Source organism: Ascaphus truei, chromosome 3 (genome assembly GCF_040206685.1).
Source record: "Ascaphus truei isolate aAscTru1 chromosome 3, aAscTru1.hap1, whole genome shotgun sequence".
Taxonomy (NCBI): Eukaryota; Metazoa; Chordata; class Amphibia; order Anura; family Ascaphidae; genus Ascaphus; species Ascaphus truei.
The window spans coordinates 336,191,389-336,263,477 of NC_134485.1; the positions used below are offsets into that span (position 1 = coordinate 336,191,389).

A 72,089-nucleotide genomic window follows, 5' to 3' on the forward strand; every position below is an offset into this window, starting at 1 on the left:
GAAAAGTGATATTCAGTTATTTTTCCAGTTGGGCTTGGTTACCTGTTGGGTGTGATTTATATTGCAATATAGGTGAGCAGAGAGAGATACCACCATCTGACCTGCTTCTCCTCTCTACCAAGCAAAGTTAGAACACTGACATAATTAGCCATACTTCTTTTAGTTGTCTGAAACTTCTGAATGCTCTTTGCATTTAAGATCCAAGTTTCACATCCATATGTCAGCATAGGCAGGATGCCCTGGTCAAAAACTTTCCATTTGAGGCACAGTGGAAAGTGCATTTGTAAAATTTACATAGTAAAATAGGATAATCTTGATCCAACCATCCGCACATCCATTAAGGAACTGCCACGAGGAACAGATGACAAAGTCCCACAAGTCCACAAGACGGAAACGAGCCGAAGTCCGATCCGGTTCCCACTGCAAGATGTATACAGCTGTGGATATGGTGGGAGTCCGCGTCCTCATGGAAGTAAAGAGATTATTGTAGCTTCAGAGTGCCACGGTTCTCCGATCACATGACTGCTTCTCTTCTTCAAGCAGCATGTAAAGAGTTTAGCAAGGATTTTCTCTACTTCTTCCTCAGATTCTTTCAAGATTTCTGCTGTAATTCCATTTTCCCCAGGGCCAGCCCACTATTCATCAATTGTATTGCCTTTATCACTTCTACCGGGATGGAAGGATGCATGGTACATCATTGGTGATGTTTTCTCGCTCTTCCTCTGTTGAATTATGTCCTGTATTATCTGATTATGAAAATTCAGTCCATTTTGTGCATTTTGCTTGCACCCATAATGATCTTGAGATGACAATTTCCTTTGTTGTTAAGTTAGTTTATTTTATGGTAGAACTCTTCCACGTCATTGTCTGTGTGACTTGATGTTGGGGTTTACACTTGGATTATTTGAAGTCTGTATCTCTTGTCAACTGAATGATCATTCTTGCTGCTCTTTCTGATGAGCTTTCATACTCCATTGTTGTTTTTCCATCTCTTGTTAACGATGAAGCATCCTCCACTGACTCTTCCCTTATCTGTACCTCTGAAATATAATAGATGTCCACTTTTGAGCTCAATGAGGCCGTCATCTTTTCTTCTTCCTTCACTAAGGTCAACAATATCTCATTTAATATTTTCACGTTCATCTTCCAGTTCTTGCAGCGCTGCTTCACTGGAAAGAGTCCGACAGTTGAAGGTAGTCAGATTGAGGTTTAAATGTCAGCTTTTGTTTAACCTCTGGGGATTCTTGGCACCCTCTACCTTCAGGTCTTCTTCTTAAATGCTGTTAAGCCCAGTAATAATCCAGTCTCCAGAGAATGAGGGCCATTACTTTTTTGTGTATTCTAAATTTGGGGGGGGGGGGAGGGGTTTGAGGCGTACTTGCCATACCAGCTTCATTTGCATGTTAGCAATTCCTTGTATGTTCATTGTATGGTTGAACCTACCAGCACAAGTGCCACTATACATTTTCTTGAACACTCATTTACCCCTTCACGCCACTTTCAGGCCGCAAGATAAGGATTTGAGGGAAGGCTATATATATATATATATATATAAATATATCCTTTTATATATATATATAGTGTGTGTTTGTGTGTGTGTATATATATATATATATATATATATATATATATATATATATATATATATATATATATATAAAACGACCTGTGAGTCTGTCTGTCTGTCTGTCAGGGCCATAGCTCCAAGACTGTGAGACATAGAAACCTGAAACTTTGCATGCATACTGAGGGGACCCTAGGGGTGTGTACATGGGTGTTATTTTATTTATTTAAATGCATTAATTCTATTAATTATAGGAGTTATTAAAATATTCTATATATAAAAGCCAGTGGGTTTTGTAGCTGGTAGGCTATGTATTTGGCACGTGACATCATAATGCACATAACATGGTGACAGATAGGGAGAGTCAGAGTTAGAAAGTTTAAGCAGAAAGCAGATGAAGAAAGGAAGAGAGGAGGTCAATTGGCACATGAGGAGAAAGCAATAATGGTGGAGAAGTGAGAGGCGGAAATAATTGGTGACATGATAATATATTAAAGAATAAATGCAATGGAGAGAAGAGGGTGGAGAAGAAGAGGGAGGGGAGAGGGAGAAGGAGGGGGGAGAGAGGGAGAGCGAGAGAAGGAGGGGAAATAATAGCTAAATCTATCTATTTAAATGCAGGGAGAAGGGGGAAGAGGGAGAAGGGAAGGGGAGAGAAAGGGGTGGGAGAGAAGGGGGAGAGAGAGTGAAGAGGGGAGGGCTAGAGACAGCGAGAAAGAAGGGGGAGGGAGTGAGAAAAAAAGGGAGAGAAGGGAAGAGTGGTGAGAGTGAAAATATGGAGGGAGAAAAAGAGATAAGGGAGAGGGAGAGAGAACGGGGAAGAGGGGAGAGATGGAGAAGAGGGATGGAGAGAGATAAGGGTAGGCAAGGGAGAGAGATAAAGGGGAGGTGGGAGAAAGAGAGAAGTGGGAGGGAGAAGAGAGAGACAGAGGGTAATATGGCTGCAGCAAGGAACCAGTTCAACAGCTCAGGGTTTCAGGGCTGTTTCACACAAGTAAAATAGGTTAATTACTATACACCTACAGTACACACAATTTACTACTAGTCATTTGTATTACTGCAACCTGTGCGAAGCCGGGCACTTTAACTAGTTAAATAATGTTAATTATAATTCTTTTACATTTACTAATATTACTGGTCACATATACAAAGGACCATCTGACGTATCTGTACATACTGTAGTTTCACCACAAACTGTATAAACATCCAATCATTGCCAGTGGGTTTACCATTACATTAAACTGGTATTGGGTACTGTATAATGGTTGGCACCATCTGACCTCTCACTGCTATTATATTAGAAAATAATTTCCAGTTTTTTAACAGTGTTACATTATACCGGTGCTGCATAAAGTGTTTGGCATAAAGATACCGATGCAGCCACTTATCTATTAGCTGCCGCAGAGCATGTACTGGTGCACTGCGTGCCACGAGTTTACAGTCCATGGCACAGGGCTTGGCAGGGGGAATGGCCCATCAGGATTAACACAGCGGGCATCCCTGCTTCTGAATGGGACTTCCACCGTGTGAATCCTACCGGGCTGCATCAGTCTGTAAGAGACGCGCATTGAGAGTAGACAGAGTTAGTCACTCTCCCTGTGCGCCTCAAACATGCGATCCTGCAGCTTTTATTTTATTTTAATAACACAGTATTGAAGCAGGGGGTCTCTGGAGCTGAACCGCATTAATTTCAGCCCCTGGGACCCCCAGCTTTCCAAGCTACAGGCCCTGATATGGGTTGTCGCTATCTCCCTGCATTATTTAATTCACCCACGTCATGTCACCAGGACATTTAAACATGGCGGAGATACCGGCACCCCATATCAGGAAGCAGTTGGATTATGTGATCTGTTTAAATGTATTATGTTTTTTCTACATAATTGTGGGCTAATTTACAGAGCTATATAAGGGAGTATTTCTCCCTATGTTGCAATACCCCATGAGACGGGAAAAGCGATTTGTGAAACGCGTAGGGTTAGAATGCACATGCCTGACATTGTGAGAGACTGAACCTGAGAGCAGTGTGCCGTGAGCGGAGGATTGGAGCGGGACCTCAATAGAACAACTGAAGACGTGGGTGCGTCATTACGAGAGACGGCACGTGGCGTCGCAATTATATCATCACGGAGGCCTGAGGCAGAGCTGGTGCACGGACCAGAGGAGATCTGTAGCAGTGGAAACTGCAGGGAAACTCCAGATGGACGCCCAGGATATCAAGGACACCCCAAAAAACACCTGAAGAGCTCCCCACTGAAACAGGAGGGTCAAGGCTTGTGACGGTCAACAGTTCATTTACTGCGCATTTTTATCTTGCAATTCGTGAGTGAGATTCCAGAAGTCTCTGTTGTATGTTATTTTATAAAAGTTTTACTGTGTACGTTATTGTTCTATGGGATTTATCTCTTCTTTACATGACCACTACTTACCTGTATCTGCGAAATATCTAACCTGCACAAGGGGAAGTTAAGCTAAGTACTGCTATCTATACTCTATTTGTTTCACATACATGATCAAAGGTGCCTATGAGAAGTGGGTCCCCACTGGATATCATTGGGGCACAGCTATTTCACTAAATTCACTGTATTAAGGTATCGCAAGTTCACATTGTCAGCAGTATTTCACATATTGTTGTGGGATTTAGGAGGTTTAATTGGCTATCACACCAATAATACAATACAAGTGCACTTCAATGTGGTCACTGTATCACTCATTTCTTTCGAAAATACACATTGATGTGTTTATTTTCTTCACATATTCACTGGATTTAATTTGTGCACAAATTCGGAGGACCGGCACCAAGGAGGACTATATCTTTTCCATGCACCAAGAAGGATTTATGGACAGTCTAAAAGTCATCTAGGCTGCAGGACTCTGGACATTTAAAAGGGATTGTTATTGTAAACATTCACTCACACTGATTGTTTTTTTTACCAAGGCTGGACTTAGCGCTAAAGTTGTGTTACTATTCCATTCAGCTTTGAATTCTTATTGGACACCGCTGCTCTAGTAGTTTCCGGTCCTATCCAGATGAGGTACTTATCTTGGGTTACCCGTAGTACAGGATGAGAGAGTGGAGTATCCTGCTTGGATTCGGTAATGCACTTGGAAACTTCAGGTTTGGCTTTTCCAACATATATTTTTGCTTAAGTATATTGACACGTCACTAAACTTCCAAATAATTAAGGGTGACAGGATAGCTAGCTGCAGACGAATAACACATAAACCTATATACAGGACTTACTTGAGAACCTCATTTAGAACTCTGAAGAACTGACTTCTGGGATACAGGCGTGGCTATATATACCCACGCGCTCTGCATGATGATATCACTGATGACAAGCAAAATGGGAGGGGCAGGACCTATGTGAGCCCACACATTTACCCCTTCTAGACATTAACCCATTTAATAGCCAACCAAGAGGGGGCTACATAAATATAGATAAATTAATATTAACTTTATTTCTAGAGCACTTTCCTCCCAATGGGACTCAAAGCGCTTCACACATTTAAAGCTAATAGTTACAAAAAATGTTGTTTTAAAGGAGCAATCCAAGCCATTTTTTCCCTTCATTTTTTTAATACAGGGTTGAAGCAGGGGTCTCCGGAGCTGAACCCAATTCATTTCAGCTCCAGGGACCACCAGGTTCCAGAGATACTTACCTCCAAAGGGGATGCCGGTATTCTTGCACTTTTCTGTAATTTTCAGCTTCCTCATCAGATGGGCCAATAGGAAGCCGCACCAGATTACATCATGGCTTCCTATTGGCCTGCAGGGCCCGGCAGCTTTGAAAGCAGACATATAGTGAACGTTGACGTGGCTACCGGCACCCCCTACAGAGGTAAGTGCCTCCAAAAGCAGGGGATCGCTGGAGCTGAAATAAATGGGGTTCAATTTTATATTAATAAAATGAAACGCATGGAAAAAAGAACTTGGATTGCCTCTTTAAAGCTGTCACATAAATTACATACACAAAGAGAAAACCACTCCACCCAAACTGCACTCATGCCTAGATTTGTAATATGATTGTAACCATAAAACTCAACTTTTAATATTATACCATTTAAAAAAAAATAAGGCTAAAGTAGTGAAAAGGGTGTGTTTAAAATCAAATGAGATGTACAGTATGAGCACATACAGTAGGAATCAATAGTTCCTTAATTGGCAGTGATCTGTTAGTACTGGAGAATCAACTAATGATTAACAGTTTATTGGTACTGGGGAGTAATTCAATTTTTCCCTCAGTGATAATGAAAACTTAATTTAGCTTTTACCTTTTTATTGTGTTACTGTAGTTGTGCCTACTGTAGGTCAATCCTCATATAACTAGCACTGAAAGACCATGAAAGGTAATAAGGTAAGGTAATACTGCAGTGGGATCCTGCAGTACCTGTTGCTCACACTGCAGTGGGATCCTGCAGTACCTGTTGCTAAGTATCTCCTCGGTTTGGGTATTGCTGCTAGTGTACTGTAGCTAAATAATATGCACATGGAAAGCCTCGTGGTAAAAATCGAATCCCTTATACTTTCTCCCTTCCCTGAGTATCGTGGTGAAGTGAATTGGAATATTTTGAAATTCAAGGAACACGATCAATACTGTATATGACAGAGAGCGCGAGAGATCTAGTAGAGGTATTAATTATATAAATAAATCAGACCAGCATGATCCTGATCATCTACCTCCTACATTCAGTTCTAAAATAATAGAATCACTCCTGAGTCCTGCTGCCCTGTTAAAAGGCTTAATACATTATCAATCTCCAGCACTCAGTACACTATTGTAATGATATACTGTAGTTGTTGCAGTAGCCCATTGCTACAATAGTACCATGGTGCATTAGCACATTGCTACAATAGTACAGTATCAGTGCTAGAATGGCACATCACTCCTGCTGCCTTCGCTGCCAGATTGTGCTCCGTGCTCTTTTAGGGGTCCAACATCAGATTGGACAACCGTCACCCCCAACACGTGTTTCACTGGGAGGCACATTCTCAAGGGTAAGCCCACCCATTCTGTGGAGAGGTGTAAATAGACCACCCTCCTCAATGTTAATTGGCTTAACTGTTAACTCTTTCCTGTACCATTGTTGTATGCATGTATATGCCACAAGTGGTTGGTCAGTTGCAAGAGTATGTAACTTAGCACAAGACTAACAATACAATTGTGCAATAGAGAGAATATCTGTGTTTATATGCATCCATTTATTTAAACCAATCACTTCCTCAGTTGGATAATTCTTTGGGATTGTGTACATACTCTGTTCCATCCATACCACAGTAATAGGAATATTTATGCACCAGATGATTGTCATATAAAATATAATGGGTATACAAAAATAAATTAACCCATTCATTGCTTGCACAAAGGGTTAACTATACATTACACCAAAGAAGATCCGATTACAAAGGATATACACTAGTGATCTGTTATGTATATGTATTCATTTATTTATGTGTATACTCTCATCCTTGTTCGCATACTGTACCTGTTATCAGCAGAAAAACAAATGAGAGACCAATGAGGCTATTACAAAGCAATAAAGAATGTTACCTATAGTATCGAGCAATTGGAGTAACCAGATGTTTTGAATAGCACCCACATGTTCCAGTACCATTCTTCTTAATTGGCGGCATATCTTACACACATCGTTTTTATTGCACTCACAGACAGCGAGGTATATAAGCCCTGTTGATTGGCAGTTGATGCAGTGTTTGATATCACAACATTTTGTGTTGTCACTTTCCGAAATGGCTTTGTGGGTGAAATCAAAGGGCATGCCTTACAACCATACAAGTGACAGGCAAATATATCAAAAAGTGGCGCTCCAAAATTATAAACACAAATGTGAAAAAATGTGATACTTATACAAACATGAATTAATGCTGCTTAACCCAGTGAGGGGTCGTTCTCTCGATCCCGTGGACAGTGAAGAAGTGAAGATCATCAGGAAGCGCAATGTCATGTAAAAAACAGAAGAAAATTCCCTGATGGTGCAGTATTGTGATTGATATGTGATAAATATCAAGGTGCAGTGTGCTGGATACTCACAAGTGTAGAGTGAGCAATGTTCCCATAAAGGTTTCTTTATGTGTGTCAGCCCGTTGGACCGTCAGACAGGTAAGTGGAATGGTAGGTGCTGGAGACCTTAAGTGAATAATAAAACGGACATAGTGCAGACTGTACGAAATATCTTTAAAAGTAAGTATATGACAGAGAGCGCGAGAGATCTAGTAGAGGTATTAATTATATAAATAAATCAGACCAGCATGATCCTGATCATCTACCTCCTACATTCAGTTCTAAAATAATAGAATCACTCCTGAGTCCTGCTGCCCTGTTAAAAGGCTTAATACATTATCAATCTCCAGCACTCAGTACACTATTGTAATGATATACTGTAGTTGTTGCAGTAGCCCATTGCTACAATAGTACCATGGTGCATTAGCACATTGCTACAATAGTACAGTATCAGTGCTAGAATGGCACATCACTCCTGCTGCCTTCGCTGCCAGATTGTGCTCCGTGCTCTTTTAGGGGTCCAACATCAGATTGGACAACCGTCACCCCCAACACGTGTTTCACTGGGAGGCACATTCTCAAGGGTAAGCCCACCCATTCTGTGGAGAGGTGTAAATAGACCACCCTCCTCAATGTTAATTGGCTTAACTGTTAACTCTTTCCTGTACCATTGTTGTATGCATGTATATGCCACAAGTGGTTGGTCAGTTGCAAGAGTATGTAACTTAGCACAAGACTAACAATACAATTGTGCAATAGAGAGAATATCTGTGTTTATATGCATCCATTTATTTAAACCAATCACTTCCTCAGTTGGATAATTCTTTGGGATTGTGTACATACTCTGTTCCATCCATACCACAGTAATAGGAATATTTATGCACCAGATGATTGTCATATAAAATATAATGGGTATACAAAAATAAATTAACCCATTCATTGCTTGCACAAAGGGTTAACTATACATTACACCAAAGAAGATCCGATTACAAAGGATATACACTAGTGATCTGTTATGTATATGTATTCATTTATTTATGTGTATACTCTCATCCTTGTTCGCATACTGTACCTGTTATCAGCAGAAAAACAAATGAGAGACCAATGAGGCTATTACAAAGCAATAAAGAATGTTACCTATAGTATCGAGCAATTGGAGTAACCAGATGTTTTGAATAGCACCCACATGTTCCAGTACCATTCTTCTTAATTGGCGGCATATCTTACACACATCGTTTTTATTGCACTCACAGACAGCGAGGTATATAAGCCCTGTTGATTGGCAGTTGATGCAGTGTTTGATATCACAACATTTTGTGTTGTCACTTTCCGAAATGGCTTTGTGGGTGAAATCAAAGGGCATGCCTTACAACCATACAAGTGACAGGCAAATATATCAAAAAGTGGCGCTCCAAAATTATAAACACAAATGTGAAAAAATGTGATACTTATACAAACATGAATTAATGCTGCTTAACCCAGTGAGGGGTCGTTCTCTCGATCCCGTGGACAGTGAAGAAGTGAAGATCATCAGGAAGCGCAATGTCATGTAAAAAACAGAAGAAAATTCCCTGATGGTGCAGTATTGTGATTGATATGTGATAAATATCAAGGTGCAGTGTGCTGGATACTCACAAGTGTAGAGTGAGCAATGTTCCCATAAAGGTTTCTTTATGTGTGTCAGCCCATTGGACCGTCAGACAGGTAAGTGGAATGGTAGGTGCTGGAGACCTTAAGTGAATAATAAAACGGACATAGTGCAGACTGTACGAAATATCTTTAAAAGTAAGTATATGTGCAATACACTCACATGGTTATAAAAGGTAACAAGCGTTTAGATCACACAGGTTGGATCTCAGCAATGAATGAGCTGTTCTCTGTCCCCCCTCTGCCTCGGCAGGCGTGTGTGTCACCGGTGCGTCTCACCCTAACCGGAAACCGGAAGTGACGTCATCTGCTCCGGGGGACGCCGATCCTGTGGGAGTTTTTTCTCCTCAGCCTCACTCTACGCGTTTCTCCGTATTGCGGTTTCTTCAGGAGTGTATGGCTGACATGCTCTAGGAGGATTTTATACGCTATGCTCAGATCCCATTGGTAGACAATTAAGTATGGTGATCAAAATCAGTAATTAGGGCAAGGATTACAGGTGTAAACAGGCAATATTTGTACAACTCATATCAATTGTATATGAGTATAAACAGACATAAAAGTTATAAGACTCATATCATACATATATGGGTCTTCCAAAAGAATTTTAATAAAATAAACTTAAAATTAACGATATACACAAATTGGTTAAAATAGTTAAAATAAAAATAAAAATAATTAATAGTCGTAGCGGTTAATTTAATCTATTTTAATTATTTTAACTATTTTAACCAATTTGTGTATATCGTTAATTTTAAGTTTATTTTATTAAAATTCTTTTGGAAGACCCATATATGTATGATATGAGTCTTATAACTTTTATGTCTGTTTATACTCATATACAATTGATATGAGTTGTACAAATATTGCCTGTTTACACCTGTAATCCCTGCCCTAATTACTGATTTTGATCACCATACTTAATTGTCTACCAATGGGATCTGAGCATAGCGTATAAAATCCTCCTAGAGCATGTCAGCCATACACTCCTGAAGAAACCGCAATACGGAGAAACGCGTAGAGTGAGGCTGATGAGAAAAAACTCCCACAGGATCGGCGTCCCCCGGAGCAGATGACGTCACTTCCGGTTTCCGGTTAGGGTGAGACGCACCGGTGACACGCACGCCTGCCGAGGCAGAGGGGGGACAGAGAACAGCTCATTCATTGCTGAGATCCAACCTGTGTGATCTAAACGCTTGTTACCTTTTATAACCATGTGAGTGTATTGCACATATACTTACTTTTAAAGATATTTCGTACAGTCTGCACTATGTCCGTTTTATTATTCACTTAAGGTCTCCAGCACCTACCATTCCACTTACCTGTCTGACGGTCCAACGGGCTGACACACATAAAGAAACCTTTATGGGAACATTGCTCACTCTACACTTGTGAGTATCCAGCACACTGCACCTTGATATTTATGCCTTACAACCATGGCACCTATATGTTCCTAGTTAGAGATGGGCTAATCCGACCAAATCCCTTTCCCAGATTTTCTCTAATTTCCCCCCAAAAATCAATTTTGCCTTGTAAAATCCGCAAACGGATTTGGTCAATTTTAATCCATGTGGATTACAGCAGGACCCCGGGTATACGGCGGGTTCCGTTCCAGAGGCCCGACGTATAGTGAAAATCGCCGGAAAGCGGATCCACCGATTTTCAGTGCTGCGCATGCGCAAACCGGCATTTTCGCCGTTCTGTGCATGTGCGACCTGCGGTCTGCGTGCGCAACCGGCGGTCTGCGCATGTGCGCCGGGCGCACCCATCCGTTCTGCGCATGCGCGATTTTAAATTCAACATGGCGGCCCCCTTCTCGGTGCCGCGGTATCAGCGGATCGCCGAAAAGCGGAGCGCCGAGAAGCGGGGCCCTGCTGTAGTCAAAAAACGCCATTGGATACAACCCGTGGACGAATTTGTAGAATCTTAAGAACCCGCCAACTAATTGCTGAATCCACGGATTGGATTCTACAAATCGTTCCAAGGGTTGCGGAATCCACGGAGGGTATTGATAATAATAATAAAAATCAGCAAAATGCGAATCACCCTTTTTGAGATTGATCCGCTGAAATCTGCGAACCAAAGGAACCGGCTGGTCCACTCTGGATCCAAATTTGGATCCAAATCGCCCATCTCTATTCCTAGTTTCTTATGAGAAAGCCATATCTCACTTCTTGGTCTCACAAAATGACTGTCTACTAGAAGAGCTTTCATATTTTTACTTCTTTGAGCAACCAATGTTTGGTTTGATTTCAGTACAAGATTCAGGTCATCGTCTTCCAGAAGAATGTGCCAGCGCTGTGGCATTATCCAGCAGATCAGTGCCATTCTCTGTTGTACAGTAGGTGCTGATCATTCTAATGGTATTGGGGTCTTTATTCTTATTACATTTAGGACTCAGCAGTTGCACAGATGATGTACTCTTAGCTCTTTTATAAGTGCTTTTAATGCTCTTGCTACTGTGACCCCTTTCTTGAAACCTGTGTTTCATTAGATCATGAAAACCCCACTTTTATTAGATCTGCCAGGTTTTCAAATTCCAGATCTGTTGAACATTTGCGACTCGCACGTAGGAACTAATCCACCAGATACCCTTGATATGGGATTGTGGATGATGGATGATGGCTATCAGCACGCAGCAAACTTAGTTGCTGTCAACTTCCGGTGCACAGTAGTCATGAGGTGGCCATTTGGGTGTCTTGAAATCTTGAGATTCAGGAAGTTAATCGTTTGGTTTTTTTTGCACATACACTGCACACACTCACTGCACACTGCACACTGCACACACTCACAGCACACTGCATACACTCACAGCACACTGCACACACTCACAGCACACTGCACACTGCACACTGCACACACTCACAGCACACTGCATACACTCACAGCACACTGCACACACTCACAGCACACTGCACACACTCACAACACACTGCACACACTCACAGCACACTGCACTCACCACACACTGCACACACAGCACACACAGCACACACAGCACACACTCACAGCCCCCCTCCCCCCCTTATCTTTGTTGTCAGCTGCTGGGGCATCATGGGACTGCTGGCGGGGATCGGTGCGAGGCTGGTGGGGGAATCGGTGCGAGGTTGGGGGATGTTACGCCGGAGTAGCCCGCAGACCAGACCTGTCCCTAGAACTGAGGTGGCAGGTATGAATGCACACACCGACAGAGCGAGGGACGTGTCCGGGTTGTGGTATTAGATGGTGCCAGGCCAGATGGGGTGTATTGCATGAATACTTGCCGGTACCGTTTTCCCAGAAGAATGGTCGTTACCGAGATCAGGGGTAGGAGACGTATGGAGGGATCGAGATGAGTGCCGTGGTCGAAGGGAGCCAGAAGGTACGTAAACAGGAACAATCCGAAGTCGAGAGCCAAAGGGGGTAGTCTGCCAAGCCGCGTCAAAACCGAGAGAATCAAAGAACAAGCACTGTGAAACACCCATACAAAAACTATGACGAGCGAGGAAGCACAGAACAGAGAGGGTATATAAAGCTGGAACAGCCAACCAGGAGAGGGGGCGTGCCTGGAGGAGCCCAGGGAGCTTCAGTGCATTGGATGCTGTTCTTAGAGCTCAGGTGACACTCAGCAAGAGCCAGATTGTAACCGTGCGGTGTTTGGGGGCGGAGCCTGAGTGGGATAAGTTCAAGGGCTTTTGTGTGTGCACTGTAAGTCCAACGTGTGCATGAGAGGAAGCAACGTGGGGCGCGCACGTGCACGCGGGTGGCGATTCCGCGCCGACGGCTGCGGCACAGAGCATGGAGGAAGAACCTTGTGGAGCGTCCCACCATGCCGAGGGATAAGTGATGAAGCTGAAGGGGGGTTGCGTGGTTGTAGTGGAAGGGTCTGAGCAGTGTAAGGAGAGAGCCGTGAGCTTCGCCTGAGGCGCTGTGTGCTCACATTCCTAACGGGATTGGTGCGGGGATCGGCACGAGGCTGGGGGGTGGATTGGTGTGAGGCTGGGGGATTGGTGCGGGGATCGGCGCAAGGGTGGGGAGGATCGGTGCGAGGCTGGGTGATTGGTGCGGGGATTGGCGCAAGTCTGGGGGGGATTGGTGCGAGGCTGGGGGATTGGTGTGGGGATCAGTGTGAGGATGGGGGGGATCGGTGCGAGGCTGAGGGATTGGTGCGGGGATCGGCGCGAGGCTGGGGAGGATCGGTGCGAGGCTGGGGGATTGGTGTGGGGATCGGTGCGAGGCTGGGGGATTGGTGGGTGATCGGTGCGAGACTGGGGGATTGGTACGGGGATCGGTGGTTGGATGGTGCGTAGCTGCTGAAGGGAGTGCGGGGAATGCTGGGAGAAGTATGGTGGCTGCAAAGGGACGTGTAGGGCTGCCGGCGCCTCACTCCACCTCTTCCCCCCTCCTCCCTCCTCCCAATCGGGCACGCGGTGGCATTTTGTTTTTTAAATTAGCTCGACCCCGGTTATAGCGCGGTCGGATTGGGTGGCCCCCGAGGACCGCACTATAACGGGGTTGAGCTGTATTTGTTTAGAATCCTCGAGAAGGGAGATTAGAACTTTCAGACAGTTTACATCTATAGGTTCTAGACGTCAATGCCTTGATTTTGCATTTAAAATGTTCTCTATTTTTAAAGAACTTATGCAAAAGCAGCTTTCTGGCAAAAAGATGTATGTCCTGTATCCAGTCAAAGACATTGAAGTCCATGCATGGTGATAAGGACAGGCCTTTGCTGAGAACTCGAATATGATCTTGGTTCAAAATACTGTCTGATAAATTGACATGTAATTTGTGTTTTTTCCATACGGGTTCTCTAGTTGTACAAAAGGTCTCTCCTTTTGTACTGTTTGCAATGGCCCCAGGTTTTTCTGTTTCAGAAGCCATCCCTTCTGTCCCCTTCTGGTCTTTTTATTTTGTTGGGGGGCTGGGGTGGCAAGGTAGGCTTTTCCTAATTCTAAAAAATCTGTTCTATCTCTCTGTGATCTGGTCTGGATAGATCTATGGCTACTTTTGCTCTCACCTTCGGTGGTTTCCCACTCAGTGGAAAATTAATTATTAATCTGTCTTTGACTATACCTCTCAAATTTATGTCTGTAGCTCTTTCCCTCCTTAAAGTCTTTTGAGTCTCTCAAAAACTTTTTCTGTTTTCTTTCTTTAATTGAGATACAAATTTATCAATATTCTGTTGTAATCTAACTTAAAAATTGGTCAAGTCTGAATGCGTTGTCCACTTGTCAACCTCTGTTAGTTTGTTATTCAACTCCATATTCACCTTTTAAAGTCTCTTATTCTCATGTTCAATTAAGAGCCTCATTAGATCCATGGAACACTGTGACATAATTGCATTTATTTATTTTATTTATAAAAATTTTTTACCAGGAAGTAATACATTGAGAGTTACCTCTCGTTTTCAAGTATGTCCTGGGCACAGAGTTATAAAAAAATGCATGGTTACATTAAAAGAACAGGGTTATACAGTCAATTCACAGACATTTCATGGACAGATAGAATTGGAAAATTGGGTACAGGGGATAAAGTGCTGGTGAGTTTCAGATTGAAATAGAGAAGCTTTAACATCCCCAAACATCATCAAACAGCTCACACCCTTTAGCTGCCCTTGGGATGTGCCAAAGTCTGTCTGCCTTTGGGGCAAAGCAGATGTACACTGAAGGGGTTCAGATTGAATGCATCTGTGAATTTAAAGTTCTTTGTCCTCTTGGCGCATTAACATTCTAATGGGTGGGGTTGACGTTCCACAAACTACAAGCAAATGTTAACCCTTAGCACGGTGCATCCCATGCTTTAGAAAAGCTATCATCTGGAATTTGGTGAGAGGGGTCTAAATTCAACCTTAAGCCTTTTGGTATGAGTCCTAGTTTAAAATATATTTTTAGACTTGATACCTCCCACCATAACTTAGATTGTTGCTTATAGATTCCGTCAATTGTCTCAATATAATTTCTAATACATCTAGTAGGGGTTGGGGTATCATGAGGAAAAGACAGCCACAACTTCAAAGACCTGGAAATTGTCAGCACGTCCATACTGCATCTCTGCTGTGGGGGCCTGTTTGCTGTGCAGTGGACTTCATTTTACCTCAGACTCTCTTGGAGATGACACCTGAGTTGCAGCAAAGGTGGCAGTAGCGTAATTACGACCCGGGTACGTCCCGGTGTCCCCAGCTTGGAGGGCACCCGAAAAAAGTCGTGAGCCTCCCTTCCAACTCGCAAGTAGCGGCAGAGCGGCATCCCACAAAACCACGGGGACCTGGAAATGGTTCAAACAACCCCAAATACAGTTCAGGGGAGGAAAGGAGACAGAGCGGGTGAGCTTTGGGTTTCATTTGAACCATTTCCAGGTCCCCGCAGTCATGTGGGATGCTGTTCCACCAATGCTTATGAGTTGGAAGGGAAGGTGTATTTAATTTTGTGCCCCTTAGGGTGTTGTTGCGCCACTGAAAGGCATCAAAAGGGCAGCCAAAGGATGTTAGCCATTTGCTGTCATTCGCTGCTCTGTTATTGGTCTTCAGTGAAGTATTTGAGATGTATATTGAAGCATTTCCACATTCCCACATTACACTGCTCTCGCAGCTCTATCCCTGCATAATTCCCCTTACTTCTTCCCCAACACCAACTCCTTCAAATAACAAGCAACAATCCAAAACACACCAACCTTCTTAACCCTTGTACCTTCGGTTTCCACTTACCCTCCTTTATAGATTGTAAGCTACTTGGGACAAGTCCTTCCTCACCTACTGTAACAATGTATGCTAATGCTTGTTATTTTATTGTTTTTGTCCTCCAATCCTATTGTACTGCACTATGGAATATGTTGGCGCATTAAATATACATGATAATAATTGTATAAGAAAATTGTCAAACTGGGACGACAGGTGATTCTTGTCTGCCATCAATTTTTGTTTCTATGTTTCTATCACAGGCACAAATTTAATTAAATGCCAACTCATAAATAAGTCAGTGCAATCTAGTACTGCCCTGACCCTTGGATAAATCAAGGCTTTTAAAAAATATTATGCCTAGGTTGATTCCCCAATGTTAGTATTTATACTTTAGGGCTTTAACTGGCTTCTGTTCATCTGTTTGTCAAGAAGTTTGCTAAGCGAATGTATTAAATCCAATGCTTGTAGAATCAGTACATTTATGTCTGCTCAGTTACATAGCAAAAAAAAAATGTCATTAAAGATTTCACATTCTAAGCTAGTGACTCACCAATGAGATTCGAAAATACAATTTTTGTGCAAGTTTGAGACATTTTGTGCTCAAATAGAGAAAAAGAAAACAGCTGAGTGGTTGTAATAAATTCTGTAGCGTGGTACAGTATGTTCAAAGGTTTTCAAAGGTTGATCATTTTGCAAAATGCAATTCTGTAACATTTATGGGTTTCAAGATATTTAAGCCCAATAATGTCATGAGTGAGTGGTCATGTAGGATTTCGCTGAGCCTAACAGGGATGGAACTATGACGTCAATTCGTCAACTGCGGTACTGAAAATAATTGGAATTATCACAAAAAATATATGCATTATTTTTAACGGGTAACTCATGTAACCTTCTTCCTCACCCCCTCACCCCCCCCCCCCCAATCTCAGATAGGGTCTCCTAGGGTGTCTAATGCTCAGGCTACATGTCTCAGTGTGGTGCATACCTGCTGTAGGGGGGCTGAGTCTCCCGCGATGACATGGGGGAGAACAGGACAGGCTTCTGGGGTTGTGCCTCCGTCTCTTCTACTGGTGCAGCGCCTCCATCTCCTGCAGCCCCCAGCTGTATGGGGTGAAGTACCTACAAGAGAGTTCTCCTTCCTCTCCTCCCGATACACTTCACTCTCAGGCAGGAGTATAAATAAAAGTGCAAGATCTTTATTTGTCTCCTCTCTATTCCATAGACAGGTTACACTGCAGGATGCCTTCCCTCAGGATGTCCCTGACCTCACTCCCGGCCTAGGGCACCAAGAGTGGGTCTAGCTCTTCCCCTACCCTCTAGGCAGGGTAGGAGGTATGGGGTGCACACTCTCCCACCCCGGAGGGAGGCCTCAAGCCTGCCAGTCCTGGCAGCTCGATCTGTGTCACCCTTGTCCCTCTCATTCCTGGGACAGACTCACCTAAATAGGAAATGGCAATACCCTAAGTAGCTCCAACAGGCACCACCCCTGTGTTTTCAGATTGGACACAGAGCCTGATAACCTGCCTTCCCTGCCTCAGTGTACTGCCTGAAGTGGACAAAACCCATGATTGGTCCTGGCAAACCTGCCATTACGCAGGGATCACTGCCAGGATAAGGGCCGACCTATAGCCCAAACCACACAGGGCTACACAAATATATGATTTATTCCCTTAGCCCAAAACTGGGTTGACCTGAGGGAAATATGATATCTTGATGCACACAAAAGGACTGTTTGCTGACAGCAAGACAAGGGGACAAGACCTCTATACTTGGACACAGAGAGTGCCAAAGCACACATGGATGCTGACCCAGGAGAACAGAGAAGCCTTCCCCTACAGCTACAACAACAGATACAGATAAGAGACTTTCTTGTTGGACGTGTGTGTGTGTGTGTGTGTGTGTGTGTGTGTGTGTGTGTGTGTGTGTGTGTGTGTGTGTGTGTCTGTGTGTGTGTGTGTGTGTGTGTGTGTGTGGTTTGGGTGGTAACCAGCTTAGCTACCCACCCAGTTAGAAAGGGCTGGAGTAAAGGTTTAGTTATTGTCCAAAGTGGAGTAGGCCTTTATTTTGTTTGTTTTTGTATGTTTTTCCTTGTTAAAGGAACAGGCGCAATAAAGCCTAGATATAATTTAACCCTAATTGGTCTCCATTAAATGTACCTCTGCACACATCTCTTACATATGCGTTTGCAGCTGTGCTGCACTGTGTAGACCTCTTTTTTGTCTGTGAGAAATTACTTTTATACTATGGCTCACACAACTATTTTTCAACTATCAAGGCACACTGGACAAAGTATAGAAGCTAGCTCCCAAGACTGAGTAGGGTGTTATCTAAAGTTTCCCTGTAACCCTACCATAAGCATGCCTACATTTGGGTAGATTGGGTATATGTACACATGAAGAGAGACAGAGAGGTCAAATATTTATAAAATAATATATTTATTGACCATATATATAATAAATAGCTTTAAATATAAAAAATGTTGTCACAGGAACAAATGTTACATTACAATGAAGTACAAAACATTTTTAATACATAGCATTTAAACTTGAGATTAAAATATAGAGGATATTTACAATCATAAACACAAATAAATATGCCTTAAATATTCATTAAATCTTAATAAAATAGTTTTTATAAAATCTACAGCACCAAATTATTTTTTGGAGGTATCGGTAGGTTGAGCATATGAACCAGTGACTGTGATCTGATTTTGTACGTCTTGAGGTCAAGATTCTTCCTCTGCATGGCTGTATGTTCATACAGTAGTTGAGATCTGGTTGCTTCCAATTTGGAAATACTAGGACATTCTTTGTGCTAGAAATGGTGAGGTAATGAAGAAATATTTCCAATAATTGTCACTTTACTTCTGTAAGTCTTTTCTTAAGGTAAATACAATATTCATATTTATTTGAACCTCAGATTTGCATACTTTTCGAGAGATCCCCTTTTCTTGCCTTTTGGTAGCAGTATTTTACTTTATCATGTCTGGTTGAGTTAGTGTTCCCATTGTTTTTACCTTATGTCAAGCTTTGTGATATTCCCTGCTACATGGGGTTTTTTTCGCACAGAGAATGGATCTCGTTGCATGAGGTTATCGATGCATTAATATCCTCACCTGTAGTGAGGGCTGTAGTGCCCTCTTACCATACAACAGGATGCTTTCATTTCCTCATGACAAAGGTGTATCCACTGGCTAGTGGAAGTTGTTAGGACTTGTCACTGCATTACTCTCTTGTAAAAATGTCTACAGTAGTCAGGAATGCCTAGAATACAGTTCCAGCATTTGATTTCTTCCAATAAACATGGCAAGACAACATTGCTGATGTCTCAAGACGGGTTTTGTGGTGTGATAAGTGGGGGCCTTCATCCTCATCCCAATGTTATCGGTCCAGAAACTGCAAGTTGATTTCCTTTTCTGGTACCAAGAGAGTTCTGGTCATGGGTTTCACAGAGGTACCTGGCTGCTCGGGTCTCACCTCAAAGTGGGTAAGAATCTGCAATGGAATTGAATAGGTCAGATTTGGAACTGTGTAGACTAAGTGAACAAAATAGCCTTGCACCAAAACACAGCACAAATTTCTTATGATACCAATTATTTGAATCCCATTGTCAGAAAATTGGTCATATGGAAGGATAGGGTTCTGCATGAAACCCACTCGCAGACCTATGACATCACTGTCATGTAAGTCTCAAGCAAGAGAATTTTCCTACAGCCACTAGTTATTTTCATTAGAGTGCCTTCTGGTTACAACATTATTTTGCTCTGTATCACAATTACAAAGTAACTGAACTTCCCATAATGCAAACTATTTGCAAGTTGCACCAAGGTATCTATATTTAAATTGATCAATGTTGATCTAATGCCTGTATCTACCTTTCATGTTTAATATGAGGTAATTATTGCAACACTGTGCTTCTGGTACATTTGCCTGTTTCCCTTCACTTTCCAGAGCAACCTTAGGTTAAAAGCCATGTATGAGTGGCAGCCACTGGGCAGAACCTTGTGTAACACACGTGGCATTCATATTACAGGTTAGGGTACTGAGCTACATTTACACCAAGGAAATATACTGTATATAGTATCAATTGCAATTCAATGGCTGTGTTAATCATAGCTGCACTACTCATGATTTAACATTTAGAGAGGGCATCTATTGATTTGCATTATATAGCGTTATATATGTTAACATTATTTGACTAGTAGAGACTGTGACTTTTATGATGTCTTAGCTCTGTCTTTGTAGTTTTGGCCATACAGTACATCAGCTGGACAATAGGCTAATAGTCTGCTAACTCACCCGTGCCAGAGCCAGATAAACCTCAAGTTCAGCTATCCGTCTTCCAATGCAGCTCCTCTTGCCAAATCCAAAAGGGATAGAGGCATAGGGGTGATGGGATTCGCCTTTCTTCAGCCAGCGCTCTGGCTGGAATTCATTTGGGTTTGAGAAGATTTTCTCATCTCTGGACGTGGCGTAGTGGCACAGAGTAATTAGTGTCTGAAGATCAAGAAACAGCCACGGTTATTACTGTGCCTTCAAAGACTATTAAAAAATGGGCAGTGTTAGATTGTTGCTCTTAGTCTTATTGTACCAGTACTACAGCTCTCTAACTACATAGCTAGAGGTTGGTGTATTATACTGATGAAAGTCATAAATTGCCATTGTTCACACAAATATAGAGGACACATGTGTATGGTGCACTAAGGTTACAAAGTAACCTTCACAAGAAGCAATATATATATATATATATATATATATATATATATATATATATATATATATATATATATATATATATAGATATATATGTCCTGGGTGGATCAGCACTCTCGACCATGTTATCTACTGAGGTGCACGACAAAGCAGTATACATCGTGTGGAAAAAAGTCAGCGCTCCCAGATTTGCAAAATGATATACAGTACAAAATGATTGCGCCAAGAGAGAAAATCGACGTTTTGCGAGTCCTTTGTCAAGATGGCGTTGCATAAAAACATGCTAAAATGTATGCCCTCCCCCAGGAAGCAATACACGTGAATCTGATTAGGTGCCTACTGTATGAAACAGAATCAAGCCTTGACAAACCCTAAGCATGCCACTAGTGAGTGCTGCACAGCGCGCACCATGTGTTTAGTCAGCAGTACGTATTGCACTAATCATCACCCCATGTAATTACATCAGATATAATTGAACTCCTAAATCGTGCCAAAATTATACAAAATTTACGTAACCCTATTGCCAACAGGCAAGAAGGATAATACATCATAATACTTGCATCATCCATTTACAATATATTTATGCACATCAAAAAAAAAACATACATATATATTATATACATATACATATATATGTATATATATATGTATGTATATATATATTTTTTTTTTAAGGAACTGAAACAAAAACTGTGAACATGACCAAGCATAGTATTGTATAAAATGATGTCACATTCATTATATTACTTTCACAATTTATCTACAGTAGTAGTGTCACAAGGTAGTATATAAATGCACACTCACCTTCTTTGGTATGGTATATTCTCCCACTTGAATATCTCTATCCGATATGACACGGGCATTACCAGGGATAACAGGATATAGCCTGATGAGAGAAGACAATTTAGTCAGGACATTAGGTTTTACTGCAAAGGTATAATATTGACATCTCCTTTCACATAAAACACCAGAATAGTGCACATTAACTTCATATTATCTGCCCTGCTAATAATAACAATAATAATAATACTAGTAACTAGACCATTATGCCATCCTCTACTAGCACAATATATGCTGCAAATGGCAACCATGCACTCTGGGTCTTTTATGCCATATTTTACTCAAGATTAATTTGATGCTTTATAGACCTAAAACATATGCAATGGATTACAGATGTTTGTGTCACCTTTTATGACATCTGTGTTTATATATTTACTCCTTACCGTAGGACCTCCTTCACAACAGCTTTCATTAAAGGCATTCTGGCAACTTCAGATGCTGAGGGGATTAGTTGACCCTGTAGTACATCCTTGATCTCAGTGTACAGAGCAGACTGTATTTCTGGGTGTCGAGCTAACTCATACAGGCTCCAGGAGAGGGTACTTGAAATCTGCCATTGAAATAAAAGTACACGTTAGTACCTAGTGTACCCACCTAAATATTTGTAGCAAACATACTAAACTAGTCTGTAGATAAAAAGGGCTTGTGTGCAATTGGATCTGCCTTTGTTACCCCACCCGTGATGCATACTGTAAATGAAGGAACTCATAACCCATCAAGTTTGTGCCTCCTGCTACATAATGGTTACAATTCCAGGGACAATATGTATCTGTTGCATGAAGTGTGCTACATGACAAATGCAATCATGCTTCATAGAATATCTTGGCTCTGTCTTCATGAGAGAGCTCCCTTATTCCTACCAGACAAGCTGACAGTCTGACAGTAATTCTTGGTTGGGACAACCCTTGACTGCTGAGGAGTCTTGCATATGTTACTATCTACACCAAAAGACAGGGGTGCCCAATGCTACATCAAATTGACAAAACATATATGGTAATAAGAATAAAGTTTAAATACTTCAATAATAAAAGTAATTACTTAGTTTATTAGTTAAACCCTTTGGCCAAAGCGTCGTAAGCCTGCATACCAAACGTCAAGGTAAACCAAAAATGCAGGCCCTAATACTAAAACTGTGAACCCTTCCTTTTACCTCTGTTTTGTCAATTTGATGTAGCATTAGGCACCCCTGTCTTTTGTTGTATATATTTGCCACACTCAGTAGCACTCATTTTGGCATAAATATATATTCATGATGTGGTGGGTGTGGGATTTTGAGCTACCTGGGAATATGTGTGTGTTAATATGTTACTATCTGCATTAAACACCATGAAAGAGCATTTGCAGACTGTTTTTTAAAGAAAAGGTCTTACCGTATCTACACCTGCCAGTAATAGCTCTGTGACATTGCCATAGATGGATTTCATGGAAACTTTCTCCTGAGCCAGATAAAAGGTAAGGTATTTCCCTTCCACTGTCTCACCTTGCGAAACTTTCTTTGCTACTTCAGCCATTCTTTGGTCAATGTGTCCCTTGGCTAAAAGAGAGTATTTCCCAGTCATTTCAGTACTTCCAATAATAACATTCACACAGGAAGAGTCGGGTGAAGATGAGCATATCTTATGGGTGGTGTACTAAAACACAGAAGAACTTCACATTCTTAAGGCTAAGCTAAATGGACTGAAACAAGGGGATATGAACTCAAGATTAGTTTTATATGACAATCAAAAGCTCACTTAATATCCTGCATTATCAACATAAATTCGGCCAAAATGACTAGTTTTGTTATTACCATATTCACAGGTGGTATTATATCAAATACAGATTTACATGTACTCAATAGACTCTTAATGCTTTATCTGTGATGTTTTGTAGGTCTCTATGCCATACAAAACATTAAAAGAACCGTTATCGGAAATACCTCACTTCTTTGTAGTTAAATATATACCATGATTGGTATTATCAATATTTACTTATAACACTACAGTCTTACTTTCACGGTGTGCCCAGTAAAGATCAAAGTACACAGAGTCTTGATCCTGAAGAGCTAACCTGGCTGATGAAAATTCAGCTGTGTCTTTCATAAAATCAAGGAGAGGAAATCAACTTTAGACCTTGGAATGTTTGCCTCTGGTGAAAGTGTACAGAGGAAACAAAACACAGCTAGGTTTACATCCGCTAGGTTGACTCTTGACCAGAGCATTTTATCATTTTATTTGCAATATATAACACGTGGCCTTGGAAGCGAAGAGAATTCCCTCTGATATTGGGGTTGTGACTGCAACATTGGGCTTTAAAATGTAATATGTTACTACTGTATTATGTAAACATGATAAACCAGACGTGAATACCATTATTAGCCACTATTAGCCACTAAGGGATTAATGAAAATGTAGTTAGTTCAGTATTGCAGTTTTCACCAATTACCCTGATGAAGAATTGTCATCATTTTACTACTTTCTCCAAGCCTTTGGATCCAATTGGAACTAACAGAAGGAGAATGTCTGATGCAACTCAATCTATGTATTGCCTTTTAAACCACATACAACACAGGTGCACCAAATATTTCCATATCATCTGCAACAAACTATGACAGGTTGCATTGATAAAGTTAACTGAAATACAGGGTGGACTCTTTAGCAATTAAGAAAATGATTCCTATCCCAGCTAAGCCTGAAGCTCCTTACCAAATTCAAACATGTAGTCCCAGGATTCACAGAATTTTTGCCAGGGCTTGCGGAAAATTCTGTGCAAAAATTTGGGCATAGCCATGGTGAGGAGTGTCATCATAAACATGGTGTTAATGGACTGAATGAATCTCTCTGTTTCCTTGGGTACAGTGGTCTCCAAGCAACCAATCCGTGACTCAAACAGCACCGAGGATATGCCTTGGGAGAGATGGACAATGAAGAAGCTGTTAGAAAAGGTAATGCATCTTGTGTTATTCAATACCCTTTTAAAGGTAGTACACACGTTATTTGGGTTGGTGCTCCGTCAAAAGTACAAACTAAATGGCCACCTTCAAGCTTTAACATTACTTATTCTTTGGCTTCTGTTTAGAGACTACAGTATGGGGGTTTATGAAGTGTACATTACCACACTAGGAAATTAACTAAAGCACTACTTAATTAAAGCACTACTTTAACATTTGCCATTTACAAATAAAATAGGGAAGCAATGCTAGCTGAAATGTGAGTAAATGTCAGCAGTGAGTGGGTTCTGTGCTTATATGGAAACATACCTTCCAACCCAAACTTGTAAAACTCGCTGGAGATGTCTCTGACAACCTGGTTCGGGTTCTGGTTACGCTGATAGTTGATTTTCTTTATGAGGTCACCAACCACATCATTTAGGACACTGCTGTAAGTCTCAACCTCCTTTGGCTTCATCATATGTTTCCCCAAAATGCTGCGAAGCTGCTGCCATTCCTCGCCCTCTCTGCAAGGGTCAGATGTCAAAAAAAATCACTGACTGATAATCTACAAACCCAACACTGGTCAACTACCTGAGATATCAATCCGGATAAGTAAAATATGTATTTATATTCTGTCATTATACTGCTGTCCAGGAGTATATCAGAGAGAAAGGGATCATATTAATGGCAATGAAACCTAATTGGGATTCAGAAGATTAGACATTCTGCTTATGATGCCAAATGTTTTGGCTCTTTTTGTAAGTATAACAATTTTTGAGCTGAAAGGGGGTTCTGTGGCACAAAGCAACACAGGACAGGTGAGTGCTGGGAAGAGTATAGGAAATGTGGATATTCTGCAACTAAGAGCAAGACATACAAGGGGCACATTGGAATTTAGAGCAAGATGTTATTTATGATTGGCACTTTGGGTAAGAGACAACATAGCCACAGATGTAGCCTATTGCTGCAGTAGTGAGTAGAGTAACAATTACATTCATGCTTCTGTTCTATAAAAAAAGATATCATATAAATAAGGCTTACGCTGTAAGTAGTCCATATGCATGGCCCCTGCACAGTCTGTAGTCTTTCCATGAGGAGAGGTCTGAACGGATTGGGTATTTCCCTTCTTGCCTTAGGACCTGTTCAATCAGTGCTGGATCTGCCACATGAACAGTCAGGATAGGACCAAAACTTGCCTTCCAGACTGGGCCATATTTAGCTTTACCTTCCAGCTGACAGAGAGAGATCAGAGAAGATTTCACATGGTTACAAATTTGCAGAGATAGGTGATTATAAATATATATATATATATATATATATATATATATATATATATATATATATATATCCAATAAAGAATATCACTTGTGAGCACATTCACATGTCTTAGACAGGTCTGTAACCCTGCCTTTCAACCATTATCACCTAGCATACAGTGCTTCCACTGCAGCAAGGGATTCTGGGAATTTGAATGCAAATGAGCACACAATGTGTCACCTTTTGCCTGAAATCCATTTACATGGAACCCATATAAGCAAATGCTCTGCTGTTCACAAAGCTTTTAAGCACAGCATGGGATTAGATGCAAAGCCAGTCAAACCACTCACAGGCATGTGTATCATGTAAAAGGCTTACTTACAGTGGTGCACTGAATTATGGATATGGTTGCAAATTATTATAAGGAATGCACCTCACTTGTAATGGATAATCCATAATAAACCAATTAAACTCAATTTTTTGTAGACGTTTCAGAAATGGTATAAAATACAGTTTTAGACCACTAGGTATGTTCATTCCCAAAGTTTGATTGAATTTGCAGTCACATATGATGTGTCTTCTGTGGCACACTACTTGCCCCCATGATAAATAACACATTCTTAATTGTACAAGTCACTCCATATTTCAAGGAGATCAGTCACAATCCCTTGACTGAATTATATTGTCATATAAAATGAACGGAATAATCATTATATTTGTCACGCTGAAAAATACTAAGATGTCGCATACGTGAACAATAGAAAGAAAAAGATACAACTTCTGCAAAAAGACTAATTTTCATAAGTTGTGAAAGGTCTAGGAATCTGCATTTTTTAAATATGTGTTTAACCGTAATAGGATTCACAGGACAAATATACAATATTTCCATACTGCAAACTACAACCACCCTCAGTTACTCCCCTGTTTCCTTTTGATTTCTCGCAGACCATAAGATAAATCACCTAGACTTTTTTGCCGTCCTTATTTGTCCACCTAAAGAATTTTTCCAACAGCTGGCCTGTTGCATCAGAAAGTGTGCAAGGGAAGGAAAGCAGTATGAGCAGAGATTCAAGCTACTGTATGTAACTGATCAGTTGTCATGAAATGTAACACTGGCCACTCTTGTGATTGATTTCATTGAGTTCTGCATTGCATACTGCTGTCTGAATATACACTACAGTATACCCTAGCAGAGGCTAGTAGAGAGATTTAGAGAGAGACAACTGAAAGGAAAATAATGGGATCATTTATCAAGATTGATGTAATATATATGTTTGAGAGTGCAGTGTTATATTTCTACTATTTTGTGTTATTTAAGGGTCTCTGGAGTGTCCTGAGCCATTGACCCGAGCACTTCTAATTTATGATGATTTTTTTTATTTCAAAGTCTGTTATATTATCATACTTTTGATGTCCCCTTCTTTATATAACAATTATTTGTGCAAAAAAAATAAATAAGAGAGGGTAATGTCACTTCTGGGAGCAAAGGGGTTAAATATTCATGTTCACTAAATTGTTGCCCTGATATTATCAAAGAGGGAAAAAAAACATATACATTACAGTAGTCCTAGAGACTATTTCAGTGGCAATGATCTGTCTATGGCAGCAGGTGGGAATTATGTAGAAAATGGACGTGGATCTAAGTATTTAGGGGTCTGATGTATCAGTCTCCAAGCTGCAAAAATGGAGCAAAACTGGTGCAACAAACTACACCAATTGTAACAACAACAAAAAATCCCATTGGAAACAGTAGGATTTTTGCCTTGATAAATGTAAATGTGCTGCAGTTTTTTTGCCCCCACTTTTGCAGCTGGTACTGGGAGAGCGATACATCAGCCCCTAGATGTCATCTTGAAAGGTGAGACGCGGATTAGCATTAGCAGGAATGCCTTGTCCATATTCCCTGGTGCTGAAAGCGATTGCATCACGTTGTGGTGACTGGCAGTCAGTGCTGCACTTCCAGGGTTTCCCACGTCACGCAGCGGTCGTGAAAAGGATATTAGTAAGAAAGGAAGCAGATATGAATCAACGCAGATTACCAAATAGAAGGTCTTGCCTTAGCCCCAGGGCACAACAAACACAGATTGTTCTTTCAACGTGTCTTTAAATTGCATTTCCCATTCATACTGTAAATTGCATTTCCCAAACATACACCTTCGACCATTACATGCGAACGTGTAATATCCATGTTCCTGAATAGTTTGGGGGCTATTTGCCAACGTCTCACTGCTGTAACAGTGGTGCAAAGACAGCACCAGATTTATCAAAGAATCTTCATGCTTCAAGGGACAATGATTCTATATATATTTTTTCTCTTTATATATTTCTCTCTCTCTCTCTCTCTCTCTCTCTCTCTCTCTCTCTCTCTCTCTCTCTCTCTCTCTCTCTCTCTCTCTCTCTCTCTCTCTCTCTCTCTCTCTCTCATATAACCATGAGGATTGGTATTGTGTTGCATGCAATAGGTTACTAGTCCCAAAAGTATTGCACTTTTGCATGTGCATTTAATAACCCTCCAGATCTCTAACAGAAAATTATTTGAGTTGAATCTGCTCTGTACACCCAGTTTAAAAACGGATGACTTGCGGAACAGTGATAATGCACTGCAATACCTGAATGCAAGAGTAATTTTAACTTCCAGCTTCATGCTGACACAGGAACGAAATAGAAGATAATATTTTCATATTTTCTTCATCCCCTTTATTTGTAATTCCTGGCAAATGGCTAAGGGTCATTTAAAATGCAATGAGATACTTCATTGGGTTACCAGCTGGATTTCTAGTAGCAACAGATAATGTTCTATTAACCACTTCAGTCCCAGGTGGCACTGTAGAAGGTAAGTGGTGGATCGCAACAAGGAGCAGATAGTACTGCATCCAGGCGTATTTAGTATCGCTTGAGTGTGTCTTGGTCGCTGGCAGCATCAGTGCCCTCAAACTTCAAAACAGACTCACTTTTCGAAGCAGTGATCACTGTGACAGTACAGAGTGGCTGAAAATCCCTTTCTTTTGTCTCCAAAACGTGTACTGTAGCATTTTTTTTTAGAAGGTATCAAAATTGTTAAAGCAAATATCACCCTGTAGTTTCTGGTAGCACATGGTATCTAAAGTACTATTTTATAAGAATGAAACTCGTGTATTTGGTGCCACCACTTTTCATGCACTCAGACTTATTCTTTGATGCATGTAAAAAGTGTCCAAAGACACCAAGGTTTTACTCAATTTGGTTACCTGAACCTAAACTGACATCTAGTTGTTTGTATACAATAATTCACCTTTACCACAGGCATTAATTGTGACATTGAAGCATCAATTTATACACACCGCTCATAAAAATAAAACACACACATTAACAACTTAATAACTGCATCAATATAACACGTATAATGCACGAAATACAAATGTATATCATTATAGTTTTACAATAGTGCCTACCTGCAACTCGTGCAGCCTGGATAAACCCCCTCTGCAGAATAAATCAGTGAGGAAGCTGAAAGCTGAGGGTCCTGGCACATCTGCAAGTGACTTGTGCCTCTTGATGACATTCTCTGACTTAAAGATAGACTCAACCCAGAGCTCTGGTAAGCACCTGAAGAGTGGAGAAGACCTGCTGACCACTTTAAGCGACTGTGCCATCTCCCCCTTAGGATAGTGGGGCAATGAGCAGATGGTACCTTTGCTTCCAACATCTTCCAGCTATGCCAACTCCCCTATTTATACTTAACAGATCGCATAATCCCCCGCTGCAAGGTAGAATGATTTGTATGTCTACAGAGAGAACACGCCCCTTCTCCCTAATCCCCCAATCACTTTCATCTTCCCACACGTGAATTATTATTCTTCTTTCCTCCAGTGAGTTAGTGAGGGAGGGCGTGGCTCTGAGCAGGTATGCCGCCCTCATCCAACCACAGGGGAGAGGGGCGTGTCCCTGGGAGAGTTGGCAAGCGAATGCCGGATGCGTGTGTGGGGTGGTGTCAGCCGCCTGCACTCCACGTGGGCTCGTGGTGGACACAAGGAGTGCAGGAGAGGGGCAGGCTCGCGACCTCCAGGGGCTGCATTTTCAGAACAATTTCTAAAAGCACTTTAACCCCATGTTCTGCTTTATATATACTGTACACACAAGCATTATACTTATACACATTATAATACATTATACTATATATACACACACACACACACACACACACACACCACTGTTCTCAGAAACAAAATGCACACATATGCAACGTCTGCGCTATTGCTTGTTTATTTGTATCCCTTATGGTTGCGCCTCCACTTTAAATATGTATTTATTTATTTTAATTGTCAGATTGTTTTGTCACCCTGTTTTAACACTCTAAAAGCTGCACCGCTACTTTTTGTTGATACTTCACCCAATAAGTGAATCCTTAGCTTCGTAACGCTAGATTCCTTTGATTGATTCCAGCACTAATGATCTGTCCAAACTGGATGTTGAGTGGTGTCCATATTAAAGTAAACAATAAGCACACTCCCTTATATAGCCATGAAATGTATGCAGTGCTGTAGTTTGAATCATGGATCATGGTCCTAAGAGCTTACAATCTAATTTGTACTGCATGTGTAAAAAATAGATACAGCAATTTGCGCACCATCAGCTGCCACTGGGATTTAAACTGCCCTACCATTCTAAACCCATAACCTGGGGCAAATCAAGCGAGGTGATCAGGCATATTCCTGAGACGGCACTTCATTTTTTCTACTTTGCATTTCAGCCTCAGCAAAAACTGTTTACATTAATGTTATATGTACACCAATATTTAACATATTTTAACAGCATTAAAATAAACCTCCCTGCAAATTAAACCCTTGTTCAAAGTAACACCATGGGAGTAATATAACAAGCTCAGTAATTAGTGCTCAGATGTTTGATTTCCAGCCGTTTAATATTTGCTCCTCCTGAAAGTGTCAGTTAACAAATGTCCTTTTATTTCCATTCTATTCATTCCTCAGACATACTGTACACACTTAACAAAATACAGATTCCCAACAAGCTCTTGAGAAACCCAAACAATTACCACATAATATATATATGCATATAAGTGTCAAAAGGAGTGCTAGTGGGCGTGGCTAAATGTATAGAACAAAAATGCTCAAAGCTACTTCCAATGTGACAAAAATACAGTGCAATACCTATATATCTCTTGTAAAAGGGTCATTTAGTTTAACCCTTTGGCCAAATCGTCTTAAGCCTGCTGCCACTTGCAAGGCATGACCATAGCAGGTCCTAACACTCACCTGGGTTAAAATTCTTATTTACCTGTATAATTACAGGAAGAATGATCGCATTGGATCTGTCATAACCTGGCAAAATGAAACTGTGTTAGGACCTAAAAGTGTTAGGACCTGCGGTCATGCCTTGTAAGTGGCAGCAGGCTTAAGACGATTTGGCCAAAGGGTTAAACTAAATGACCCTTTTTACAAGAATATATATAGGTATTGCACTGTGTATTTTTGTCACATTGGAAGTAGCTTTGGGCATTTTTGTTTTTTGTTGTATACTGTACACACTTAACAGCATCCCAATTTTTACATTACATTTAAAAAGGAACATATACAGTAGGAGCCTATGTATGCTTTGCGAACCTATTATTGGCACAAACTTAACACATGGAAATCATTTTACATTGCACACCTATATAATCATCTAAGATTTCTAAATCTGCACCATTAGCGTTAGAAATTAGTTTTTTTTTTTTTTTTTTTTTTTCATTTTAATTTTTGCTGCACAGAAATGGACTGTTGTAGGTTTGCAGATGTTAATGGCATGTACTAAAAAATAATAATTAGGTGTGCCCCAAAAAATCGTCCGCCAAGTTCAACTTGACATAAACTCTAAAAAGTCTGCTCAGTGGCGGATTTTAAAAAATGGCTCCCTTAGGCACTTAGAACAATTTTGTGTTCTATTCTGCTCTCCTATTAATACAATTAATATTTTTAATATTTTGAAATCATGGTGCAATAGAGGTAAAATACATATATTGACAAATTGATCCAAGAGATCAAAAAAGACCCTCCAAAGATGCACTCTATGATAAAATACTGATAAATGACTTAGACAGCCAGCTTATGGTTTCTCTAGAGTAGGGTCCGTTTTTAAAATCACAAAATAATAACATTTTATTACATCCCAAAAATATTATGTGACATTGTGAAAAAAGAAAAATTAAATTCTTAAAAATCCCCGTAACGGAGTAGTAGAAATTCTCTACTCCGTTACGGGGATTTTTAAGAATTTAATTTTTTATTTTTTCACAATGTCACATAATATTTTTACAGTATGTGGGCAGATCAGGGAGACCACTGAAAATAAGATTTGCTGAACATGTGTACAACATTAAGAATGGTTTGGAGACACATAGTGTGTCCAACCATTTTAAGACCCACCACAATATGTCACCCGAGGGACTTACATGTATCGGCATAGATTGCCCAAAAGTGGGTGCTAGAGGGGGGGATAGACTACAGAGGGTCTCTCAACAAGAGACCTTCTGGATCTACACCTTAAAAACCCTCTCCCCCAAAGGGTTGAACATTGATTTCGATCTAGCATCTTTTCTCTAAAAAGGCCCTGTTTAGCTCCTAATTACAATACTGCCTATTTGTTCTATCAATTGCACAGTTTTTTTCCTCTTTTCCATTTGCAGTCAATTTATGTCTCATTCGATGTAATTTCTATGTTTTTATTTAAATGTGATTTTATTTAGATGTGATTTTATGTGTTCCTAATTGAACCATTTGTTCACTTCAGAAGCGACTACTTTTAACCCCACTGGTGCTAGCATCAGGATAAGTAGATTCACTTTGCAACTGTTAGTCCCATGTGGTTCCTTCACTTAAGGGGTTAACATGGGGCTATAAAACACACACGGGATTGCTGAGGCTCCACAATCCCCTGACGAAGTAACGTTCCCCGTCACGAAACGCGTAGGGAGGAGCCTAACGAGGTACTGCCCTAGACACTCATTCAGCTGCCAGTCAAGAACAGAGACGGTGACATCATCCTAACCGCCGGAACCACGCGAGGTGCACGCGATACCGGGAAGGATATTCAGTGACTGAACACGGCTGCTGGGTGTGCTGGGTCGGGCACTTCTATTTTGATTTTAAACTCACCTTCCTTTGTGAGTATTTTATTGTTTTAGGTTTGGAGGCGTCATTAAAGTTTTTATTATTGCGCAATCCTCTGTTCTTCTCTCATCCCTCACTGGAGAATAAGATACAGGAATCCGAAGACAGGCCCGGGAGACATCTTTTCCTGAGAGGGAGACCCTTCCTACATCCACTGAAGCTGAGGACACCACGAGGGGTTCGTGTTATACCCAAAGCTGCTTGGACTCGGAAGACTCCAAACACAGATTCTCTCCCCTGTATGCGACCTGCCTACTTCTAGTACGTAGGCAATCTATTGAGTTTAAAGAATAAGGGTGCATTTGGCTGTTAAACAATACTGCGCAATGTTTGTTTCCCTGCTTCATGTCTCATATCTACAGTACAGGGTAGCATCACACTGTGAAGAGGACTGTTTGCCCTGTGAACTGTGTTTTTGAGTCCATTTCTCATCGGGTAACCACTCAAGTTTGCAAGAATAAGGACTTCACTCACATTATCACATATCCTTTATTGGACTATACACATTGATTATCATTTATATACACACGCGCCAGGTTCTGATTCTATATTTGTATTTTTATGTTGTTTTTTGGGGTTTATTTTGAGATATTCCCTGGTAGATTACCAGGCTGCTTCGTTTTGTGCACTGCACTGTTTAATTTTAGGTCTAGCGCTTATAGTACTTTTGTATCGTTATTAATAATATTTTTTGGATGTAATAAAATTTTATTATTTTGTGATTTTAAAAACGGACCCTACTCTAGAGAAACCATAAGCTGACTGTCTAAGTCATTTATCAGTATTTTATCATAGAGTGCATCTTTGGAGGGTCTTTTTTGATCCCTTAGGCACTTACCTGGTGCCATCCTCCTCTTCAGCGCAGACCCGGTGCCATGGCAATGTGATGCCGTGTGATGTAATGTTACCAGCCGTGCATGCGCGATCGGCGCATATGGGCTGCGCATGCACAATCGGTGCTTGCTGGCCGCTCATGCGAGAGCGGCGTTTGCCAGCCGCGCATGTGTAATTACTCATCGCGCCGGTCGCACATGCCTCCTCCAAATTCTGCTGCCCTAAAATGTTTCTGCCTTAGGCCCTGGGATTAATGGGAAACCCGCAATTGAGTGTGTTAATAGTACAGAATTAAATTGTTATGCATCAACGAAAGATTTTTGACGCAGCACAGATTTGTATGTTGTAATGTATTATTTTACAGTACAGCTATCATATATAACATTACAATAGTCATTTAGCTTTACCAATACTAGTTATACATAAGGTATTCAAAATTCCGTGATACATCAAACTTCATTTCAAACAACAAAATGATGTATTATGTATGAAGCCTTCATGCATACAACATACATTTTATAAAGGTTTTACATTACTTTTTAAAACAAACAGTTTGATGCACTATTACTTATACAACATGTTCTTAGTACATAGGCCTCATAGTGTAAAGGAATCAAGGCTGGCGCTAGGAGGGTTTCCCCCGTTTCCCAGAAAGAGACCACACTGCTGACTGGAAGTCAGCTCCCTTCATTGTGCCTGTGGCCAGGTCTCTGCCTGTGCCAGGTCTCTGCCTGTCAGTGAGCAGCCCTTTTCTCGTCTCGCCTCTCCTTCTTACTGTCTGGTGACTCAGAAGAGGCAGAGTGAGAGGGAGTAGAGCTGTATGCTTCTCTGGGACAGAACCCTGCCATGCCCGTGTTGTTAGGAACTTTTACACTCCTGCACGGGAGCGCGCATGGCAGCTATCCAAGGTGATGAAATGTTTCATTAATGTATCATTGACATGCCTACTTCACCAAAGAGTGAGAGTACAGTGGAAGGAGCCAAATGACTCCCAATTTTATGTGAATCAGTAGGACGTGTGTCTAATGAAACCCAAAGCTTAAAATCGATATTTGCTGGTTCATATTGTTTGGTGGTGGGTTGCTATCACTATTATATCATATCAGTATCCTCAAGGGTTACATGTACATTGTATATTTACATGGATAATAGTGAATACCAGTGCAGGTCTCTGTAACTCTCGGCCTGCCCACAAGCCAGACGAGACCCCGGGACTGAGGTGGAAAGGAGTAATACCACACACCTAGCAGTAAACAGGGGCACGGCCGGAGTGTGGAAGTAGCGTAGGTGGTCCAGGTAACAAAAATAGAAAGGGTACCGTACTTGACAACTCCAGCGTAGAAAGGTAAAGTCCGTAAGACAATGGTCGTGGGATGGAGAGAGCAGCGTAGTAGAGTGTCCGTAAGCCTGGGTCATGGAGTTGAGAGAGCAGCATAGTAGAGAGTCCATAGGCCGTGTCCAGGGGATATAGAAGTCTGCAGGGTAGTAATGGCCAAATCCAAGGGGTTCCAGAGAGCAGCGTAATCGAAGTCCAAAGCCAAATGTCGAAATCCAGGGAGGTCAGCAGAATATCCAGGGACAGGAACAGGAACTGAAAGACAAAAGGGGGCAGGCAACAGCAGACAGCACCAAGGTACAGAAGCTATGCAGAGCAAGGAGGTAATGGAGAGGGGAGACTAAATAGGGGGCTGGGACCTATCAGAGGAAGGGGAGGAACGGAGGAGCGGCCCGGGGAAGGATCAGATAGGGGAGAAGGGCCTGGGGGGCGAACCTGATTGAGCAGGGACAGGGAAGCGTGTGATGCGCGCGCAGCACCTGAGGAGGCGGAGTCAGGCGGACGCGCCAGTGAATGGAAGCCTGGGTCCGGTTATGCCCGTAAGGGTGACGCGCGCGACCCGGAAGTGCGGGAGCAGCCATGGGGGGGACCGCGAGGAGTGAGTCATGCCGCCGGGGAGCCTGGGCGACACGGAGACAAGTTAAGGAGGCTCTGGAAGTGGGTGTACCTGCAGCGTGGATCCAAGGTCTGAGGGGAAATTTTTGGTGGAATCGTTTGAGTAGAGACGGGGCGTGAAGATCCGTATGCGAGACCCAAGAACGATCCTGAGGTCTATCCCTTCCAGTGGACCAAAAATTGGAGCTTGCCCCTGGAGATGCGAGAGTCAATGATGGACTGGATTTCGAACTCCTGTTGTCCTGGTACAATGGGGGGGAGGAGGCCGAAGAGAAGGATGAGCGAATCGTTTGCCTTGGATAAACGGTTTCAAGAGTGAAACATGGAAGACGGGTGAAATTTTCATAGAGGGAGGCAAGCGAAGCTGATAGGCCACAGGATTAATTTGTCTCAGAATGGAGAAAGGACCCAGAAACCTGAGAGACAGTTTAGGGGTTGGGGCCTTCAGTTTGATATTTTTAGAAGAAAGCCAGACCTCTCCAGGTGCGAACTTATGGGCCTACTGATGAAGCCTATCTGCTTGTCTCTTCTGTCTTAGCACGGACTCCTGTAAAACTGTTTGAATCCTCCTCCATGACTCCGGACCTGGGAGAATGCATGGGAAGATGGGTAGGATGAAATCCGTAGTTTACAAAAAACGGTGATTCTTGAGTGGACTTGAGAGAGTTAATCACAAATTCTGCCCAAGGAAGTAACTAATTATCCTGAGAATCGGAAGAAAAACAAAGCAAATACTGTTCGAGGGACTGGTTCATGCGTTCGGTCTGCCCATTCGTTTGGGGGTGGTAGCCTGAGGAAAAAAGAAGGATAATGCCCAACCTCTGGGAAAATGCACGCCAGAATTTAGAAACAAATTGAGTACCACGATCCGAGACAATGGACCACGGGACGCCATGAATATGGAAAATTTATTTTACAAAAATATCCGCCAAAGTACTGGAATTGGGTATACCCTTGAGGGGAACAAAATGAGCTTGCTTGGAGAATCTGTCAACAATTACAAGAATAGTAGTCATACCATTAGATGTGGGAAGATCCACGATGAAGTCCATAGCAATGTGACTCCAAGGACGGTCCGGGACCGGGAGGGGTTGTAGAAGACCGGAAGGCTTTTGACGGACAGATTTATTTTGTGCGCAGACTGGGCAAGAGGAGGTGAAAGCTCCAATGTCCTTTAACATATTGGGCCACCAGAAGGTTCGCCGAATCAGATCAGTAGTCTTCTTAAACCCGGGATGGCCGGCAGATCTGGAGGAGTGACCCCATTAAAGAAGTTTGAGATGAAAACGTGGGGCCGCGTAAAGACGACCATCAGGGACTTCTAGCCCTTCGGGGACCTGTGCTTGAGACTCCAAAATCTTATCCAGTATGTCAAAGGAGGTGGCAGAGATAAACAATTGGATACTCTCCGGGACATCCTGTGACTTCTCCTCAGTGATAAACTGACGGGACAATGCATCCGCTTTGATATTATTTGTCCCAGGAATATAAGAGATGATAAAGTTAAACCTTGAGAAGAACAATGCCCAACGAGCTTGACGGGGCCCAAGACGAGCACCTTCAATGTAAGAAAGATTTTTGTGGTCTGTCAGGATCAGATTGGGTTCCTTGATTACTTCCTAAACATGTCTCCACTCTTGTAATGCCATCTTGATGGCCAACAACTCCCTATTCCCCACGTCGTAATTTCTTTCTGCTGAAGAATTTTTTTTAGAAAAAAACCCACAGGGGTGTAGTTTATCTTCGGGGGTGGTTCTTTGAGAGAGAACCGCACCGGCTCCCACGTCGGAGGCGTCAACTTCCAAGGTAAAGGGGAGAGTGGGGACGGGATGTCGCAGAATGGGAGCCGAGACAAAGGCTCTTTTAAGAGACTCAAAGGCCCGGCTGGCCTCCAATGGCCAAGAGGAAGGATCGGCCTCTTTTTGGTTAAGGGCCGTAATGGGTGCTACCAAGGTAGAAAAACCAGCAATAAATTTCCTATAATAATTTGCGAAACCGAGGAAACGCTGAATCGCCTTTAAAGAGTTAGGTTGTGGCCATTCGAGTACAGAATTGAGCTTCTCCGGATCAATGGTGAACCCTTGATCCGCGACAACGTATCCCAGGAAGGTAGTTGAGGATTGGTGAAAGACACACTTCTCCATCTTGGCGTAGAGCTTGTTGGCCCGTAAACAAGAGAGCACCATCTTGGTATGGAGAATGTGTTTCTCGAGGGTTTTGAAAAAAATAAGGATATCATCCAAGTAGATAATCACAAAAGAATTCAATAGATCACGAAAAACCTCATTCATAAAGTCTTGGAAGACTGCAGGGGCATTGCACAACCCAAACGGCATCACCAGGCACTCATAGTGACCGCTGCGCGTGTTGAACGCGGTCTTCCACTCATCTCCACTGCGGATGCGAATCAGGTTATATGCCCCCCGTAGATCAAGTTTAGAGAAAATCGTCGCGCCTTGCAGCCTATCGAAGAGCTCCGGGATAAGAGGCAAAGGGTAGCGATTCTTGATGGTAATCTTGTTTAGGCCACGGAAATCGATGCACGGGCGAAGCGTCCCATCTTTCTTTTTTACAAAAAAGAATCCTGCTCCGGCGGGAGAAGTGGATTTCCGGATGAAGCTTTTTTGAAGGTTTTCGGTGGTATACTCGGACATGGCCTCCGTCTCAGGCAGAGATAATGGATATGACCTGGCTTTGGGAAAAGGAGCACCCGGAATTAAGTCAATCGGGCGGTCAAAAGGGCGATGAGGGGGAAGCTCTTCGGATTTGGTCTTACTGAAGACATCCAGGAACTCCGAATAGACATCCGGTACGGTGGCATCTTGCGGGGGAAAGGTTTCCAAGACAACCAATACCGCAGTGGACGGAGAAGATGATTCCACCTGGGAGGATCTCCATTGTACGGGGAATTCAGCAGTTCAATCGATGATGGGATTGTGTAGTTGCAGCCATGGTAAGCCCAGGATGATTTGAACCGAAGGGGAATGGATGACATCAAAAGAAATGAGTTCTAAATGTCCATCATTCATAGAAAGTTCAATGGGAAGTGTCTCCAAGGAAATAAAGGCTGGCTGCAGGGGTCGACCATTGATAGCCTCCAATCCAACCGGGAAGGCCTTCTCCCAGAGTGGAATGTTGTGCTGGATAGCAAAAGCCTGATTTATGAAATTCCCTCCGGATCCAGAATCGAGGAAGGCCAGAGCGGTGGTTTGAATGCTGGCGTACTTAAGGAGGACAGGCAGTAAGATGCGTTTGGGAAGCCCCTGTGCGGGAGAGGGAAAAGAAGAGATGGTACCCAGTGAGATTCCCTCATACCTCACTGGGCGTTGGCGTTTCCCGGCCTCAAGGGACAACGTGACAGGATGTGCCCAGGAGATCCACAATAGAAGCACAGGCCCTCGTCTCTCCGACGTAGTCGCTCCATAGAAGGAAGTTGATGACTGCCCAGTTGCATTGCGGAGCGTCCAATGTTGGTAGAACAAGAGCAGGAGACCTGGAATTAGAAGACATGGAAACGTAAGGGTGACGCGTGCGACCCGGAAGTGCGGGAGCAGCCGTGGGGGGGACTGCGAGGAGTGAGGCACGCCGCCGGGGAGCCTGGGTGGCACAGAGACAAGGTATGGAGGCGCTGGAAGCGGGTGTACCCGCAGCGCGGATCCTTACAGTCTCCAATGTTTGTCTGATATTATTTATTTGATTGTTTCATACCCGTAAGAAGTAAGCAAATTGTAAATAGTATTTGGAGGGGGAAATGTTGTGGTACATTGGGGCAGCTATCATTATCACAAGGAGCTGAGAAAAACTTGTCAGACCTGCCACTGCATATCGGCGGTCCTTATTCAGCAGAATAGAGAATCAATTACTCCATTTGAGTGCATTTGTTATATATGTATATAGACAGATATACCTGTCTGAGACATGAATGTGCTCACAAGTTGCATTTTTATTTGCTGTATAATGTAGGCAGAATGCACTGGTTGAAAACATTCATCTTGAGGCACAGTGGATGGTTCCCGTGAAAGATTGTCTTGTTTCTTACAAATGGGCTCTATCTCATCTTCATTCTCCTATTGATTTCGTTGAAAAGGTTCCCATCCATTGTTACTTGCAGACCAAGGCAGGACCAGTTCTGAGGAATAATGTTACTTGTTCCAGGCTTATTCCAGAGACGTGGAGCGGACAGGGTAAGTCTTTGCTGAAGCAGGCGCCCTGCACCTATTTGAGGCTAGCTCTCACCCCCAGAACCCCAGTAAGTGTGTATTCTGTCTGTATTTTGTATTTCATTTGTGTGTACGCGTTTACCCGAATAAACCTAATTTTTTCCCACCATCTTGTTTTGCCTAGTGAATGATCCCAGAAGGTATAAATGTGTTAAAAGGCCTGGTCTCCTTTGACAGAGCCTCTTACATATCTGGGAAGGGGTTAATGACCCTGTCCCAAACTGGGCAGGTGTTAGAGGAGGTCCCGGTGTCACGCCATACTATGTGTGACCTCAACACTCCCCCCTGGCATGATTCTCCCAACTGACACCCAGCCTGCACCTGGCTATGGCAACAATCTAGCTTGTGTGCCATGGACTCACATCCTGGCCATGAAAAAGGGATTTAACCCTGACACTGCCTGCACTTACCAGGACTTACATGCCAGAGCCGGGAAACACATAACCAGGGGAACTAGGCTCCATACTCCCCCTAGTGAAATCCCTCACGGCCGCGCATGAGGCACACTATTTTTATACCACCAAACAAATTGTGTGAAAACAGGACATACATCATACATAACTTTGTAACCAGGCACTCCTATTCAGGAGAACCCATAACCCGTGCAGCACATATCCTGCACTGTAATCGTACATTATCATTTTGCAGTACCGCTCCTGCTCTAATAATATTGGACATTCAGTAGTAGTGTTTGGGGTCAGGTTTCTGGACCAGTCTGCCGTGTCTACCCGGTACTGTGACTGAATAGCATCTCTTCTGACCCTTCTCAGAAATATACTCCACCTGTATGTATACATTCCTGCCGACCTTCCATACCTTGATAAGGTAAGCAGCCTCATTGTATTGAGACCTACTACTGCAGCGGGTAGACAGATAATCCAGAACCGCATATCTGACGCATTCCTCCCTATGCTCCTCGGCTTCCCTCACTATAGGTTCCGGTACATAAGGGTAATCGTACCCATGGGACTTCCTATAACGATGGAGCACTAACCAGTCAGCCCTACTGTTCTTGATGAGGATATTGTTCCCGCAAGCCTGCCCTGGCAATACCCAGAATAAAGCCTCCTCTAATGGGGCCTCATACATAATCATCCCTGTCCAGAAGGTGAAACTAATCCCATAGTTATATCCTCCTGCGGTCCCTGATAATGTCTGCAGTCTGCTCGTGTGTGAACTCTCCCTCTTCCCACCACTGATCTACTACATCATCTACTACCAGTAGAAAACGAGTCCTGTGAATGTGTGGAACATACCCGTGGAGCCTAGGGTCCCACCATTGTATCTCTTCCCTCACATTTGAACTAGACAGCATAGCAGTACATTCAGATGTTACAGTGCCTATAAGAGAGGGTGGTCTTGGAGTGAACAACCTGAACACCCAACCTTCTATAGGTGACATAGTATTAAGCAGCATTATACCAGGTGTATCATCATCAAAGGACATATCTTTGCCGGGACAACTCGGCACTAGCTCATCCCTCTTTGGGGAAGAACCTTCTAGTTCAGTCTCTGGGGCGATTAAAATGTCCTGAGCAGATACCACCTTAGTGGTATGTTCATACGAATACCCTGGGGTTCTATTTACCTGGCGCCGACCACGCCCGATCACCACCATCATATAAGCCCTCTCAGGATCCGGCAGGCCACGGAGCTCAGGGACTTGGGCCTCAGCTATGGCGTCAGCCAACATCAGTCCCGGCCTATTTCCCGCTCTTGACACTACAGCATAAATGGGTTAACATGGGCAGGAGGACTCGTCGGAGCAGGAGTAGCATTCTTTGAATTCACCCGAGGGAATGAATCTCTAGTAACCCTCACCGGCAGTGCCAGAGGAATTGTTATAGCCGTGAAAGAAAAAGTGGAGGCGGGTACATCGGATATGGGTACCCCTGCATTGAGCTGCTGGGTTGTCTGGCTTCCCCCTAGTTGGCTGCCCTGCATGTGTCCCTATCTCGCTCCCTCTCCTCCCTCTTTCTAACTCTCTATCCCTATCACTCCCCTTCCTCTATCTCACTTCCACCCCACCCCCCTCTCACTCACCAGTCCCTCCCTCTCTTATTCCCCCTTTCTCCCCTCTCTCACGCCTTTTTCCCTCTCTAATCCCATCTTTCCCCCTTCTCTCAGCCACTTCTCACTCCCCTTTTCCTCCCCCTCTTGCCCCCTTCCCCTTCTCTCCCCCTTCCCTCTCTCTCTATCCTTTTCATTTTCCCTTGCCCCTCCCTCTCTGTCCCCTCTTCTCCCCCTCTCTTCACCTTCCACCATGCCCCTTCTCCCCCTCTCCCCTTCTCTCTCCCTCACCCTTCTCTCCCTTTCCCCCTTCACCTCTTCCTCCCCTTCCCTCTCTCTCTCTTTGTATTGTATGTCTTTATTTATATAGCGCCAAAAGTGTACTCAGCGCTTCACAAAGAATACAGTATAGGGAATTAAAATGATACAATAAGTGCAGCAAAATTAGAAAATAGGAAAGGAAATCCCTGCCCCGAAGAGCTTACAATCTAAGAGGTATGGTGGGAGACTTACAGAGACAGCAGGTGAGGGAATAAGTGCTGTGTATGGCAGTGCTTGGCCACAATGGGTGGTAGGAGTGGCTGAGTGTGGGACAGTAACCATGAGTGCAGGCTGTTGGGATGCTTAACTTGTGGGGTGAGTTTTAAGGTTAGTCAGTATTAAATCAGAAGGTTAACACTATTTACAGGGGAAGAGATGGCAGGGAGGCATGGGTGATATCAGGTGTGTGTCTTGGTTCAGGCTTAGGGTAGATCCCCAGCAGCAGGAAGGAGTAGATAGAGGGTGTGAATAGAGGATTTGTGTGGGTGCTTTTTATTGAGGGGTAAAGAAGTTGTTGGGAGAGAGGTGTATAAATAATGGTGCAGTGGGGAGTGGGGAAGTTGGAGAGAACAGAGACGTTCACAAAGTAGTGAGGAAACAGTAAGCAAAACAAGCAATAGGCAGGGCATGGTGAGATGCAGGAGGAGACAGTCCAGGCATTCCTCCCCTTCCCCTCTCTCTCCCCCTTAGCCCCCTTCTCCCCTCTTTCCCTCTCTCCCTTTTCCCCGCTCTCTTTCGTTCTCTTTTTCCCCCTCTTCCCACCTCTCTCTTCCCAGATACACAGAGCTCCACCATGAACACAAAGATCACAACCTCACAAGACACTCACATCAGGCAGACGAATAAAATTATTCTTTTGAAGGACAGCACAGAACAATCCTAGAACCATTGTCTGGCCAGGAACTATTGGCTAGGAACTGGAGACTTTCATTTCTTCACACCTGCGGTAAAGAGATCTGCAATTCTGCATCAATATGCTATTGAGTGTATTGCAACCTCCTCTCATATGAAAACAAATGTCCACGAGAGAAGACATTTATGATGGAAAAAATTTATTGAACAGTGCTTTGCAAAACAAAAATCTGAATTTTTCTTTACATTTTTGGGACATATTCAGGTTAAATATATTTCACAAATGTTGCGAATTTTCACCAGCATTTTTGCCATTTTCACAATAAGTTTGTGAAATCGGTAGTATAAAAAGTGTCATGTGAACTTCGCATTGACCGTTAAAGCTTGCACTAAAAAAATGCTGCAGTACTTTGCTGTTTTGCAAATTTTACCCGATTCGCAAACTTTTGCAAAAGTTTTGCACATCTCTATAAAGAACAGTGTACATGCTACTCTGAGTGAAGTTAATAGATGATCTGCTTAAAACGGAAATACTAGGATCAACCCCTGTGCAGGTTAAGTGAATAGCTAATTTGATTTCTGCTATGCCCTGCTGGTCTTGAGATATTAATGGTTAGTAAAAGCAACTCTGTTCCTGCCTAAAAAACCCGCAGCAGGAAGCAGAAACATGTGAAAGATCCTATATGGTTTTTTTTATATACGGTAAATAATTTCTGTAGTATTAGATCAGGGGTGCGCAAACTTTTTGCCTTGCTGGCTCGCGCCCCTCCCCTCCCCCCCCAACCTCTTACCTTGTATAAAGCATCAAATTACCCCATGGTGTAATTTGCCGCCGCATTGCCATGGCGACGCATCGCCCGAAGCTGTCTGAGTCAAGGTAAGTGAGTTACAGAGGCCTCGCACGCCCCCCCGGCATTTAATTTAAATGCTTTGGGGAAGAGCACAAAAAATATCTCTCGCCATCGTACCTCAGTTTGCTCACCTCCATATTAGATAATATTGCCTACAGTTTTTTTAAACTCCTAATGCAATTTTTAATTTTTTTTTTTAATGTACTGGCCATCCTTTGGTTGCTACAGCGACCATTTAGAAAGTCATGTCCACTTCCTCTTTTGAAACAGCCTCTGACACACACCTTTGGGAACAAAGTATCACAAACAGATCTGTTGCTGTTTTCCAAATAGCAGACTGTCTATTGCTCTGAAAGATTTAACAATAATGTGTTACACTTAAAGCTGCAGTTCAGTCAATATCCTGCATGTGTGTTTTTTTTAATAAATCAGTTCTGTAGTAAGAAAAAATACTTTTAGCATTTTCTGTTTTTAAAAAAACAACTTTGAAAGACCAATTTTCTTGTATTCTATTTTAACAGCCATTTGCTAAGGCACTGCCCCTTCCTGTCCTGTCACAAGCCCTGGCACACCCCTTTGTCAGCCCTGCCCTCCCTCTAGCTCATGTCAGTGTAGGAGTGCTCATGAATATTCATGAGCTTCCACTGAGAGACAGAAGCAGAAGAAAAACATATGCCAGCTCTAATTATGTCACCAAATTTCACCTATCAATACATGGAGAACGAATTGACCGGCAGCTATACAGTTCTTTAGGTAATTAGAGATTGCACACATAAAACTATTGAAGTAAAAAAATAAATTAAAAAAAAAAAAAAAGACTGAACTGCAGCTTTAATATAATACAATATATAATGTTACATTTCAGCTGTGGAATTTCCCAGTCTGCAGCGTAAAGTTAGAAGGCGGCCATTTCATTAGGCACACAATCAGGATTTTGACAGATTTATAACAGAAGCACAAAACGATTGCCAGCTTAAGTAAGAATATAGAATGATACATTGCCACATCCTTTACATATACAAATAAGAAAGAAAAAGGGGAGGGCTGTAGTATTGCTGCTTTAACATCTGCTGTCGGAGTACATCTGCCTTTAGAAATAACAGGAGTTTATGGTCTTTGTAAGAGATGTGTACAGAGATACATTTAATGGAGACCGATTAGGGTGAAATTATATGTTGGCATTATTGCGCCTGTTGCTTTAACAAGGAAAAACATACAGAAACAAACAAAATAAAGGCCTTCTCCACTTTGGAGAATAACTACACTTTTACTCCAGCCCTTTCTAACTGGGTGGGTAGCTAAGTTGGTTACCACCACACACACACACACACACACACACACACACACACACACACACACACACACACACACACACACACACACACACACACACACACACACACACACACACACACACACACACACACCCACACCCCTTGGAAAATCTTGGGCAATCTCACTGTAAATGCCTCAACATTTCTGTGAGATTCCTAATGGCCCATCGCATTAACACAGCAGGAGTCCCTGCAGACCCATTCACTTTGAATGTGACTGCAGGGACCCCCCCTCCTCTTTCCCCCACTTCCCCCCCCCTTCCCCCACGCTGTGTTAATCCGATGGGCCATTAGGAATCTCACAGAAATGTTGAGGCATTTACAGTGAGATTGCCGCAGATTTTCCAAGGCGAGTGATCTAATACTGGTGGCTGCATCTGTATAGGTAAAAGAAAAGGGGTGAAGGCGGTCACAGCAATAGAAGTCCAGCCCAGGAACAAGTAAAATTAAAATCAGCTTTAATTTACATGCTGTACATCACAGAAGGGGCACTCTGACGCGTTTCGTCCTTCTCCAGAACTTTATCAAAGAGTATCAGCGGTCCCCCTACGCGGACATCGTGTCGGCGTTTACCTAAGAAGGAAGACGCCGCAGCCATCCGCATCACGGGGAAAGTCACGCCAGAGGAAATCCTTCAGCAGTGTGGAACAGCTCACCGCAACCGCACGCAGGATACCTAAGACACCGGGCAGGGTAAGGGCAGCAGCTAGTGGCCTCAGGAGGTTCAAGAGTGAGGTGTCCCTGGACACTTCATTTCCTGCACCCGGTCACTATCGGCACAACGGGCCCCCCGCCCTGGGTGAGTCTAATCCTTATAATTTGAAGATTTCATTGTGTCCTAATGGTGAATTGCTACATACTTTTAGTGGATTGAGTTTTTTCCTTACACTTTATTATACTTGACTTTGGCAGCATCAGTCGTTTTGGGTTCACTCCCATATTTTCTAGCTGCATCTGTATACACTACAGTCCAACAACAAAGTTTTTTGTATCTGTTGCTGTGGCTGTAGGGGAGGGCCTCTCTGTTCTCCTGGGTCAGCCTCCTTGTGTGCTATGGCACTCGCTGTGTCCAGGTATAGAGGTCTTGACCCCTTGTCAGCATACAGTCCTTTTGTGTGCATCAAGACATCCTATTTTCCTCAGGTCAGCCCAGATGTGGGCTGAGGAAATCTCTGCAGTCCTCTTTCTCCTTATGTCAGCACAAATGTGAGCTACGGAAACTGTCTCCTGATTCTCACATCAGGCTTTTTCTGAGTCCTAATCAGCCACGTGGAGTCTGGTTGATTGCCTTTGTGCAATTAACTAGCACACTGCTGGATTTAGAGGCAGTTTCTCTATAACAGTGATAAGTCCCTGTTACTGTCGTACAGTAGATTCAGCAACAATTATTGAAGACATTTTATAATTTAGACACAAAAAGCTTCCTAATGCTTTTATAAAATGAATGCACCATTGCGGGTATTTAAATAATGGCAGTTGAGTGTTATTGCCAGGAATGCAGTTTATCGTAGTAATCATTTTTAAAGCCACTTGAGAAAAAGTAAATAGTGGGAATAATTAGGAATGGTATTTTTCTTGAAGCTATGAGTATAAAACGATGTTAATTAAACATTTTAATGATAGAGGACTTGAAGGCCTAAAGCAACGTGAAAGGGTTGTTGGATCCCATTTTCTAAATGCTTTATAAAAATGAAAGGAGAGATGGGTTTTAAAATAGGTTAACTTTCTGTCCTCCTTACGATTAAGGTCCAAATTCATTAAGCGGTGCTAGTCCACGAGACACATTTCAGCACCGGAAGATAACTGACAAATGAATAGGCAATAAGGTACGGTATCTTTCAGAACTGGAAGGTGTCTTGTGAAATATCAACGCTTAGTAGATATGGGCCTAAACGTAAGATTGCAAGTTCTCACAAGCAGGGCCCTCATTACCTCTTTGTACAGGTTTGTTCTCACCTTAATGTAACTGTTTGTGTAATATACACAACGCTGAACCCCATTGTACCGCACTGCAGAATATGTTGGCTCTTCAAAAATAAACGATAATAATAATATCTGCCTTTTACTATAAAAAAAAAGCTCTTTCGTTTTGAGGCAGTGGTGGTTTGCTGTATCTTGTACAAATATATACTGTACATACACAAGCAATGTGATAAACATAGAAGTTGACAGCAGGTAGGCACCACTGACCCACCTTACATTGTATGGATAATCTCTGGTGCTGGCTTCTGTATTTTTTCCCTATGCTTCTCTCATGCATTTAAAAAAAAAATCAATGTACATATTTATTATTTACCCCAGGCAACTACCCGTGCGAGGCTCAGTGTGGAGATTGTGTTAGGAAGGAAATCACTTTGGACGCTTATCCAGTAAAGTCGGCACTGCCACATGGAAACTCCCACTGAGAAGAATGCCAGTGCCATATCTGCACTATCGCACTTTATTGGATAAGCCCCTTTGGGGGTTTTCTTAGGCAATATAAGAAAAATTTAAAAAAAATCTGAATGTCAATAAATTGTCTTGAGTTGACTTTAATGGCAAATAGCCACTCGTAGTGCAATGGTCTGGAGGTTTCGAGAAAGTGGGCAGTCTCTCTCACAGTCCCTGCCACCTGCGTGGAGAGCTGGGTTTTCCTCCAAAGCTTCCGAGTTTGGCGTCCTCTTCATCATAGCTTCGGCTTTTCATATGGAGGCAGCGATTTTGTGGCAGAAAATATGGCTGTGAATGACACTGCATTTATCTATTAGGAAGACATTGGGATGCTGAAGCAGGGATATCCTTAAAACCTGACCCTAGCAGGGAGTAGCTATTAGACAGTATAGTTAAAAGATCACTACATTTAACGCTTAGATGTCGAGAAGCACACAAGAGCTTTTCCTAGTAACGCTCATTAGAGGGTTTAGCCGCAGTTATACAGAAGTTCAACAAGATTCAGAAGTTCAAGAAGTTTAGAGATTGACCTATCTTTCAAAATTATAGGGATACATTTAAACATTTTATAATGAAAAGGAGCTGTGATTCCCTGAACACACACTACACATTTTGATTATACATTTTGATTGGGTGGAGATAGTAAAATTACCAATATTTTTTAAGATCAGATATCAGTACATACTGTAGGTCTCCTGTTGAATTACAAGAATATTAAACATGGAAATATTTTGACTGTATTCATCACACTAAAGATAAGCTGATGTATGAAAGATGAGACATTTGTGATTAACCTTTCTGTTCTGCATTTTGTTGTTTACATTTTTTTTAAAAAACATTTGGACAATATTGCAGTATAAGTTACATTTATTTCACCAAATAAGTATTTTTCATACGGAATGGGACCTTTTCGGCGAGGCCATCTCACCGCAGCCGATCTGCCACAGGGGACAGTTAGCCGTCGGCCGGATTGCTGCGAAGGTAAGTGGTTAGATGGATTAGTGTCAGTACTGTATTTGGGGTTAACTTTAGGGGTTTTAGGGTTAGAGTAAGGAGTTACGGTTAGGGGTTTTAGGGTAAGGTGTCCGATTGGGGGTTAGGGTAAAGGGTTATGGTTAGGGGTTTTAGGGTAAGGGATCCGATTGGGGGTTAGGGTAAGGGGTTAAGGTTAGGGGTTTTAGGGTAAGGGGTTAATAGGTTACTGTAAGGGGTTTTAGGGTAAGGGGTTTTAGGGTAAGGGGTGAGGGTTTTTAGGGTAAGGGGTTAAGGTTAGGGACTTACCTTCGCGGTGAAACGGCCGGTGACTAGCTTTACCCTGTGGCGAATCGGTGGCGGCTAAATGCTGGCGACTGATCAGCTCCGGAAAGATGGCTGCACCAAAAAGTTCTAGACTGTTTTTCATATAACGTCCTAAAGTGGCACACTAAAGGTTAATCTGTGTTTTTTCAACTCAATTAGAAACCTACTACTGAACCTCCTTGAGGAAGCCTTACAAGGATATTTCCACCAATGTCAGCTCGCCCTCCGCTAAATCCGTAAGGGCTTTTGGTACCACCGCCTCCTTTAAGCTTATCTCCACTTACACTGTTGTAGCCCCTTTTCCCCCGTCTCACAGGAGGCCTGGACCTCCGCTTCAGGGAGCCTGGGGTGTATCTGGTTCGTCCAGTGACAGCGCCTCCACCTGTGAAGGATCCTAGCACTGCTGGATACCCCTTGCACAGGACCCAATGCAATACACACACGCTTGTATATATGTAACAGGTTTACTGAACACAGATCAGAACATAGATAACGACATAACATGTATAACGTAGGCCTCTGACAGCCGTAACCCCACTGTGCTCCCAACCACCTTGTCCACACCCTGGTGGGGTTTCCCCCAAAGTACTGCGGTGCCCTGGGCACCTAACCACCCGGTGTCCACAGGAGCGAAGCCACCCACTGTGTGTGTGACAGTGCTGCCCACAAGAGTGTTGTTGTTGGTGAACTTGTTGAGGTACCTGCCCAGGTGCTCCAGCACGAAGAGCCGAAGAGCAAACAAGGATCCGCTGATCCAGCGACATCATCGTCAGCGAAGCCTCTGCCTCTGCGTGGGGTGGACTCCCGCTGAAGTGTCCCACCATGAAGATAGTCTCTAACTCGTTGGTGGTTTGGTCCCAGACCACAGGACACAAATACTGTGTGGCATCTTGTTGCTGTGTCCCTGACACAGCTTACACTACAGCGGCAATGTCCCTATCAAGAGGTGCTGTCCCTGTAATAACCACAATCTAGGAGGGAGTCGGGGCCTATAAGGGGTCACTGGCCTAGTGCAGGGACCTACTGACACCCTGCACACACACCCGCACCATTCCGTGTCCCAGCTCCAACTGCCGTGGTTTGCAGTGCACCAAATGTATCAATCCGGTGAGCAGGGAAATCCTAGAGCCCTATTGGCTATGATTAGCCACCTGACTAGCAGCCCCTATGGCTGCTGGGAATTGTACTTTCCGCGGAGCCCAATCTCCTTAATGGCCGCCGCTCGCACTATACTGCGCATACGCACCATCTCACGCATGCGCGGGCACCAACAAGATGGCGGCTCCCTGCGAAGGGAGAAGCCGGGGAACTCCATCGACCGCAGCACCCCCGCGCACTCCCGTAACCCACCGGACGCACACGCGCACCTCCCCGCACTCTCCCTAGCCTCCGCTGCCAGTCGCAGCCGCAGTGGGAGGTAAGGGGACACATGGGGGACGTGGCCATACTGTTATACCCATATTAACTAACACATTAAAACTCATTTCAAAAGAGACTGTAAATGCAGATCTCTCTATCTTCCATTGACTTGTATTGAGTTGATTTGTTTTTCAGGGAGAAAGTAAAAAAACAGAGACATTTTTCAGCAACCTGTGCTGGAATCTTCCACATAAATAGGGAGATTTGGACAGTATGGTTATACCTTATGCATTTACTGTACATGGAATCAAATTGCATCTACTTTTCTCACACTACATGGTTTGTAAGCTCCATTCATGTCTGTCGCACTCACCCTTGTTTTTTTCTTTAATCAAACGAGCAAACTGTTATTTAATATTGTATAGAATAACAATGTATTATGTTTAGTCACTTGATAACGTGCTGGAAATGTATCTACACCCCACCTCTCTTTTATAGTGCCTAGCCTCGTGGCTGCAATTAAAGCAACTTCATTTATATCGTATATATTTGTTTATTCACGTTTACATTTTTATTTTGTATTGAGTTTTCAGGAGGGAGGTGGTACAAAAGGCAGAAAAGGGATAGGGTGGGATTAAACACAACGTGGAGAAATAATTGGGTTACAATTTATAGTAAGATACAGTTTGTACAGGGATGTTATGCAGTTGTTTCATTTGTAGAGGTCCTATCTGATCCTTAAATCTTATACTTTGAATGTAATCCCCACGCTCCCAGCAGAGTGTGTTTACAGTAGCTGGGACAATAGAGGGCAGATCTGGCAGACTTGTATTTCAGTTCACATGATATTCTGTTGACCCGTTCACTGGCATAGAGTACAGCAATACGTTGCAAAGCAATGTGTTGCTGGCCATTATATTAAAACAAGGTGTTTCACGCACTGGGCGACACATATTTCAAACCCATTAGTACATCTTGACGACAATGATTTCCAGGGCAATACTGCAGTTGGACTTTACAATTGCACAGCATAATCTCTGACGGTCGTGCAACTCCCCCCACTCCTCAATGCCTGGCAGGCCAATATAGCCCTAGATATAGTTTGAAACCTTATAACTGATTGGCTGGCTTTGATTGGCTGGTGAAACCAGCCAATCAGTGAATACAGCATCTAGTTGGTCGTTCAAGAGCCAACCAGAAATGAGGTTCAAAACTAATAAATAACAAAAAAACAGTATTTAAGTGCTCCTGTAACTGAAAATAAAGTGCACTAAAGGAGGATGTGGAGTTTAAAAGAAAAACCAAGGGGGGTTACAGAGCCGAGCACCCCGCTTAAGGCCCACTGGGAAGTGAACGCAGCTTCCTGCCCAGTGGCCACCACGTGGGTGTACTCTGCTCGGATACGGGAGTGCACCAGCACCCGGAATAAGGCCTGGCAGGTAAGGGATACCTCAAATAGTAAGAGGGACAGCACAATGAAGCAGGAAACAAATAGAGAAGCTATTTCTATACACTTGGCTTCTCTACAGGGGAAATTTTGCTTTGTTGTGCCCTTAATAAGCCCTTATTTTCGAGGGTTCCGTGAAGTCCTTCTCAGATAATTGTTGTCCTCCAGTTTGACTAATGGTGGCTTCATGATTACTTTTAAGAACAAAGTATACACATTCAGAAAGAACAATGTTGAAACCTTGCCTGTACTGTACTTAAAAATGTCTTATCACAAACAAGATTAGGCGAAGAGTGCGTGGAAATATGTATGTATGGAGTATCTTTATTTATATAGCCCCATCTATGTAAATAGGGCGTAATACACGTGACATAATAATATAACACATAATGGAAATTAGCGCTTTAGACGTAAAAGTAACATTAGAAAAAGGAGTCCCTTACCCGAAGAGCTTACAATCTAATATAAAACGTTGTGTTGTATTTGGCAGAATTTTCTTTTTTAAAGGTGCCAAATCCTTTTAGTCCGGGTGGGACTTTCCCTTGAAAAAGGCAATCCCATTTATTAGAACAATTTATTTTTTTCACAGATATTTCTTGAAGGCTTATTCATTTTATATTAACACATATAATGATGATAATAACAGAACAGTCGTGTGAGTTTAATAATAAGCAAAACAACAATAAGACAGACAAAATGAAGGCACATACATGTAAATAAAGTAACATTACCATCAATTAAGAACATAGGGTTAGAAAATAAACTACACAAAGGAATACGACATCATTAAATTATATAACACATGTCCACTACAGCATAATGTGGCTTCATTTTCACAGCATTTAGTAGTTCTATGATCACTAATCAATATTTGTTTTCTATTCCTCCTATAGGATCTCCCTTCTCCCCATGCTACCCGATCCTGGATTGCTCTGGAGTGTGTAGTCTCATTTTATTTCTCCATCATATCTCAAGGTATCTCTTCCGCCTGGAGTTCTAGATTTTATGTCTTACGAGGGGTCAATTTTCAATAAACAAGCTCCATGTGTTTCTGAGCCATTCAGCGTGTCTTTCTTTCTCTATTGCCGTTTCCAATGTATCCATTGATATTAATTTTTTACACACTCCTGTGCCAACAAGATAGTTGGTGGAGTATTCTGAATCCGTTTGAGAAATATCGCTTTTCTCGTTGCTAGTAGGAAAAGATTAACCCCGGTTGGTATATTCTAGTTATGTTCAATAACTTCCATGGATTCAAATCTCTAAATATCATACATATAGGGTTCCTCACTAGAGCCAGTTTAGTGGTCTGAGCTAGATATATTAACACCTCTTCTAAAAAGTTGTAGAACAATTTAAAAAAAGAATAATTCATTGTAACTGGTTTCTCATTAAAATGGGTGTCCTATGAAAAATAGAATGTTTGTCTTTTCAGTGAGAACACTAAGGATTCCAATATCTGTGACGTTGCTTTGAAACTTTAGTTTTCCGAACTAATGATGGCATTGAGATTACTCTGTGAGGAGGGGAGATAGAATAACCACGGGATGACTCTTTCATAAGAAACCCTGGAAGCACCTGGTTTAAAAGGAAACATTAAAGGGGCAGTGCCACAGAGTGGGCAAAACATTTTTTTTTCTTTCAACATTTTATCAGAAAAGAAAGATCAAATATTAAATCGTTCCTAAATCAGCATGCCCCAAGTATGATGTTCCCAGTGCTTGGGGCCCCCCAGGTGCTAGTAAAATTAGCTGTTCACGTTGGGTATTTTCTTGCACAAAATGACAAATAAGGCCACTGGGGTCAGCAATATAAAGTCCCAAAGTCATCAGTCCCGGTGCTGGAGGATATCGCTGCGGGGATCCTGTAAGTTGTTTTTGGCTATAATAGAGTAACCCTTGGTTGCCCAAGTGTCCATCTAGTCACAATCAACCCATGACCACTTGGGTTACTAAGTAGTTAATATTTGCACATATTGAACTTAGGCTTTTTGTATTTGTAGGATGTTGATGGTGTTTGGTGCCTGAAGACATTTCTTTGCAAGCCATTGGTAGCCTCAGGCATTAAGGGTTAGAGCAATTTCTGTGCCATAGAGTTTTGTAAGAAATATTACATAACCCTATATATGGCCGGCTAGGATGTTTGCGAGGCTCGGTGCAGGGACATGTGGGGGGCCTTGGCTCTTACGGTCTGTGGCGGCATCTCCTCGGCGACCTGTCATCATGGCATCACTTGGTGCTTTAGGCACCAAAACATAGATTGTAAGCGCCATGGGGCAGCGACTGTGCCTATAAAAATCCTTACTGTGCACTAAACCAGGGGTGCGCCAACTGGGGGTGCGTGAGATTTTCCAGGGGGGGCACGGGCGGTTACAGAGGCCCCGCACTCTTCCCCAAGGCATTAAAATGAAATGCCGGAGACTTCACTTACCTTGACTCAGGCGACTTCGGGCGACGCCATGGCGTCACATGACACCGCTGCGTCATTTGACTCTTCAGAAAAAGTAAGGGGGGGCACAAGCACTGGGGGAGAGCAGGCAACAGGGTGCAGGGCAAAAAGTTTGCGCACCCCTGCTCTAAACTGTAATTGTGAAGCGCTTTGAGTCCAAAAAAGATAAGCGCTATGAAGTATGAAATAATAAAGTTATTAATTTAATATAAATTAATAAATCTCGGCTATATAAAGCTAAATAGCTCAATGGTCCAAGGTGTCCGACATAACAGGCGGCTGTCTCTCTCTCATACAATGATTGTATTTATTAATATGAAGATAAGCAGAGCTAAGTAAATATAAATATATCTGAGAATCTCTTTCTCTGCCACACACTGTTTACAAAGTATTTTATAATCCTAGCAGCAAGGTCATTTGATCACAGCCAGAGGAGTGCTCTATATTAATGGCATACATGTGGTACATGTTACAAATTATCCTTGTGAATAGATATACTGTAAGAAAGTAGCCTGTACATCAACAGAAAGATAACAGTAAGCATGCTGCAATATGCAGCAGGTCAGAAAACCAAAAACTATTAGTAAGAAACAAATATATTAGGCTTTTTGTGTCCCGTTTTCCTGAAATATGTTGCGTTTGAATTCATTGGTGCTTTTCATGTTGCAGTTTAACATTTACCAACACACATTCCTTAACCAGTTTGTGAAATCGTTGTAAAACAAATCCTTTTCAGATTATTAGTCCCGGTGTTGTGGGGACTTCGCCTTGGGCCGTGTCCACACTCCGCGTGACCGCCCGGACAAAAGGCCGTACCTCTGTGAGTCAGGCCACAGAGCGCGCGAGGAAGCGCGACGGCGCGGGGGATTTCCGAGCAGAGAAAAGATTTTGCTTTTGCCTCGTGATTGCCGGGTCACGTGAGCAGTTCAGCCAATGAGGGCGAGACAGCTTCGTGATGTCACGGCCACGCCTCCCCGTCACACCTCCTACTCCCAAAGGCCACGGATTGCTCAAGGGACAGTTGCGCGCGACGCCATGCGCCCCGTCACGCGTGCGCCTGCTATATCAGCGGCCTTACAAATGAAAACATCAGTATTCAAGATATCCTTTTTTTTTTTGGTGCAACCGAAGTCTCACACATGCATGTAACTTTTGTACAGTATATCTTTATATGTATAGTGCCATCCATGGGCATTATGGTTCACAGCAGTAGACAACAAAAAAACATGAGATACAATACTCAGGGGTGGCCAACTCCAGTCCTCACAGGCCACCAAAAGGTTAGGTTTTAAGGATATCCCTGCTTCAGCACAGCAAAGCCAAAGACTTAGTCACTGTAATACATAATGTATTAGTGCTTCAAGCACAAAAGTAAACATTAGGGAAAGAAGTTCCATGCCCTACAGACCTTATTTGATACATTGGACACTGACACAGCTATAATATAACTTCATTCCAGCAAGCAAATATCAAACCTTGCAAACTCAGAAACAAGTATGCAGTTTCCTGTATGAATGTTTTAAAGATCACAAGGAGAGTCAGTGGCAGAGCTGAAGCTTTGATCTTACAGTCTCATGACTTGTTAACCTGTATGCACTTAACCCTTTTTATGCCAGAGAATTACTGCAAGTTATACAGCAGCAGTATATATATATATATTGTTCATACAGGATTTGCACCCACCTTTGTTTACCTGACGGAATATATATATATATATATATATATATATGCAAATATAGCTGTATGCTCATCTGCATGTCTTAGGCAGGTCTGCAACCCCGCCTTTCCCCATTATCACCCAGCATACAGCACTTCCACTGCAGCAAGGGATTCTGGGAAATGACATGCAAATGAGCACACAGTGTCACTTTTTGCCTCAATAACCATTTTTAACATGGTTCCCTATAGGCTTAAGCTTGCTGCATGGTCACAGCTTTGAGCACAGCCAGGGTTAAGGTGCATACCCAGAAAACCACCCACAGACAGCTGTTTCGACCTTGATGGGTCTCATCAGTGTGGTGTTGATTTTACTGGGAATGCAAGAGAGGCTATGGGATAGGCTAAACCATAATACTGAGTTAAGTTATGGTGAGTAAAAAAAGTGACAAAAACCCTCCACAGGAAAGCAAATATGCAAATATAGCTGTATGCTCATCTGCATGTCTTAGGCAGGTCTGCAACCCCGCCTTTCCCCATTATCACCCAGCATACAGCACTTCCACTGCAGCAAGGGATTCTGGGAAATGACATGCAAATGAGCACACAGTGTCCTATCCCATAGCCTCTCTTGCATTCCCAGTAAAATCAACACCACACTGATGAGACCCATCAAGGTCGAAACAGCTGTCTGTGGGTGGTTTTCTGGGTATGCACCTTAACCCAGGCTGTGCTCAAAGCTGTGACCATGCAGCAAGCTTAAGCCTATAGGGAACCATGTTAAAAATGGTTATTGAGGCAAAAAGTGACACTGTGTGCTCATTTGCATGTCATTTCCCAGAATCCCTTGCTGCAGTGGAAGTGCTGTATGCTGGGTGATAATGGGGAAAGGCGGGGTTGCAGACCTGCCTAAGACATGCAGATGAGCATACAGCTATATTTGCATATTTGCTTTCCTGTGGAGGGTTTTTGTCACTTTTTTTACTCACCATAACTTAACTCAGTATTATGGTTTAGCCTATCCCATAGCCTCTCTTGCATTCCCAGTAAAATCAACACCACACTGATGAGACCCATCAAGGTCGAAACAGCTGTCTGTGGGTGGTTTTCTGGGTATGCACCTTAACCCTGGCTGTGCTCAAAGCTGTGACCATGCAGCAAGCTTAAGCCTATAGGGAACCATGTTAAAAATGGTTATTGAGGCAAAAAGTGACACTGTGTGCTCATTTGCATGTCATTTCCCAGAATCCCTTGCAGCAGTGGAAGTGCTGTATGCTGGGTGATAATGGGGAAAGGCGGGGTTGCAGACCTGCCTAAGACATGCAGATGAGCATACAGCTATATTTGCTTTCCTGTGGAGGGTTTTTGTCACTTTTTTTACTCACCATAACTTAACTCAGTAATATATATATATATATATATATATATATATATATATATATATATATATATATCCCAGTGGGAGATTACACAATATCTGTTAGGGTCAGGAGAGCTGAGCTGATCTGCGATGTAGTGGAGATCAGGACAGGCTTAGGTTCTTTCTCTGGTTCTTCTCATTGGTGTTAGCACCTCCAGCAGTAGTGGGCTCCAGGATGTTTGGAGGTCAGCCCCCACTGTTGCACTCTTTCCCCTTCAGCCCAAGGACTGATACTCAGACTGAGGTATATTAGAATAGGATCTTTATTGGCTCGCACTCACTGCAGTTATTCTTCACAGCGGTGCATGGTCTCAGAGGTTCCATTCCTCTGGGTGGTGCTTTGCCCTGATAGTATAGGGCATCATGCTGAATCTGATGTTCCCTCAGTCTTAAGACTGAGGGTGAGCACGCTCATCCTGCCATAGGAGAGACTGGCAGCTCTCTGCCTACTCTCTCTTCCAGAGCAGGACTGACACTAAATTTGGCATTCCCCCAATTAGGATAGAAGGGGCGGGCTCATGGTCTATACCTATACCTGATAGGCTTACACAAGCTATGAGTCACCACCTTACTCCTGTACATCATAGAGGAGCATGGGTGGGGTGACAAACGCACAGAATTAACCCCTTACAGCCTGCAGCTGGCAGAATAGACATACCCTGTTTTGTTTTTTATATATATATATATATATATATATATATATATATATATATATATATATATTTTTTTTTTTTTTAATCTGGTGCAAAAAAACAATTGTTTATAACTAGAATAATAATGTCCATGGCACAGAAATGTAGTAAAGCCATGGCAATTTCTAAATTTTAAAATGATATACTTTCGAGACACATACGTTACATCCAGGTGTCTGCTGCAACAACCAGGACGCCGGTGGAGGACACGGGGAAGCTTCATGGAGTGCAGGAATGACTCCACAAACTAACGGGGGTCGCCACATGCTCACAGCAGACCCTCACCGCCCTCTAAACACCACAAAGGCTCCAGCGGTCAAGATCCCAAGCGCCACAGAAAACAGAGAAAATCAGCAGCTGATCGATACCAGGGGCAGTCAACAGACTGGGCTCTCTAACTACAGGAGACTATACCTAACTTACACGACTTTTGGGAGTTAATTTTAAACTTGTTATTGAAATGTATCTATATAAAAATGTCTACACGATGTCTGCGCCCCATATCTTTTTTTCTTTTGGTATGGAGAGTAAATATAATTCTTACTAGAGCTATTTTAAAGAGGTCTGGTGTTGAACTGCAAATGCCAAAAGCAATCCGAGCAGGAAGCACATCAGGAAGATACCTTGCAATGTTATGGCATAGGCAGGGTTGTAACGTTAAGCATGAAGGATTCTATTCCATGTGCTGTGCAGGTGTCTTCCCTTTGCTGGAGTAGATTACAATCCAATTGGTTGGAGTGGAGCTGAGCTCCTCTCCAGCATGTAGAAGATAGTTTGAAAGAATATTGAACAGTAGCCGGTTAAGTACCCACTGTTGATTATGACCGAGCATATCTTTTATTTGTGCTATTATATATTTTGGGATGCCTTGTAAAGCTAAAAAAAAACAAAAAACTGCCATCAATATATTTTGGGTGGTATGAGCTAATGTAGCAAGATATTCTTGCATCAGGAAGGATTGTGATTAGATAGAGCGTTAGGAGGAGATAGAGGATGAAATACCCGAGACACAGTTAATATTGAGAGATCTCCAACACTGTCATTTTTCTGTTTTTAATGTGTCAAATAAACTGGTACATATGACCTATACGACTCTGCACCTGTGACTTAAGAAACACAGTGCAGACATGAATACACAGAGCACTATACACTGTATCCTGTGAATAGCCTGTCTGCTCTTTTTAACAATGAGCCACATGAGCAATATTTTAGCTGTTTCCATGACAATAATTATCCATCTCTCATGTTTTTTCCCTGCTATCTGACCCAGCCAGAAGAGCCACCAGCATAAGCCAGGTATGTACTGTAGATGTTAAGGAGGGATGCTATATTGAAGAAACACTAACAAATATGTTGAAGTAGTGGCTCAGTTATGAAAAACACTGACGAAACTTGGAAGCAGAGGAGCTGGTTGTAAAATCCTATGCACAGCGATGAATGCGGCATGCTGTATTGTAAGTGTGATGCGCTTTGAGTCCCATTGGGAAAAAAGTATGAAATGTATGCTGTATGAAACAAAAGTATTAATACTAGAAACCATAATGAATCCCAATAACACAACTAAAAAGATGAAAAGGACACACGCTGGGCATCATTTTTCAAATGTGGACCACTCCTTAGGGATGTCACAATTCATATTCTCAATGGAAAAGTCAAATCACCACAAGAATGGAAAACATTTCAGTCTGAATACAATGCCAGTGAAAGGAGATTGAACAAATCAACATTGGACTCCTGACACGTTTATACAAATATTTATCCTTTTGAATGGGATCATTTTTGCCATGTTCTAAGCATAGAGATGTAGCCCATCTTATGTTCACCACAGCTGAGGATTGCCGGGGGAAACAGACGGCATCAAACCCCCCCGGCTGCGGGAAAGCAGACGCAGGCAGCCTGTTCGCAAACACGCAGCTGCCGCAGCTGCCACCTTCCTGCATGAACCACAGACATTTATTTTTCCCCATGGCTGATGGTAAGTTAGGCTTCATTTGTACTGGTTACCTTTTTTCCTGTATCGCTCTTAAAAACCCCACCGCTAGTTCTCACCATTTGTTATCTTTATAAAAAAAGCAGCTCAGCAGAGCTGATAAAGATTCTAAAAAAGTCTCCGAAACATGTGTTTGCCATGGAAATATTAAAAGTAAAATATATTTGTCTGATTTCCTGTAACATTATATGTCTTAGTCCGCTCCGTTGGTCCTGTGAAGCATGCCACTCTCCTTAGTTCACTTTTGTCCAGGGCATAAGTGACCTAGGGCAAAGATCCCCGCACATCCTGTCTCCCACATTAAGAAAACAGCGCAATACCGTGTTTGGTGGGTAAAACTCAGGACACAGCTTTATAAACCTGAAGAGAAACTTTCTGACCAGTCTATAAAACTAAACAAAAAGCATAACCACAAACATTCATTAAAACCACAGTGGAGCGAGGTCCTTGAAGAGAGGAGGTGACCCAGAGTCTAGTGGCTGTTTGTCACTGTCCCTTATGTGAGCTACGTCCCCATGCTGCGTCTTTGCCTTTATGGGCCTAACACTTCTACATGTCTCTTGTTTACCTCACCTCTGTCTTTATCTGTTTCTTAGCATCGTCCGTTCCCTTGACCACGGAGCCTGCAAGGATGCTCCCCCTCTGTCCCCCCCAAACACACACCAATAAACACACAACAAAGGTCTGGAGGTACAAAGGCCACAGCTTTATTTACAGAAATAATAATAAACCTTGGTGAGAGCCAACCCTGCCAGCGTGCTCTCCCCACGGTAAAGGCTAATGGCACCCCAACCATGGCCCGAAGACCCACCAAGCCGGGCGCCCACCGGCCCAGCCGTTAAGTGATACTGGTCCCAGGGAATCACGCACAAATGAGCCCTACCCATACCTTACAGGTCTGTAATTCCCTGGTTGTGATCTAGCTCCCTTTTTAAATATACAGTAGTCACCACATCTGCTTTACATCAATCTTGTGGTACTGAGCCTGTGGAAAATGAGTAATTGAATAATAAATGTAATGGTTTGGCTTTTACTGAACTTAACTCCTTATTTACTTTAATTTTTTTCAAGCCGCCTATGAACTTCTTCCTCAGTTAACCAATTGTTCGTTAACATAGAGGTTGTGGCTTCCTCTTGCGGCACTACTATTGCAATTGATTCTTACCTGGTAAACACGGAGGCAAAGAATGTGTTTAATGCCTCTGCTTTTTTCTTATCTTCAATAATCTGCCTACCCATCTCACTCTTTGTTATTAAGGTACTTAAAGAACTTTTTAGGGTTGATCTTACATTCTATTGCAATCTTTTTTTCATTATCCATTTTTGCTAATTCGATTGCCCTTTTGCAATGTTTGTTACATTCCTTATAATTCTGATATGATGCCTTCGTAAACTTCGATAAGTTTAGCGCATTGCCGAGCGAGTTTGCATTTTCTTACCGCAATATAAAAAATGTGTGTCAAAACGGTATTCACTAAGAAAAATCACCATTTTTTTATGGTTCGGTAAAAAAAATGCAACATCACACTACTTTGTTTTTGTTTTTAAAAGGACAAGGACAGCCTTCATCCTGGCAGGGGTAAGTAGAAACTTAATTTACTTTATTCTGGCTGCTGGATGGGTAATGTTGTATTTTTAATGGTCAAATGCGCTATTATTCAGATCTGGATAATAGGAATTTTGCCCATTATAGTGTGTGTTGGGGGTGGAGGCAGAAAGGGAGGTTGTATTTATTTTTATTATATTGCATGGCAATGGTATTTTGAATGGGGAACAGCGCTATTAGCCATCTTTGGCTAATAACACTTTTACCCATTCCTGTGTAGTGTTGTTGGTACAGAGGGTGGGTGAAGGTGGTAGTTGTCCTAGGATGGTGTTTAGGCCATGCAGGAGGGTAGCGTGAGGGGTTAACCATTCATTACCTTAGCGGTTGTAACCACTAAATTAATGAAGGGGCCAACGTCTATTGCCACCCTCCCACAAGGCCTAAGCACCCACCCTGGGGCAACTACAAGCTTCACCCACCCTCTGTACCAACAACAAAGCAGTGCCTGCTATTTAACTGCTTCATTACCCGTTAGGTGACCTTTGAACTTCAAGGACATTGGAACTTTCACATATTTAATATTCACATTTCTAAGTTTTTGGTTTATTGTATGTTGTATAGCACTAGCGCTTAATCACTCATTTTTCACTGTATCCTTGGGTAAATATTTATAACCTGGTTATAGTAAAATTGCAGATAGTTAGACATTAAATCTACATTATTTCGGTTAGTATTGAAGGATCGACTCATACTGATAAATATGTATACTATGTTGAAAAATGATAGAACAAAGGGGAAGAGCAAAGAATAGAAGAGGGGAGAGGACAACAAAGAGAGACAAGAGGGACAAGTGAGAGGGGGGTGGCAAAGGAGAGGAGGGGGGGGGCTCCTCTCCACGACCGCTTCAATATTCTATTTTTTGCTTCGTAGCTTAATGGGTTTTTTAAGTCAAACTTTTGGACTGGGTCGGAGCCCAACCCGATCAATTTACATCGAGTTAGTAGCATAATCCTTAATTGTCACGGCTATTCAATTTCAATTTATTGCCCCAACCATTGGTCCCATGTTTTATACAATTCGTCGGTCGTATGCTTCAGAAAAGCTGTCATTTTTTCCATTAGCTTCACCTCGTTTATTCTTTTCTCTACAGTTTGTCTAGACGGGGGGGGGGGCAATTTTTTCCGAATAGGCCACCATAGCGCATCTAGCCGCCGTCAGTATAAATGACACTAGCCGCCTCATAGGGCAGCTTATATCTTCAGTTAAAAGGTAAGGCAGTGCACTGCCAAAAGGAATAGAAGGAGGCTCACGGCATGCAGCATCAAAATGGTATTTATTCCATGTTAAGTGGATCAAAGGTCCCCCCTTAGGTCACAACAGGGGTCCACCAACGCATTTCGGGCAGTATGCCCTCTCTCAAGGTGTAGGAGAATATAACTGAGTGATACTTATGGGTCGCTGTACCCTTTATTTCTCCTTTATTATGGGACTCTGGTCTGTACTATTCATATATGGTGCCGCTGGCATTAGGTACTAGTCCCCTAACCCTATTAGGGCTATGCTATGATACATGCTTATGTGGAAGGAGTTTATACCAACTGCAGTTCTTTATTACAAAACAGGGCTTATTTTTTCTGATGCGCTGGCTTTCTATATACTATCAGCTTATATCTTCGACTGGTTTGCCAGAAGAAAAATCAATGGGTCCACGGGAATGGAAATATCTGTTATATCTTTAATAATAGTTTGGATAGTGGCCCAATATTTCTGTATAGCTGGGCATGTCCACCAGATGTGTACCATATCACCTCTTTGTCCACAGCCCCTCCAGCACAGATCAGATGCTGACGGGTAGATTTGCTTCAGTCGGCTTGGGGTGAGATACCAGTGAAATAGAATCTTATAAACGTTTTCTTTGATAGTGGTAAATATAGAGGTCTTTGCAGCAAACTCCAAGATGTCCTCCCAATCATCTCTATCAATTTCCAGATTCAAATCGGCCGCCCATTTGAGCATGTAATTGTGGTTGGGGGAGTCCACCGAGGCCTCCATTCCAGCATATATTTTTGTGATCAGGCTTTTTGGTGAACACCTCTTCCATACAATACTTCAAAATTTGAGAGAGGGGGAAATCTAATTTTGGATCATTTTTTTGCGGGAAATGTCGAATCTGTAGATATTTAAACATATGGAATTCTGGAGCCTCATATCTGGTTTGAAGCTCCTGGAAACGAAGGAATTTCCCATAATATAATAAATCGGCAATTGCCCTAATATTTTTAGCTTTAAATTGGTCTAATTATTTGGTATCACATCCTGGAGGAAAATTGGGGTTATTGAAAAGTGAGGTGAGTTGTGAGGCGGTTGATATAAGTTTCAATTTGTTTTTGGACTTGATCCAAACCTCCCAGGTACATCTCATTGGGCCCAGTGGGACCTCCCCAGGGCCCATAGGGACATTAGCAGAGAAGATATTTAGCAGAGAAGACATTCTGGCGTACTGGGATTCAATGGCCAACCAGCAGTATTGGGCTGGGTCAGCATTCCATATCACCACCTGCCACAATTGGGTAGCTTGGTAGTACTTTGAGATATCTGGGAAACCCAAACCCCCTCTTCTTTTTGAGGTTAGCATAACTGGCCTTTGAGGTTAGCATAACTGGCCTAGCTGTCCCAGGCCTTTTGCCATGCCAGATAAAATTAAATATTCTATTTTGTAGATTTTTTAGTTCGGATCCAGGTATCGGGACTGGGAGGGTCTGGAAGTGATATAATAACCTGGGGAGTATATTCATTTTGACTGATACTATCCTCCCGATCCACGACACCTGGAACCCTTGCCAAGTCACCAAATCTTTTTTAATCTTGTCGAATAGAGGGTGGGTAGTTGCTTTGATATAAAGAGTGGTAATGCCTGGTCACATTTACTCCCAAATATTTAATATGACAGGAACTCCATCTACTGTCGCGGCCAAGTTTATTTGAGCATTTACCTGGTCTCGGCCTCGACAGTAACCGGGCGCGCGCCGTGGTGTCCTGTGCGCGCTCCGAAGCCTCGGAGGAGTGGCCCTCCGATCGGTGCTTCCCCCTCCCCTCTCCGGGTCCGCCAGGTCCCCTGGAACCCCCCACCACCGTCCCCCACCTCGCTGGACACCAGGGCTCCCTCGGGGAGCCCTGGGCACGCGCGCAGGGGGTGCAGGCACCCGATGAAGCGTGACCGCGCATCGGTGACGCGCGGCATGCCGAGGAGATTCGGCTAGCAAGCTGGGACATCTCCCGGCTTGCGGAACTAGCCGAGTTCAAATAAAACGTGTCGCCTCTGTATAGTTAAAATTCAATTTTAATAATTTAATCTCAGGGTCTGGGAGGTTAAAATGTAGTGCCTCTGATATGTCATTATTAGTTTTGTACCCTGAAATTTTCCCAAAATCTGACAAATCTTTTTGGAGATTGGGTAGAGAGGTCTGGGGACACGTTAGTGTGAGAATGATATCATCTGCGAATAGAGAGATTTTATAATTTATGTTTCCAATTATTATACCCTGGATATTTTCATTTTATATTAGCAGCTAGAGGTTCAATCTGTGAAAAGCGTGAATAAAGAAACCACATCTGAGGATTATTGCAGAATAACAAATGAGTTTATTTTGTGAACACGTGCACACATAGAAGGAAGTTTCAAAATAAAACTTCCCCAACTACATATTTGCCTACAAGCTATATTTATACCACAATACTAAGCCCACACCCCCTCTATGAGGTTGCGTGTGCATCAATACATAAGCGTATAAGATAAACAAAATATGAATATGAACATTGAGTTAATAACATAACTGTAAGATTCATACTATTATTCAAGCCAGTGATCTTTTCTCTATATGCGTGATTTCTGGGAAAGGGTGTATTTGACCATGAGAACCTCCCCCTGACTGTGAGATGTGTCTGTTATCTATGTTTTATTTTCATAACAGTGGCACATTTCTCCCATCTCCAAGGTCTTGTGGTTAGCTGAAAAGCTTATTATCACTTAAAACTAAAGAGCAGAAAGAAGAAAAAAATGTGTCTTTTAAACCTAACTTTTCATACCAACACTCATGCAGACAATAGACAAAATGGATGACAATATCAGGCACCTAAGATGGATGCTGACTTAAAATGGCTGCTCAGATCCCAGTGCTGTTTATGTCAGACCTCCCCCCCTTAATGTACTTTTTCTCAACTTCGTCAAATCGTTAGGGTGAAAAGAAGAGGGGACAATGGGCATCCCTGTCTTGTACCATTCTTAATTCTTATCGACCCAGGTCATTTCTTGGGAGCGTAACTAAAGCCAGTGAAAAAAATAAAAAACAGCGCTCCTTTTGAAGAAATAGCAATAAGTGCAATAAAGTGATATACAGTGATGGTGACAATGGTGATAATGAAGTGAATACACAATAGTAAATATGCAGCTCAAAAAAACCTTTCCTGGGAACGGTCCTTGATGTTCCCTCTTGGTGAAGCATTGGTGAACGATAGGGGAGCGCAATATGTGGAATATATGTGGAGAAGAAAATAAATAATATAGTGTAATAACGTATAAACAGTGTTCAATTTCTGTGCTGGAGGAGTCTTTAGATTTTGAACTCACATTCTTTCAAACAAATAAAGGCAGCTCCAAAACAGTGGCAAAGGTGTTTTCAATGAGCAGGTCTTCCTTCAATGTGGGGATATCCCTTAGGGTATACAGGGGTCGTGTGTCGTAACATATAGAGAGAAATCTGCTATAGTACACACCAGTGTAATTCAAAACTAGTTATCTAATAAAACTAGTGGAATACACTTACATTTTAAACATAAAATACAGGCACATAGTAAAAGTGAGTGTAGCTTTTGGGCTCTCACCCCCTCCTCAGCGCGGATCTCTCTCCCGTCACGTCACTTCCGGTCCACGGCACGCATCTGAAACCAATGTGAGAGGATCCCCAGTACAGCTGGTGAGGCAAGGTATGGTGTAGGTGAGGTCTTCAAGCTCCCTGCGTCGATTCCACGCATTTCGTGTCATCCGCTTCATCAGGTGTCTCATGGTCGCCGGCAGCTAATCAAGCTTTTGATCACCAGAAGATCGCCTTCGTTTCTGCACCCATTCTTATCCATCCGAACCCCAAGTTACCGTTCACCTCGGAGGTAGATGCGTCGGACATCGGAGCCAGTGCTATTCTCTCTCAGAGGAAAAACCCTCAAGCCAGACTCCATCCCTGTGCTTTTTTTTTTCGAAACAAAATTCTCCAGCAGAACAAAATGATGATGTCGGCAACCGGGAACTCCTAGCAATAAAATTAGCTCTAGAGGAATGGAGACATCTGTTGGAAAGTACAGAGAACCCCATCACTATTCTCACCGACCACAAGAATTTGCTCTATATCGAGGGTGCTCGACGCTTAGGGGCTCGTCAAGCCAGGTGGTCACAAATACCAAGGCTTATGCTCTCTCCCGCCAGTTCCTGGTAGACGACAAAACCGAGGATCAGCAGAAACCTATTCTTCCCTCCAAATATATTCTTTCTGCCAACACGTTTGATGCCTTAAAGGACATTGTACAAAAGCAATCTCACATTCCGGAGGATCTCGTAGTTCCTGATGGTCGATTGTTACCTCACCACCTCATCGGAGGAAGGTTCTTGAATTGGGTCACTCTTCTAAGCTTTCAGGACATCCTAGTACTAGAAGGACCACTGATCTCGTGGAGCGGACCTTTTGGTGGCCCGGTATGCAATAGGATATGAAAGAATTCATTGCCGCGTGCCTGACATTCTCGGAATAAGACTCCCCAGAATAAACCACCAGGACTCCTTCGACCACTTCCCATCCCGGACCGTCCATGGACTTCATAGTCAAACTGCCAGTATCTAAAGGGATGAACACCATCTTAGTTGTGGTAGATCGTTTTTCTAAGCAGTCTCATTTTTTCCCATTAAAAGGTCTTCCCAAGTCTCTCAAATTGGCAGAAATCTTTATCAAAGAAATCTTTCGCCTCCACGGGGTACCATTGGTCATAGTCTCCGATATAGGGTCACAGTTCATATCCAAGTTCTGGCACTCCTTCTGCCAGCAACTAGGAATAGCACTACATTTTTCTTCAGGATATCATCCCCAAAACAACAGCCCGACTGAGCGAACTAACCAGTCCCTGGAGCAATATATCCGGTGTTTCATTTCTGATACTCAGGACGACTGATCTGAGCTACTCCCCTGGGCCGAGTTCGTGCATAACAATTTGCGCAACGAATCCACCACAGAGTCGCCCTTCTTCATTAATGATGGATTTCTCCCATTACTTCTACCCATCACTACTTACACTTACGGGGAACCAGCAGCAGACGACAGAATCGATAGTCTTCAAAAGCTGTGGAGAAGGATCCAAGAGAATCTCAAAACAGCAAGTACCAGACAAAAGGCGCAGGCAGATCGTCATGGAAGAAAGATTCAAGAGTTTAAACCAGGAGACAAGGCGTGGTTGTCATTTAAAAACATCAAACTGAAGGTTCCTACGCTGAAACTGGCACCTGGATTCATAAGACCATTTGAGATTACTGAGAAAGTCAACCCGGTCGCTTACCGGCTATGTCTCCCACAATCTATGAGGATACCCTCATGTCTCCCTCCTGCAGCCGGTTATCCTAAATCCCCACTCTTCTGACTCGTCCTCGCCTCCTCCTCCTCTCCTCGTACAAGGCCAACAGGAGTACAAGCTATCCTGGATTCCAGGTTCTCCAGAGGATCAACCCAGTACCTGGTGCACGGGAATGGTTTTGGACCCGAAGAAAGGTCTTGGATTCCAATCACCGTCTTCATGCTCCCAGACTCCTACGACTCTTCCACCAGAGCTATCCTCACAAACCTTCCTGGAGTCGCCCGGAGGTCGCTCCTGAAGAGGGGGGTACTGTAAGGATCTGTCATTCGCGCCCTCCCCGGCGCGCTCCCTACCTGTCTAGACCTGCGATCAGGACTCCTGCCACTTCTGCCTCCTGCAGCTCATCTCGCGGACCACCGAATGCCAGCGTTCCATCTAGGGGTGTGCGCGGACCTCACTCGGAGTAAAAGCCGTTCCCGTTGGTTCCACCTCCAGGCTTCGCTTGCGCAGTGACGTCATCACCGCGCAGCACTCACCCGCTATGCTCAGCAAGCACGCACGCACGCAGAAGCTTCCCCGCTCCTCTGTGTAATATGATTCACCTGCCTTGTCGGCATCAACCAACCACAGCCATGCATACTAGGGAGTATGCTTCCTCCTCATTGGTCTGTTCTTCCTATATATTCTCAGCCTGCCCTCTGGCACATTAGCTGAGCATAACCTTGTTTATGTACGCTGTGTTCACTGCAGTTCTGCCTCCTGTCCGAGCCTTGCCTGACTTGTCCTGTGTTGCCTGACCTTGTTTGCTTTTTGGATTCCGCAATTCTCTGCTCCTGACCCAGCTTACCCACGACGATCCGCACCTCTCAGCTCCTGACCCAGGATTATCCACGATGATCCGCACCTCTCCAATCCTGACCTTGGCAAAAGTACCTGCAACGATCCGTACCTCTCCAATCCAGATGTCGGCAAGTATCACTGACCATCCTGACTTCTCCTACCCCGACCCGGCTACCTCGACCTAGCTACACTCCAGGTGCGCCCTCACAGCTGTAGGTTGGTGTTTTCCAAATCCCCACCTCGGCCTCGCGGTCGCGCCTTGTTTGTGGTGAGGGCATCGTTACATACTGAAACGACGACATAACTTAATCGTCTGGTCCTCCTCCGGGCCTCAGACTGACGGTAAAACAAAACAAGGCAGGGGGAGCAGGCCCAGACCACCGCCACACCCCGCCACAACCCCCTCGGATCCCCGAACCCCGGAAACACCCATGTGACTCCCCCCGTGACAACCGACAGGCGGGGAGGTTCGCAGTGGTCCCGCGCTGCAACCAACTCTTGGAGTTTTATGGGGCTCTCAGAACTGTTGAGTCAGGGAAGGGCCAAGGGTCTGTAGAAAATGTTCGATGTCCTTTGGATACTTGATGCTGAGGTGCTTGCCATTTCTGATAACAATAAGTTTAAATGTGAAGCCCCATCTGTACCGAATATTATTGTCTTTGCGTATGAGAGTTAAGGGTCTGAGCTCTCGTCTGCATGTGATGGTGACCATTGATAAATCGTTAAAGATTTGCAGCGATTAATTTTCGTAGAGTATGTCGCTGTTTTCTCTACATGCAGCTATAATCTTCTCTTTAGTGCTGTAGCTGTGAAGTGTCATAATAATATCCCTTCTGCGTCTGGGATCTTCTGATCTAAGGCCCAGGGCCCAATGGGCACGATCAATTTCAAGATCCCTCTCTTGATGTTCAGGGCTAATTGTAGTTAGGAGCTTGTTTAGGTACGACTGTATGGTCTCAGCGGTAACAGACTCTGGGACATTCCTTATCCTCAGGTTCTGTCTCTTGTCCCTGTACTCCTGGTCTTCGAGGCTGTCTTTGAAGGAATTTATTTCTTGTCCCAGTCTTAGGATTTCGTTGTCTGCAGCTGAAGCGCTTCATCCATTTTAGTTTCTAACCCGATGTTCTCTGTGTGAGGGAGTTGATTTCTGCTTTCAGCTCGTTTACTGCACCTTTTAAGTAATCTTGAAATGACTGGTGCATTTTATCATAAATTTTAGAGAGAAGTTCTTCCAGGTATGGTCGAGTTATTTCTTCCTATTCTAAGGCAGTCGAGTCCATCCCTGGTCTTTGTCGGGAGGGGCCGCACGTGTCATGGTGGTGCCATCTTGGGCTCCACTGCTCTGGTTTGTTGGGCGCTGCTGCCCTCATCGAGCTACGTCCTGTGTCGGGGGCTTTTTACATTTGTCAGCCATGATGGGGTAGCTGTAGCAGTTTGGTAGGCTGTATTTTTAATCTTTTTTGTGGGGGAAAAAGTCCTATTTTGGTTGCTTTTGTACGAGGGTCTCGGGAGCTCCCTCATTAACTATCCATCCCAGGTGATGTCACCGGATGTCTCTGGGTTTTGGATTATTTTTAATGTTTTTTGATTGTTGTTTTTTACTTTACTATCGGGCTTGGAATGTGTTTTTATTTTTTTTATGGTTGAGCATTGGCCCCACATTTAGCTAATAGGGCTATTGCCAATTACTGTGAAGGGAGGGGTAGTTTTGTTGGGGGAAGGCGGATGGGTGATGTAGGCCTCCCAGGGTATTCTTTACCTCAGCAGTTAGTATGCAATACTTTACTAAACACTTATGTAAAACATGTTATGGGCTCACTCCATAGCATCTTCCACTCAGGGGAACTTGCCTGCTTGCAGTTTGGCTGTGACATCTCTAATACAGAGTGCTTTTCCTGGTAATGTACAGGTTAATAAAAGCTTCAGTCAGACTCAGAACTTTGCAACTAATATTGACAGATTTACTATAAATCATTCTTCCTGTTATTACACAGGTTATTAAGAATTTATATTAGCGTTAGGGACCCCTGATATGTGGTCTGCCTTGGCGTTGGCTCAGGGGCTTACAACAATTTTGGCCAAAAATGTCAAACTAAAAGACCATTTTACTTATTAGATATTTATACGTATATATTGAGGCACTGTACCGTGTATGAGTCTCACTGGATGTGCTAAAAACTGAGCTTTGTCTGTGTTTTATGTTCTGTCTCTGGTTTTAAAATAAACACTTATGTAGCCAATACAGCTTAACATGGATTGCCAATATGGGTATCTACGCCCCAATCAAGGGCCTATGTAGCCACAGTGACAATCAATTTGATTCAAATGATTGTTTTTATGTATTTATTTATTTAAATGTATGTTCTTATGCTTTTCAATGTCCAAAAGCGATGTTAGCCACATTTGGCTAATAGGACCATTGCCCATGAGTCTAATGGGGGGCTAAGTGTTTTGTGGGGGTAGGGAGGGTGGATTATGGGAGTGGGTGTAGGTGCCCTGGAGGAGGTTAGGCCACCTGGGAGGTTACAGGGGTGGGGTGTTAAACCCTTGTATGCCATAGCAGTTGTACTGCTATGACATACAATGGGTAGTTAGGGTATTTGTATTAACCCCTTGGTAACCTTAGTGGCAATGAAGACATGCATAATGTATGGCTTCCATGGGGATAATACACAGGTCATGGCTTAATCTTTTGGCCAAGTCCAGGGTAATCACTTTGGCTTCCTATATTGCCATGGCAATATAGGAAGCCAAAGTAGCCCACTTCAGAACCTTGGACAAGGCCAAATAATGTTCTGCTACCTGGTGTTAGCTGCTAGAAGCCCCCGTGCCAGATATAGCCATGATCTAAATAAAAAAATGATCTAAATAAAAATGTGTTAACTCCCATGAAAAAAAGAGGTTTAACCGGCGCCAAAAAAAGGGTAAATACCAGTCCTGTTATGACAGTCCAAATACAGTCCTTGGAATGATGAATGGTGATGATTCTCACCTCAGCAATGCATATATGAAAAAGAGAGAAAGAAAGAGAATAATGGTGCAGTAAATCAACACAGGAGGGGGAAGGAAGGGGGGGGGGGAACACAGATATTAGCAACAAAAACAACAAACAGAGCATACAAACATGAAACACAAGCACGGCCTAAAAAATAATACAAAGCTTATTTATTAGCGTGGACATGTGTATTAACCGCATCCGGAGGGGCAAAATTGCAACCCTACTTACGAA

The 72,089-nt window shown here is 42.9% G+C and overlaps 1 protein-coding gene and 1 long non-coding RNA gene across 3 annotated transcripts; one reads left to right on the forward strand and one right to left on the reverse strand.

The window, feature by feature from the left end:
• Positions 1 to 8,006: 8,006 nt before the first annotated feature.
• On the forward strand, positions 8,007 to 52,692 carry LOC142489941 (uncharacterized). Its single transcript, XR_012799964.1, has 3 exons — positions 8,007 to 8,165; positions 24,276 to 24,361; positions 52,553 to 52,692. It is a non-coding gene; the product is annotated as an uncharacterized LOC142489941 (long non-coding RNA).
• On the reverse strand, positions 18,339 to 50,178 carry CYP27B1 (cytochrome P450 family 27 subfamily B member 1). Of its 2 annotated transcripts, none has more exons than XM_075591600.1 (9): positions 49,555 to 50,178; positions 25,391 to 25,581; positions 24,677 to 24,873; positions 24,123 to 24,323; positions 22,809 to 22,972; positions 21,822 to 21,988; positions 21,403 to 21,484; positions 20,185 to 20,382; positions 18,339 to 19,380 (listed from the first exon to the last, which is right to left on the reverse strand). In XM_075591600.1, exons 1-9 carry the CDS (start codon positions 49,675 to 49,677, stop codon positions 19,267 to 19,269), a joined length of 1,437 nt encoding a protein of 478 aa, XP_075447715.1. In that variant the 5' UTR covers positions 49,678 to 50,178; the 3' UTR covers positions 18,339 to 19,266. The 2 variants fall into 2 exon arrangements, with proteins under 2 accessions (XP_075447715.1, XP_075447714.1); XM_075591599.1 differs by lacking the exon at positions 49,555 to 50,178 and adding an exon at positions 29,038 to 29,273.
• Positions 52,693 to 72,089: the final 19,397 nt, after the last annotated feature.

Coding starts and splice junctions, on each gene's coding strand:
- CYP27B1 (XM_075591599.1), bottom strand. CDS start 29,238: ATGGCACAGTCGCTTAAAGTGGTCAGCAGGTCTTCTCCACTCTTCAGG. Junction 24,874..25,390: donor GCATATGGACTACTTACAGC/GTAAGCCTTATT, acceptor TGACCCTTGCAG/AGAGGGCGAGGAATGGCAGC. Junction 24,324..24,676: donor TTACAAGTTTGGGTTGGAAG/GTATGTTTCCAT, acceptor ATCTCTCCCAAG/GCATATCCTCGGTGCTGTTT.